The 69,436-nt window shown below is 52.5% G+C and overlaps 2 protein-coding genes and 1 pseudogene across 2 annotated transcripts; all 3 read left to right on the top strand.

Annotated features, from left to right (window-relative positions):
• The first annotated feature begins 19,114 nt into the window (after positions 1–19,114).
• LOC135326015 (gap junction alpha-9 protein-like) lies at positions 19,115–20,694 on the top strand (annotated as a pseudogene).
• Positions 20,695–21,865: 1,171 nt separating this feature from the next.
• On the top strand, positions 21,866–28,180 carry LOC112985209 (c-Myc-binding protein). Its single transcript, XM_064503915.1, has 5 exons — positions 21,866–21,880; positions 22,073–22,151; positions 24,106–24,154; positions 25,134–25,263; positions 27,946–28,180. Exons 1-5 carry the CDS (start codon positions 21,866–21,868, stop codon positions 27,988–27,990), a joined length of 318 nt encoding a protein of 105 aa, XP_064359985.1. The 3' UTR covers positions 27,991–28,180.
• Positions 28,181–30,447: 2,267 nt separating this feature from the next.
• On the top strand, positions 30,448–43,696 carry LOC135326012 (ras-related GTP-binding protein C-like). Its single transcript, XM_064503913.1, has 7 exons — positions 30,448–30,732; positions 36,087–36,290; positions 37,071–37,270; positions 38,123–38,237; positions 39,751–39,893; positions 41,876–42,021; positions 43,070–43,696. Exons 1-7 carry the CDS (start codon positions 30,448–30,450, stop codon positions 43,180–43,182), a joined length of 1,206 nt encoding a protein of 401 aa, XP_064359983.1. The 3' UTR covers positions 43,183–43,696.
• The last annotated feature ends 25,740 nt before the right edge of the window (positions 43,697–69,436 follow it).

Raw genomic sequence — 69,436 nt, 5'->3', positions numbered from 1 at the left:
TGGCCTAGTAGGCAGGGAGTCTGCTGTGACCTCACAAGCACAGCCAGCAGCCAGGAGCCTTCCGTTGGTCTCTAAGGCACTGAGGCTGCTGTGACCTCACAAGCACAGCCAGCAGCCATGACCATGCCACTGGCCTAGGAGGCAGGCAGGCTGCTGTGACCTCACAAGCACAGCCAGCAGCCAGGAGCCTGCCACTGGCCTTGGAGGCACTGAGGCTGCTGTGACCTCACAAGCACAGCCAGCAGCCAGGAGCCTGCCACTGGCCTTGGAGGCACGGAGGCTGCTGTGACCTCACAAGCACAGCCAGCAGCCAGCAGCCTGCCACTGCCCTATGAGGCACTGAGGACGCTGTGACCTCACAAGCACAGCCAGCAGCCATGACCATGCCACTGAACTAGGAGGCACTGAGGCTGCTGTGACCTCACAAGCACAGCCAGCAGCCAGCAGCCTGCCACTGGCCTAGGAGGCACTGAGCATGCTGTGACCTCACAAGCACAGCCAGCAGCCAGGAGCCTGCCACTGGCCTAGGAGGCACTGAGGCTGCTGTGACCTCACAAGCACAGGCAGCAGCCAGCAGCCTGCCACTGGCCTAGGAGGCACTGAGGCTGCAGTGACCTCACAAGCACAGCCAGCAGCCAGGAGCCTGCCACTGGCCTAGGAGGCACCAAGGCTGCTGTGACCTCACAAGCACAGCCAGCAGCCAGGAGCCTTCCATTGGCCTAGGAGGCATGGAGGCTGCTGTGACCTCACAAGCACAGCCAGCAGCCAGGAGCCTGCCACTGGCCTAGGAGACACTCAGGCTTCTATGACCTCACAAGCACAGCCAGCAGCCAGGAGCCTGCCACTGGCCTAGGAGGCACTGAGGCTGCTGTGACCTCACAAGCACAGCCAGCAGCCAGGAGCCTGCCACTGACCCAGGAGGCATTGAGGCTGCTGTGACCTCACAAGCACAGCCAGCAGCCAGGAGCCTGCCACTGCCCTAGGAGGCACGGAGGCTGCTGTGACCTCACAAGCACAGCCAGCAGCCTGCCACTGGCCTAGGAGGCACTGAGGCTGCTGTGACCTCACAAGCACAGCCAGCAGCCAGCAGCCTGCCACTGGCCTTGGAGGCACTGAGGCTGCTGTGACCTCACAAGCACAGCCAGCAGCCAGGAGCCTTCCGTTGGTCTCTAAGGCACTGAGGCTGCTGTGACCTCACAAGCACAGCCAGCAGCCAGCAGCCTGCCACTGGCCTAGGAGGCACTGAGCCTGCTGTGACCTCACAAGCACAGCCAGCAGCCAGCAGCCTGCCACTGGCCTCGGAGGCACTGAGGCTGCTGTGACCTCACAAGCACAGCCAGCAGCCTGCCACTGGCCTAGGAGGCACTGAGGATGCTGTGACCTCACAAGCACAGCCAGCAGCCAGCAGCCTGCCACTGGCCTAGGAGGCACTGAGGCTGCTGTGACCTCACAAGCACAGCCAGCAGCCAGGAGCCTGCCACTGGCCTAGGAGGCACGGAGGCTGCTGTGACCTCACAAGCACAGCCAGCGGCCATGAGCGTGCCACTGGCCTAGGAGGCACGGAGGCTGCTGTGACCTCACAAGCACAGCCAGCAGCCAGCAGCCTGCCACTGGCCTAGGGGACACTGAGGCTGCAGTGACCTCACAAGCACAGCCAGCAGCCAGGAGCCTTCCGTTGGTCTCTAAGGCACTGAGGCTGCTGTGACCTCACAAGCACAGCCAGCAGCCAGGAGCCTGCCACTGGCCTAGGAGACACTGAGGCTGCTGTGACCTCACAAGCACAGCCAGCAGCCAGCAGCCTGCCACTGGCCTAGCAGGCACCAAGGCTGCTGTGACCTCACAAGCACAGCCAGCAGCCAGGAGCAGCCTGCCACTGGCCTTGGAGGCCCTGAAGCTGCTGTGACCTCACAGGCACAGCCAGCAGCCAGGAGCCTACCACTGGCCTAGGAGGCAGGCAGGCTGCTGTGACCTCACAAGCACAGCCAGCAGCCAGCCGCCTGCCACTGGCCTAGGAGACACTGAGGCTGCAGTGACCTCACAAGCACAGCCAGCAGCCAGGAGCCTTCCATTGGCCTAGGAGGCACTGAAGCTGCTGTGACCTCACAGGCACAGCCAGCAGCCAGGAGCCTACCACTGGCCTAGGAGGCAGGGAGGCTGCTGTGACCTCACAGGCACAGCCAGCAGCCAGGAGCCGTCCTTTGGCCTAGGAGGCACTGAGGCTGCTGTGACCTCACAAGCACAGCCAGCAGCCAGCAGCCTGACACTGGCCTAGGAGGCACTGTGGCTGCTGTGACCTCACAAGCACAGCCAGCAGCCAGCAGCCTGCCACTGGCCTAGGAGGCAGGGAGACTACTGTGACCTCACAAGCACAGCCAGCAGCCAGGAGCCTGCCACTGCCCTAGGAGACACTGAGGCTGCAGTGACCTCACAAGCACAGCCAGCAGCCAGCAGCCTTCCATTGGCCTCTAAGGCACTGAGGCTGCTGTGACCTCACAAGCACAGCCAGCAGCCAGGAGCCTGCCACTGCCCTAGGAGGCAGGCAGGCTGCTGTGACCTCACAAGCACAGCCAGCAGCCAGCAGCCTGCCACTGGCCTAGGAGGCACTGAGGCTGCTGTGACCTCACAAGCACAGCCAGCAGCCTGCCACTGGCCTAGGTAGAACTGAGGCTGCTGTGACCTCACAAGCACAGCCAGCAGCCAGCAGCCTGCCACTGGCCTAGCAGGCACGGAGGCTGCTGTGACCTCACAAGCACAGACAGCAGCCAGGAGCCTGCCACTGGCCTAGGAGGCACTGAGCCTGCTGTGACCTCACAAGCACAGCCAGCAGCCAGGAGCCATCCATTCGCCTAGGAGGCACTGAGGCTGCAGTGACCTCACAAGCACAGCCAGCAGCCAGGAGCCTGCCTCTAACCTATGAGGCACTGAGGCTGCTGTGACCTCACAAGCACAGCCAGCGGCCAGGAGCCTGCCACTGGCCTATGAGGCACTGAGGCTGCTGTGACCTCACAAGCACAGCCAGCAGCCAGCAGCCTGCCACTGGCCTAGGAGGCACTGAGGCTGCTGTGAACTCACAAGCACAGACAGCAGCCAGCAGCCTGCCACTGGCCTAGGAGGCAGGGAGGCTGCTGTGACCTCACAAGCACAGCCAGCAGCCAGCAGCCGTCCATTGGCCTCGGAGGCACTGAGGCTGCTGTGACCTCACAAGCACAGCCAGCAACCAGGAGCCTGCCACTGGCCTAGGAGGCACGGAGGTTGCTGTGACCTCACAAGCACAGCCAGCAGCCAGCAGCCTGCCACTGCCCTATGAGGCACTGAGGACGCTGTGACCTCACAAGCACAGCCAGCAGCCAGCAGCCTGCCACTGAACTAGGAGGCACTGAGGCTGCTGTGACCTCACAAGCACAGCCAGCAGCCAGCAGCCTGCCACTGGCCTAGGAGGCACTGAGCATGCTGTGACCTCACAAGCACAGCCAGCAGCCAGGAGCCTGCCACTGGCCTAGGAGGCACTGAGGCTGCAGTGACCTCACAAGCACAGCCAGCAGCCAGCAGCCTGCCACTGGCCTAGCAGGCACCAAGGCTGCTGTGACCTCACAAGCACAGCCAGCAGCCAGCAGCCTTCCATTGGCCTAGGAGGCATGGAGGCTGCTGTGACCTCACAAGCACAGCCAGCAGCCAGCAGCCTGCCACTGGCCTAGGAGAAACTCAGGCTTCTATGACCTCACAAGCACAGCCAGCAGCCAGCAGCCTGCCACTGACCCAAGAGGCATTGAGGCTGCTGTGACCTCACAAGCACAGCCAGCAGCCAGGAGCCTGCCACTGACCCAGGAGGCATTGAGGCTGCTGTGACCTCACAAGCACAGCCAGCAGCCAGGAGCCTGCCACTGGCCTAGGAGGCACGGAGGCTGCTGTGACCTCACAAGCACAGCCAGGAGCCAGCAGCCTGCCACTGGCCTAGGAGGCACTGAGGCTGCTGTGACCTCACAAGCACAGCCAGCAGCCTGCCACTGGCCTAGGAGGCACTGAGGCTGCTGTGACCTCACAAGCACAGCCAGCAGCCAGGAGCCTGCCACTGGCCTTGGAGGCACGGAGGCTGCTGTGACCTCACAAGCACAGCCAGCAGCCAGGAGCCTTCCGTTGGTCTCTAAGGCACTGAGGCTGCTGTGACCTCACAAGCACAGCCAGCAGCCAGGAGCCTGCCACTGGCCTAGGAGGCACTGAGGCTGCTGTGACCTCACAAGCACAGCCAGCAGCCAGCAGCCGTCCATTGGCCTCGGAGGCACTGAGGCTGCTGTGACCTCACAAGCACAGCCAGCAGCCTGCCACTGGCCTAGGAGGCACTGAGGCTGCTGTGACCTCACAAGCACAGCCAGCAGCCAGCAGCCTGCCACTGGCCTAGGAGGCACTGAGGCTGCTGTGACCTCACAAGCACAGCCAGCAGCCAGGAGCCTGCCACTGGCCTAGGAGCCACGGAGGCTGCTGTGACCTCACAAGCACAGCCAGCAGCCAGCAGCCTGCCACTGCCCTAGGAGGCATGGAGGCTGCTGTGACCTCACAAGCACAGCCACCAGCCAGGAGCCTGCCACTGGCCTAGGAGGCACTGAGGCTGCTGTGACCTCACAAGCACAGCCAGCAGCCAGCAGCCTGCCACTGGCCTAGGAGGCACGGAGGCTGCTGTGACCTCACAAGCACAGCCAGCGGCCAGCAGCCTGCCACTGGCCTAGGAGGCACGGAGGCTGCTGTGACCTCACAAGCACAGCCAGCAGCCAGGAGCCTGCCACTGGCCTTGGAGGCACTGAGGCTGCTGTGACCTCACAAGCACAGCCAGCAGCCCGCAGCCTGCCACTGGCCTAGGGGACACTGAGGCTGCAGAGACCTCACAAGCACAGCCAGCAGCCAGGAGCCTTCCGTTGGTCTCTAAGGCACTGAGGCTGCTGTGACCTCACAAGCACAGCCAGCAGCCAGGAGCCTGCCACTGGCCTAGGAGACACTGAGGCTGCTGTGACCTCACAAGCACATCCAGCAGCCAGCAGCCTGCCACTGGCCTTGGAGGCACTGAGGCTGCTGTGACCTCACAAGCACAGCCAGCAGCCAGGAGCAGCCTGCCACTGGCCTTGGAGGCACTGAAGCTGCTGTGACCTCACAGGCACAGCCAGCAGCCAGGAGCCTACCACTGGCCTAGGAGGCAGGGAGGCTGCTGTGACCTCACAGGCACAGCCAGCAGCCAGGAGCCGTCCATTGGCCTAGGAGGCACTGAGGCTGCTGTGACCTCACAAGCACAGCCAGCAGCCAGCAGCCTGCCACTGGCCTAGGAGGCACTGAGGCTGCTGTGACCTCACAAGCACAGCCAGCAGCCAGCAGCCTGCCACTGGCCTAGGAGGCAGGGAGGCTACTGTGACCTCACAAGCACAGCCAGCAGCCAGGAGCCTGCCACTGCCCTAGGAGGCAGGCAGGCTGCTGTGACCTCACAAGCACAGCCAGCAGCCAGGAGCCTGCCACTGGCCTAGGAGGCACTGAGGCTGCTGTGACCTCACAAGCACAGCCAGCAGCCAGGAGCCTGCCACTGGCCTAGGAGGCACTGAGGCTGCTGTGACCTCACAAGCACAGCCAGCAGCCAGGAGCCTGCCACTGGCCTAGGAGGCACTGAGGCTGCTGTGACCTCACAAGCACAGCCAGCAGCCATGACCATGCCACTGGCCTAGGAGGCACTGAGGCTGCTGTGACCTCACAAGCACAGCCAGCAGCCAGGAGCCTGCCACTGGCCTAGGAGGCACTGAGGCTGCTGTGACCTCACAAGCACAGCCAGCAGCCAGCAGCCTGCCACTGGCCTAGGAGGCACTGAGGCTGCTGTGACCTCACAAGCACAGCCAGCAGCCAGCAGCCTGCCACTGGCCTAGGAGGCACGGAGGCTGCTGTGACCTCACAAGCACAGCCAGCAGCCAGGAGCCTGCCACTGGCCTAGGAGGCACTGAGGCTGCTGTGAACTCACAAGCACAGACAGCAGCCAGCAGCCTGCCACTGGCCTAGGAGGCAGGGAGACTGCTGTGACCTCACAAGCACAGCCAGCAGCCAGCAGCCTGCCACTGGCCTAGGAGGCACTGAGGCTGCTGTGACCTCACAAGCACAGCCAGCAACCAGGAGCCTGCCACTGGCCTAGGAGGCACTGAGGCTGCTGTGACCTCACAAGCACAGCCAGCAGCCAGGAGCCTGCCACAGCCCTAGGAGGCACTGAGGCGGCTGTGACCTCACAAGCACAGCCAGCAGCCAGCAGCCTGACACTGGCCTAGCAGGCACCAAGGCTGCTGTGACCTCACAAGCACAGCCAGCAGCCAGCAGCCTGCCACTGGCCTTGGAGGCACTGAGGCTGCTGTGACCTCACAAGCACAGCCAGCAGCCAGGAGCCTGCCACTGGCCTAGGGGACACTGAGGCTGCAGTGACCTCACAAGCACAGCCAGCAGCCAGCAGCCTGCCACTGCCCTATGAGGCACTGAGGCTGCTGTGACCTCACAAGCACAGCCAGGAGCCAGGAGCCTGCCACTGGCCTAGGAGGCACTGAGGCTGCTGTGACCTCACAAGCACAGCCAGCAGCCAGCAGCCTGCCACTGGCCTAGGAGGCACTGAGGCTGCTGTGACCTCACAAGCACAGCCAGCAGCCAGGAGCCTGCCACTGGCCTAGGAGACACTGAGGCTGCTGTGACCTCACAAGCACAGCCAGCAGCCAGGAGCCTGCCACTGGCCTCGGAGGCACTGAGGCTGCTGTGACCTCACAAGCACAGCCAGCAGCCAGCAGCCTGCCACTGGCCTCGGAGGAAATCAGGCTGCTGAGACCTCACAAGCACAGCCAGCAGCCAGGAGCCTGCCACTGGCCTTGGAGGCACTGAGGCTGCTGTGACGTCACAAGCTGCTGTGACCTCACAAGCACAGCCAGCAGCCAGCAACCTGCCACTGGCCTTGGAGGCACTGAGGCTGCTGTGACCTCACAAGCACAGCCAGCGGCCAGGAGCCATACACTGGCCTAGGAGGCACTGAGGCTGCTGTGACCTCACAAACACAGCCAGCAGCCAGGAGCCTGCCACTGCCCTAGGAGGCACTGAGGCTGCTGTGACCTCACAAGCACAGCCAGCAGCCAGGAACCTGCCACTGACCTAGGAGACACTGAGGCTGCAGTGACCTCACAAGCACAGCCAGCAGCCATCAGCCTGCTACTGCCCTATGAAGCACTGAAGCTGCTGTGACCTCACAAGCACAGCCAGCAGCCAGGAACCTGCCACTGACCTAGGAGACACTGAGGCTGCAGTGACCTCACAAGCACAGCCAGCAGCCATCAGCCTGCTACTGCCCTATGAAGCACTGAAGCTGCTGTGACCTCACAAGCACAGCCAGCAGCCAGGAGCCTGCCACTGGCCTTGGAGGCACTGAGGCTGCTGTGACCTCACAAGCACAGCCAGCGGCCAGGAGCCTGCCACTGGCCTTGGAGGCACTGAGGCTGCTGTGACGTCACAAGCTGCTGTGACCTCACAAGCACAGCCAGCAGCCAGCAGCCTGCCACTGGCCTAGGAGGCACTGAGGCTGCTGTGACCTCACAAGCACAGCCAGCAGCCAGCAGCCTGCCATTAGCCTCTAAGGCATGGAGGCTGCTGTGACCTCACAAGCACAGCCAGCAGCCAGCAGCCTGCCACTGGCCTAGGAGGCACTCAGGCTGCTGTGACCTCACAAGTACAGTCAGCAGCCAGCAGCCTGCCACTGGCCTAGGAGGCACTGAGGCTGCTGTGACCTCACAATCACAGCCAGCAGCCAGCAGCATTCCATTGGCCTTGGAGGCACTGAGGCTGCTGTGACCTCACAAGCACAGCCAGCAGCCAGGAGCCTGCCACTGCCCTATGAGGCACTGAGGCTGCTGTGACCTCACAAGCACAGCCAGCAGCCAGGGGCCTGCCAATGGCCTAGGAGGCACTCAGGCGGCTGTGACCTCACAAGCACAGCCAGCAGAGGGCGCTTGCCACTAACCTATGAGGCACTGAGGCTGCTGTGACCTCACAAGCACAGCCAGCAGCCAGCAGCCTGCCACTGGCCTTGGAGGCAGGGAGGCTGCTGTGACCTCACAAGCACAGCCAGCAGCCATGACCATGCCACTGGCCTTGGAGGCAGGGAGGCTGCTGTGACCTCACAAGTACAGCCAGCAGCCAGGAGCCTGCCACTGGCCTAGGAGGCACTGAGGCTGCTGTGACCTCACAAGCACAGCCAGCAGCCAGCAGCCTGCCACTGGCCTAGGAGGCAGGGAGGCTACTGTGACCTCACAAGCACAGCCAGCAGCCAGGAGCCTGCCACTGCCCTAGGAGACACTGAGGCTGCAGTGACCTCACAAGCACAGCCAGCAGCCAGCAGCCTTCCATTGGCCTCTAAGGCACTGAGGCTGCTGTGACCTCACAAGCACAGCCAGCAGCCTGCCACTGGCCTAGGAGGCACCAAGGCTGCTGTGACCTCACAAGCACAGCCAGCAGCCAGGAGCCTGCCACTGCCCTAGGAGGCAGGCAGGCTGCTGTGACCTCACAAGCACAGCCAGCAGCCAGGAGCCTGCCACTGGCCTAGGAGGCACTGAGGCTGCTGTGACCTCACAAGCACAGCCAGCAGCCTGCCACTGGCCTAGGAGGCACTGAGGCTGCTGTGACCTCACAAGCACAGCCAGCAGCCAGGAGCCTGCCACTGGCCTAGGAGGCACTGAGGCTGCTGTGACCTCACAAGCACAGCCAGCAGCCATGACCATGCCACTGGCCTAGGAGGCACTGAGGCTGCTGTGACCTCACAAGCACAGCCAGCAGCCAGCAGCCTGCCACTGGCCTAGGAGGCACTGAGCCTGCTGTGACCTCACAAGCACAGCCAGCAGCCAGCAGCCTGCCACTGGCCTAGGAGGCACTGAGGCTGCTGTGACCTCACAAGCACAGCCAGCGGCCAGGAGCCTGCCACTGGCCTAGGAGGCACTGAGGCTGCTGTGACCTCACAAGCACAGCCAGCAGCCAGGAGCCTGCCACTGGCCTAGGAGGCACTGAGGCTGCTGTGAACTCACAAGCACAGACAGCAGCCAGGAGCCTGCCACTGGCCTAGGAGGCAGGGAGACTGCTGTGACCTCACAAGCACAGCCAGCAGCCAGCAGCCTGCCACTGGCCTAGGAGGCACTGAGGCTGCTGTGACCTCACAAGCACAGCCAGCAACCAGGAGCCTGCCACTGGCCTAGGAGGCACTGAGGCTGCTGTGACCTCACAAGCACAGCCAGCAGCCAGGAGCCTGCCACAGCCCTAGGAGGCACTGAGGCGGCTGTGACCTCACAAGCACAGCCAGCAGCCAGCAGCCTGACACTGGCCTAGCAGGCACCAAGGCTGCTGTGACCTCACAAGCACAGCCAGCAGCCAGCAGCCTGCCACTGGCCTTGGAGGCACTGAGGCTGCTGTGACCTCACAAGCACAGCCAGCAGCCAGGAGCCTGCCACTGGCCTAGGGGACACTGAGGCTGCAGTGACCTCACAAGCACAGCCAGCAGCCAGCAGCCTGCCACTGCCCTATGAGGCACTGAGGCTGCTGTGACCTCACAAGCACAGCCAGGAGCCAGGAGCCTGCCACTGGCCTAGGAGGCACTGAGGCTGCTGTGACCTCACAAGCACAGCCAGCAGCCAGCAGCCTGCCACTGGCCTAGGAGGCACTGAGGCTGCTGTGACCTCACAAGCACAGCCAGCAGCCAGCAGCCTGCCACTGGCCTAGGAGACACTGAGGCTGCTGTGACCTCACAAGCACAGCCAGCAGCCAGGAGCCTGCCACTGGCCTCGGAGGCACTGAGGCTGCTGTGACCTCACAAGCACAGCCAGCAGCCAGCAGCCTGCCACTGGCCTCGGAGGAAATCAGGCTGCTGAGACCTCACAAGCACAGCCAGCAGCCAGGAGCCTGCCACTGGCCTTGGAGGCACTGAGGCTGCTGTGACGTCACAAGCTGCTGTGACCTCACAAGCACAGCCAGCAGCCAGCAACCTGCCACTGGCCTTGGAGGCACTGAGGCTGCTGTGACCTCACAAGCACAGCCAGCGGCCAGGAGCCATACACTGGCCTAGGAGGCACTGAGGCTGCTGTGACCTCACAAACACAGCCAGCAGCCATGACCATGCCACTGGCCTAGGAGGCACTGAGGCTGCTGTGACCTCACAAGCACAGCCAGCAGCCAGGAACCTGCCACTGACCTAGGAGACACTGAGGCTGCAGTGACCTCACAAGCACAGCCAGCAGCCATCAGCCTGCTACTGCCCTATGAAGCACTGAAGCTGCTGTGACCTCACAAGCACAGCCAGCAGCCAGGAACCTGCCACTGACCTAGGAGACACTGAGGCTGCAGTGACCTCACAAGCACAGCCAGCAGCCATCAGCCTGCTACTGCCCTATGAAGCACTGAAGCTGCTGTGACCTCACAAGCACAGCCAGCAGCCAGGAGCCTGCCACTGGCCTTGGAGGCACTGAGGCTGCTGTGACCTCACAAGCACAGCCAGCGGCCAGGAGCCTGCCACTGGCCTTGGAGGCACTGAGGCTGCTGTGACGTCACAAGCTGCTGTGACCTCACAAGCACAGCCAGCAGCCAGCAGCCTGCCACTGGCCTTGGAGGCACTGAGGCTGCTGTGACCTCACAAGCACAGCCAGCAGCCAGCAGCCTGCCATTAGCCTCTAAGGCATGGAGGCTGCTGTGACCTCACAAGCACAGCCAGCAGCCAGCAGCCTGCCACTGGCCTAGGAGGCACTCAGGCTGCTGTGACCTCACAAGTACAGTCAGCAGCCAGCAGCCTGCCACTGGCCTAGGAGGCACTGAGGCTGCTGTGACCTCACAATCACAGCCAGCAGCCAGCAGCATTCCATTGGCCTTGGAGGCACTGAGGCTGCTGTGACCTCACAAGCACAGCCAGCAGCCAGGAGCCTGCCACTGCCCTATGAGGCACTGAGGCTGCTGTGACCTCACAAGCACAGCCAGCAGCCAGGGGCCTGCCAATGGCCTAGGAGGCACTCAGGCGGCTGTGACCTCACAAGCACAGCCAGCAGAGGGCGCTTGCCACTAACCTATGAGGCACTGAGGCTGCTGTGACCTCACAAGCACAGCCAGCAGCCAGCAGCCTGCCACTGGCCTTGGAGGCAGGGAGGCTGCTGTGACCTCACAAGCACAGCCAGCAGCCATGACCATGCCACTGGCCTTGGAGGCAGGGAGGCTGCTGTGACCTCACAAGCACAGCCAGCAGCCAGGAGCCTGCCACTGGCCTAGGAGGCACGGAGGCTGCTGTGACCTCACAAGCACAGCCAGCAGAGGGCGCTTGCCACTAACCTATGAGGCACTGAGGCTGCTGTGACCTCACAAGCACAGCCAGCAGCCAGGAGCCTGCCACTGGCCTTGGAGGCAGGGAGGCTGCTGTGACCTCACAAGCACAGCCAGCAGCCAGGAACCTGCCACTGTCCTAGGAGGCACTGAGGCTGCTGTGACCTCACAAGCACAGCCAGCAGCCAGGAGCCTGCCACTGGCCTAGGAGGCACGGAGGCTGCTATGACCTGGAAAAGCAACATGCTCAGTTATTATACATGATAGGATGAAAATTCCTTAAAATTATTGCCCCAGTTTACTGAACAGTCTTTTAAACAGCTACAGCTGGCCCTTCAAGAGGCAGTCTGTGCGGACCTGCGAACACATTCCCTTTTTCCATGAAATTGGCATTTCCTGGCCTAGCATTATGTGCTGCGGCTGTGATTTTGATTCCATATTTGAAGAGTAGATGTCATTTACATGCATCTGCTGAGGACAAATCTGCCATCGTTGCATTACGGTAAGAAGATGAAAATATCCTTCCTGCTATAGCTTACTAAGCAAGTGTACTCTATCCCTTCCCCTGGACTGAGAAAATTTATATTCACACACAGGCAGTATAAAAATACTATGACCTCTTTAGCAATCTTCAAGCCAATACTTTCTGCTCAATTGGAGAAATAATCTTGTGCGGCTATAGAAATATTTGCCTTTTATCACTGTTGCTCCCACCAAAGGCTGGATTATCTGTTTCGCATCCATTTAAACACAAGAAGGTTATAACAGGGCAGACAGCAATCTGGACGTTATCGGCTGGGAAAACTGACCTCATAAATCTGACTCGATTCTTCTGTCTTTTCGGCCCTCTGCATATACGCCCATGCGTTCTGTTGACCGTGTGCTCGCTTGGTGGCGGATCAGCTTCTGTGGCTACTGCATCAAGGGTTTTCCATCTCCCTCACTTCCCTACAAAAATAAATATATTGTAAGCAGTGCAGAAAAGATGAGAAGTTTAGGATTGCTTGTGGCTGCCAAAAAGAGCCAATGTACTGTTATGATAAATGGTCAGGAAGCCACTGAAATTACAAACGGCATCAAACCTTCATTATGTCTGTCTGTTTCTGTAGACAGACACTGATACTACTCTCATCACTGTGCTTCCTGAGCACACGAGAGAGTCCATGAATGAAGTACATCACTCTATCGTGCTGCAGCCCATCTGACATCCCATTTTATGGCTCCCACTTCAGGATCAGAAGATTGGTATGTATCACTTGGACTCAGTTAAAACCACCAAACTTTCAAACAGACCAAGTTTGAAGTAGGGGAAAAGGGAGTGGAACTAGCACTGTATAAATGGAAAATAGATATTATGACAAAACATTTATTCCAGGTCTATGAAATCGCTGAACTGCATTTGCTAGAGTGAAATGTTTCAGTTTATTTACTACCAAAGACGCATGAAGCCTGCGGCTGTGCAGCATAACAATGACTTTTTTGAATGCAGTCACCAACGATCCCTTTCACCTGCAATGTTCAGTGATTTGGAACCATCCATACAGGTTTATATAATTTGTTTTCCATCAGTAAACTAATTTAGTACAATTAGCAAATACAAGGAAAAAAAAAAGAGCAAATTTTTCTCATTGCCTTCCTATAGGTTCAGGGTGAGGACTGTCAATCTATTTAAATTGAAAAATAAATAAATAAATCCCTATACCAGTAGGCAGTTTTTAAAACAGCTCACACCAGCTCAAAAACATATTCTCTTCATTCTATTGACTGCCACTGCTCTCTAGGAGCCTTGATATGAAACTTCAGGAGAAGTGCTGCTATTATACTTTACCTGGAAAAGTGACACTATATGATAGAGATAGGGAAGAATGAAAAATTAAACACCCATTTTAGAAAATCTCTGTCCCGCCTGAGATTTTCCTTTTTGCTAGACACAGGTAATTCCAAGGCTGATAACGATTTTCGTCGCAAATGTCTGACTTAGCTGCTAGATGCATATAACAGCGGTAAACTAAATGCCTATGAAGCCCAGCATCTGCACTGATCTATGCTGGTTTCAGGCATTGCTGTTTAACTTCATAGTGGGACAGCAGAAGATTAAAAAACAGCTTAGTTTCCGTACTACAGATTAATTCAGCAATCCAGCTGCTTAGCAAAGAATGGGCTCATGCTATTGATCTAATTTTCTACTACTTGTTGAGAGGACACAGCAGTCTGATCCGATGTTAAAGTGACTCCACCTCCCAACGGCTCTTCTCGTAGCGCAGGATAAGATAAGATGATCACGGGAACAGCAGCTGACAGAGAAATCCACAGAACCCATCCATTTCTTCTCCCTGTTTACTCCCTGTGCTTTAATTTAATTTTGTGGTTCAGCAGTGGTCAGAGGCTGTGCTTTCAGAGTCAGCTAAAGTACAAAGTAAAAAAGTTAAAGCAATGGGGAAAAAAATGAAATTCTTGAGTTATGTCCAACTGGAATTGGACAAGAACAGACTCAAAGATTCTCATTGCAAATTTGACTCTGGAATGAAGGTTGTGGGGTTTTTTTGTTGTTGCTTTGATCTGGGTTTTTCTTCTTTTCACTCGACTCTTCCTTGCAATAATGGGAATGTCAAAAGGTGAATACTGAGAAAGAGAAATTTTCTTGTTCCCAGCTAGCAGGTTAAAACTTTTAAGGGGGCTGGAGGCTTTGAGGAACTCAGTCTTGACCCGGTCCCAGAAGAAAGTTAGCAGGGCGGGACAACTTGCTGTGACAGTGCAAAACTACCTCTGCAGCACAGAAGGTTACTTCTAAACACATGAAGATAAATAAAGATTCTATTCCTGCTACTCAGCTGTGTGCTGAGGTTAAAGCAAAATTTACTGAGTGCATTTAATTCTTGTGATTAGTGCTAAAACCCCATTACTTTGAAATGTAAGTTAAGTTTACTTTCCTCTTGGGGGGGGGAGGTGTCTTTTGTGGCTTATGTAGCAGGTGTAGCTGGGATGTCCACAGGCTATATTATTTGCAGCTGCTTTGTTAAAAAATTTTATAAAGGATCTGAGATTTTGGGTCACCGTTCCTGCTTATTTTCTCTTTGTGATATTGGCTGTATTTCTCAATGTCTCTTTCTCTGGCAAACTAAGTTCCACCTACCACAAGAGAACTATTAACGAAAACATTAAGGGAGGCAGCAAGCAAATCTTGCGTAAAATATAAGTAAGCAAATAATGTCTCTAAATTCTTATATAAACTTTCAAACTATTTTATAGATTGGTAAGTTAAATGATGAATTGTGGTTGCTTTTAAATAATCACTGTTGCTCATTTTGTATTACTAACTACCTTGTACAGTATCACTAAATATTATTTGGGGGTACTTTCTCAGTATCCTTTTCTTATTTTGGAAGATCCCAAAGAATAATCAGAAAAACAAAGGCTATTTTACAAGGTATAATGCGATATGCCACAGTTAAACAGCCAATGAAATATTTCTTGGTATTTTTCACGTCAAAGCCCCATCTGCTCAGATGTTGAAATTAGACAATTGGCTGCATTAAGTCACCGCAGTTGCTTGTGTTTCTCTAGATTCTCTGTCGTGCTGCAAAGGTCTTCTCCAATGGGACCTTGCAGTGACACCCGTCTCACCTTGGAGGAGGATCCAAAGCCTCTTCCTGCAGAGACCTCTCAGCCTGAGGTGCACATCTTGTACCCTTGCTTCTGAAAGTCAACATAGCCTCCATTCTCAGGATCCATTTTATTGCTCTATTTTATCCTTTTTAATAAGAAAACTCTGATCACAGGATGCCTCTTACCTGTATAACTGCAAATTTCTAGTCCCCTCCATTGCTTTTCCTTACATTCTTTCTTTAGCTCTTCAGTGTTTTGTCTCTGTTTTCATCAGGCTGTAGTTCTCTCTAGTGTTGTCTCCAGCCTCCTGTGGGGCTGTCTTTCTTTTTATAATATTTTCAGGTTTTGTACATTTCTCGTACTCCTTTAGTGTGGCCAGGCTGTTTTACAGCTCTTTTCTCTGTTAACTAGTCCCTTCTGCTTTGTCTGCACGGTTGTTGGCTTTCGGGGTCCTACTTCAAACCTCTGGATCTGCTGTCTAGATACCCCTTTTCAGCAGGTGGGTGCATTTTCTCCTTCCTTCCCACATCCTTAAATCCTATCTGAATTCTCTTCTCTTTGTCTGCTTCTCTAGTCCTCAGGATCGTCCGTGTTAGGTAACGGTTTTATACAGAAGAGCCTCCGGATCCTTACGAAAGGGTGGAGGACTTCAGAGCTTTTCTTTGACTGCTTTCATTGCCTCTTGAACTTTTCGAGTATTTTTTCTTCTTGTCCTAATCAGATATATATATATTTTTCCCTTTGCCTTTGCTATTTTGGGGAAAATATCCAAACCTTTCTTACTGACTCTAAAGCAAACCTCACTCTTTTACAAGTTCCACACAAACTCATCCTCCACAGCTTCTCCAAAAGCGCCATACCCTATCATCTCCCATTCTCTCCTGCTCAAAAACAACCCATGCTAATGCAGTTATCCAGCTGCATCTTTCAGTGAAAAGCAACAGTCTTTTCTTTAAATGTGCTGAGGCTCATCAGATTGGATGTTTTGTAGTGGTATGGATGGGACTTTAAATGTCGTCAGCTTAAGGGAAGTCTAAGTGGAAACGCTGTGTGCCATATAAGTTTAAAAATAAGTCATTTGAGGTGAAAAAAAAAACACTTTTGGATAAAAGTTTGCAAGTCTTCTCAAATAATGCTCGTGTAAGTGAAAATACAAATCTGCACCTACCAAACCGCACGTATATCTTAGAAATAAAAAGTGATTTTATAAACTAGCACGGAAAACAGTCAAAGGTGAAGAATGCATGCCTTTGCCTTTAAACGTTATTCTGTGGTCTGCCTTCAAACACTACTGCTAGATTTTGCACTCGTAAAGACAATACTGAGTTGTATGGTCATCCAAATTACTCATTATTGCAGTTTATTATTTGTGATCCTAAATTCACTATTGAAAGAAAATGATAGGAGTGAGTCTGCATTATCCCGAATATATCAAAGTGATGTTTGTGCCCCTAGTTATCTAGATGGCCATTGTGGGTCAGACAAATACAGCAGAAAACAAAAATCAGTTGTACATTATAAAGTGCACATTATTGATGAGCAGGAGCAAAAAGCTCTTGATCTTAAGAGAATTTTTCCATGACGGAATGATTTTTATGGTGTTTGACCTTGAGCTAAGAAAACATAATCAATATAGCAGTTAGATAAAGTTTGGGGGATATTTAATATCAAAAACAAGCAACCCAAAAAGCAAGCAAGCTAGCTTCTAGACCTGGGAGAAAACTGAGTATTTTGTTCTTGCATCACTAAGTATTTTGTTAATAAATACTGAATGTTGGTATGACAGTTCCATAAATATTCACAGAATATCTGGGCTAAAGTAAAAGAGCAGCATCACCGCTGCAAAATTGGCATCGGCACTCGAATGAATTTTCTGAATTTTCCCAACGGACTTGTCAAGATGTCATTTGACCGAAATACCTTTTTAAATGAGATAATGCATTTTTGAATATTATGTGCACATTGTTAAATGTTCCTCTTAACATAAATCTTTTACAAAACAAGTAGCTCCTCAGAATCCATAGTTCATTCTCATCTAATACTTAAGATTTTCAAACAAAGATCGCTTCAGCGTCAGGGATGGGAGGGGGGAGAAGCCACTTCAACGGATTAAGAATCTTTTTAACCAACAGTAAAATTCTTCTGGCAGAAATACGTGTTTAGAAACTTGCTTTAAGCACTTATTAGAAATGGCTCTCCGTAGACAAACCAATAGCTTGCAGAAACGATCGATTACTTCTGGGTTAGCTGTCATTTAACTATGAAATCGGACATGATCTATCGACTGATCTTCAGCACCAAAATTCAAAGATATTGATTCGCTGTTTTGAGTTTTCAGCAGAGGAAGTTTATTTATCCTATACAGGCTGTTTGTATCAGTAATACACTGTCGCAGTGCACTGATGAGAATAACCTAAAGGAGTGTTACAGCGGTAGATATACTTCTCAGCTATTATCGATCCTAGCAGCGGAAGTAACACATTATTACCAGGTCTGCGTAACAAGTCCATATCCTTGGCCCTTATGGTGCCGATACTAGCTCCAGGAACATCTTTGCACAGAAAAAAAGGAAATTTCCTTCCCTATCCTCCTTTTTCAAAAAGGATGCCTGTTTCCATCCCTTCCCCACAACATTTTTGCAAGCATTTGCCAGGCTGCGAAACATTCAAAAGTGTGTTCCCCAGCCTGCCATCACTCCCAACATGTACTGTAATGGTCTGATCGGCTCAAGAAATTTTCAGTTAAAGCTATGTTAAATATATTTTTGCATCAGCTCAGCTTACAAGCTGCAGTCTATCCACAGCTGCCAGGAAGACTCTTTAAAGGTGTCGTTTACTGTAACAACGTACCTCCGGTCTCCAAAACTTCTGCCACGACTGTTCCGCTTCTTCCTCTTCCGCATGAATCTTTTCCTTTTTAAACTCGGTGAAGAGCAATTTAGGATAGGGAGTATACATTTGGTTCCAGTAGCTCCCTCTTCACCATCTTGTATGGAGACACAATAGAATCGTACCATTATGAAGGGGGAACCTCGGTTCCATTTCTAATGACTTGCTCCTAAAGAGAAATACTGAATTAAATGGACTGGAAAAGTAGAATAGAACAGTTGTGAGGTTTAGGGATATTTTAAGTCAGTATGACAAGAAAGATGGCATAAGGAGAATAAATGAGAGGTCAAGAACTGTAGAATAGAAGGACAGATGCTGCGTATGGAAAGCGGGGCAGCTCGGAGGGATCAAAAACACTATTGCTGAGTTTTTACATCACAAGTACGATGAGAAGCTGTTCCAATAGAAGAGATTTTCAGCAAAAATGTACATTGCATAGTATTTGTAAGGGTGTACCTTCTTAACTTTTGCACAGGCAAGCTGAGTGTTCTTTGCTGTTGAGATATGCAAATAAACTAAAATTTCATCTGAAAGTTAGTACTTTTATAGCCACTGATTAAAAGAGTGAAGAAGAATACCGATGCCTCGATAGATGCGCTCACAGAAAATCTATATCTATAGTTGTGCCATTCATTAGCCAAGTGGGTTTGGCTACGGTGCATATTCTGAATCCATTTGTGGTGACATAAATTTCCATAAGAAATGTCTTCCCCGAATAAAAGTATAAACCATCTTCTGTCGGTTGACAACAGTCTGAAGCTGAGATTGTTCTGACAGTTTGGAAGAAAAGGGGCTGGAAAGGGGAAAGAGAAAATAATCTGAAAGAAGTCAGAACTCTGTATTTATTTCATTTCTAGCTTTTTGTTAACAAGATTCTTTCACTGGAAATAATAATTTGGCTATAATTAAATTGTGCTAGGAGCCATAGCAAACTGAACAACAGATTGATTTTCTCCTCCCTCCATCCCTAGCAAATATAAGTTCAATGTGCAAAGCTTGCATTCCTGTAATTGCTCCCTTAGTGAAATAAACTGTTTTAAAATATGAAATTGGCTCACACAGATGGAAGATGGCAGGGGTTATAACTTTTCATTGGATGCCACGGACCTTTAACGTTGCAGATTTTTGTAAAGAAAGTGTCATTTTTTTAAATTCATTTATCTTAAAAAAGTACTGATGATGGTTCTTCTAGCGGAATTTTCTTGGTAATACATTAAGGAAGGACTGCAGCTTTTACAATATGCGATGTTTCTTTTTTCTCTCATACATTTTAGTGTTAAGATGGCAGAATGACCCTGGGAGACTGGAATTTCCTCGGTGGCATTTTAGAGGAGGTCCACATTCATTTTACTATTATTGGAAAGATTTGGCTAACTATCCTCTTCATATTTCGAATGCTTGTTCTTGGGGTGGCAACTGAGGATGTTTGGAATGATGAACAACCAGAATTTATATGCAACACCGAGCAACCTGGTTGCAGAAATGTGTGCTATGATGAGGCCTTTCCTATCTCTCTAATAAGATATTGGGTCTTGCAAGTTGTATTCGTGTCTTCCCCTTCCTTGGTGTATATGGGTCATGCTTTATACAGACTAAGAGCCTTAGAAAAAGAGAGGCAAAAAAAGAAAGCTCAGGTCAGAGTGGAACTTGAAAGCACTGAATTAGAAATGACTGAAAATCGAAAAAGGCTGGAGAGAGAACTCCGGCAGTTGGATCAAAGAAAGCTAAACAAAGCACCCCTGAGAGGCTCTTTGGTCTGCACTTACGCGATACGTATTTTTACTAGATCTGCAGTGCAAGCCGGCTTTATGATTGGGTAGTATCTTCTGTATGGTTTTCAGCTAGATCCCCTTTATAAATGTCAGAGAGATCCATGTCCAAACATAGTTGACTGCTTTGTATCAAGACCAACAGAAAAGACAGTGTTCATATTATTTATGCAGTCAATAGCAACTGTGTCATTGCTCTTAAACATCTTAGAAATTATCCACCTAGGATTCAGAAAAATTAAAATGGGACTCTGTGGACAGGATAAAAACAAGGATGACCTCGATGACTTCTACGTAAATAAATCTAAGAAATACTCTGCAATACCACGCTCTCCTTTGGGAATATCTGCAACTCCACAAAAAACTCTTCCTTCTGCACTTACTGGTTACACCTTTTGAACGTGCCGTGTTTCAGTCTATTCAGAATAACCGTGCAGAAAGTAGCAACAATTACGCCCATCACAATCAGGAAAATAAACTGCCAGAGCAGAGGCCAGCTACAAATGCTTTAGACAATCAGATTCAAAATACTAGCACAAATAATAATGAAGGCTTAATTAGGGAGCTAATTACTGAAGAAAATGATTCTCAAAAAGAAGCTGAAAAGAAACATTTCCTTGTTTGTACTCAGAGTGCAGATGCAGCTTCAAGCATGTGCTTGAGAAGCTTTGCTGAAACGCCATCTCAAACTTCACTGCAGTCTGATCCCCTTCCTATTAACAGTTTAGGAAGACAACGTGGAGTCAGCACCTCATGGAACTGCTCTGCAGTGGTTGAGAGTGCAGGGCCCTCAACAAATTCTCTCCAAAAGAATGGTGACAGAAGACCGAGCAGTTTCAGTGCGAGCAAAAGCCATGCTACTTCCAAAACAGACTCAAAAAACCTCAGCCGACCAGACGCTCCCGACTCCATCGGAGAGGTGAGCTCAGAATCCAAACAAAGTAGAAATTGCGACAGTCCTCAGCCTTTCCCTCCGTCTAGGCGAATATCGTTGTCAAGTAATGCCAGCAGCAGGTGCGCCCCCGCTGATCTTCAAATTTAGTGTGAATTAACAAGTAAATAACACCAGTGAATGCTGCGAGAATGACTGGACATCGCAACATAAGTAACAGCTACTTTGAAGGGTAGCTAAATTATTCAACTTTAACCAGCTCTTTCACATAGATAACAAAGTTGTGTACAGCTTTGCTTATTAGCTAAGCAACCTTTAAACACTGTATTTACTTTTTTTTTTTAATAAAAAGATGACTTAAACCCCAGTGTATAAGCTTTTCCATTACCCTTGCACCTAAAGAGGAAAATGTAAATCCTATAAATCCACATATTAGGCAAAGTAAGGAAAGTCCAAGTTAAAACTTCGGGCCTAGCGAAATACAAGGATTAAAACTACAGGCGATAATATTTAAACTGAACAAAATTAGACACAAACACAGTCTAAAAATATATATCCAAATTAATACTGCTATTGTAGCTTTACTCTTTGCATCTTCTGGTGTAAAATTTTCAGTGGGCACATAAGTTTGTGTTAATGCATATTTGCATTTAATGTGCCTGTATTAAAAAGCCTAGTATTTAATGCACTCTTCTTCCACTATCTAAATAATAGAAACATTAGCATTCAGATGCTCACAAACAGAATTTGTCATTCAAAGTTCTGTTGGTTAAAGATAAGATACCAAATAATCTGTTTTCTTCCTGCTGTCGATAGGGGATTTTTATTTGCTTTTTTCTTTGGGGGGAGGGGACATGTGTCAAAAACTGTTTCATCGCAGTGCCTTGCCAATAGGAAATTTTAATTTTATTCCAGTGCAAACCGGAGACACTGAAGAAAAAGAAGTGGAAAAAGACCCTGAAACTGCAGGCATAACATTGTAAAATAGGTTCTTTTTTATGGTGACAACAAGAACCGGATTTTTTGTCCGTTGGTATCGCTGTGTCTCACCAAAAGAAAAAAACATAATTATTCCTACTTTACAGATAGGCCCGGGGAAGTGGACTTGCTTTTGGACGGGAAGATTTCACGGCGCGTGGCTCTTCGATGCCCCTCGGAGCGGGGAGGGCGGCCGGGGCCCGCGCCGGGCGAAGCGCCGAGCGGCGCGCGGGGGCGGCGCGGGCGGGCGGGCGGGCGGGCGGAGTCAGTGCGAGGCGGAGGGCCGGGCCGGGCCTGGCCGCAGGCCCCGTCGCCATGGTGACCGCCGGGAAGCCCTCGAGCCGTAAAGGCCGAGGGCGCAGGCGCGCAGGCGCCGTTGGCGTTGGAGCTGGGCGGGCTCGATGTCGCGTTACAAGGTAGGAGGGAGCGCGCGGGCCCCGGCGGCCGCCGCCGCGTCGCCAGGAGGCCGCGGAGCGGGCCAGGTCCCGCCTAGCCCAGCTCGCCGTGCCGTCTCGGCGGCGGGCCGGGCCGGGCCGGGAGGGGCGCGGAGCGGAGCGGGGCGGGGCGGGGCCCGGCACGGCGCGGCGCTCTGACCTGTGCACATCCTTCCCAACGCCGCGGACTTCAAGCGGGAGCAGTTCCGCCGGTACCTGGAGAAGTCGGGGGTGCTGGACACGCTCACCAGGGGTAAGTGCCGGGCCTGGGCCGCGCCGCGCCGCTTCCGCGCGGGGGGGCGAGGCCCGGCCGCAGCTCCCTCCGCGGCCGCCAGCGGCAGCGCTCGCCCGGGAGCGCCGTGCGGCAGCGAAGCTGGGCCGGGCTGGGCGCCGGGGCGGCGCGCCGTGCGTGCGGGGAGACGTGGCCAGCCAGCTCCGGCGAGCTGACTGCGTTGCTGGGAGTTCGTGCGTTTATTGCCTTTGGACAGGCTGTTACGGGAAGGGTGGAAATACTGGAGTAACGTAAAGGCGGTTCCCTTCTCCTCTCCCTGTCGCGTTGGAGACTTCTCTCATGCGACCAGAGCACTTCTCTCTATGCTTGCTCTTGGAAACAGAATTATTTGGGGGTCTTGCATGGCCAGAATGCTTGAGGCAAAACATAGAGTGGTCTCTATTCTAAGCGTTCTATTTAAAAAGATCCTTTCTTGAGTAGAACTTGGAGCTTCTCTGAAATCTTGTGAATTTAAATGACTAAGTATCCATATCTGAGAAGGGCAAATACTTATGCTATGCTTTAAGCCTCCTCTGACTTTCTGTATGGCCCAATATCCTTTAAGTTCTTCTGTTCTCTTTTTTTTCCCTTCAAATAGTATGTTAAAGCCCATTAACATCTCTGCTTGAAAAGTATGCTGTTTAAAAAGAGAATGACGAATCTAGTGTGTCAAGCAAATGGGTTTTGTGCTTAAGACTGTTGGCCTAGAGCGTATGTAATACTCGATTTCTTTGTAGATGTATCGGTACTAAGCATCCTCTGTGATGGCAAAACGCATCTTCCAAGCAGCGGCGTACTATTTTTGTTTCTAACTTAGGTGATTGGTTTTAAACTAATGTAGCTGTGCAGTTTGGACATCAGAAGCTGGGAGAAGGACACCTAAGTCCCCCGTAAATATTACTCAGAAAATATTTATAAAAGCAAACAGCGTCTATGGCTATGTGTGTGCATTTGGGGCAAGTATATATTTGGGAATTTTCTAATGATTCACGGGACTGAGTATTCCATATATGGAGTTGGTATGTATATGGCTTGTTTTATTTAAACTGTCAGGATACTGATGCTTGTGCCTGACCTGCCTGGCACTCTGTCCAACAGAACCCAGATCCATAAAGATGATTACTGAAGTGATGAACCCCGTGTACTCTGACAGTAGCCATTTAGTTGTCTAATTGTAGGTGTTCGGTGGAGGTTTGCTTTTATACTGAAAGTTACAGAAGTGCTGCTGATGTCTTGCGGTTCAAAGATCTAGCCTAAGCAGAAATAATAGTTTCTGAAGTGAGAGTCTCAAAATAGTTGGAATTCCCATTTTGGTGATGAGAGCTAATGCTATAGTTGCACGTGGAAAATGCCACATTTGTCCAGGCTGTTCGTTTCTGTGTTCTGAGCTAGAACAGCCTAATGCTGTGGGTAGGGGAATCGATGCAACTTCTGAGTAGCTGTTACTGTACTTATACAGGCATACCTCAGAGATGTTGCGGGTTCGGTTCCAGACCACCGCAATAAAGCGAATATTGCAATAAAGCGAGTCACGTTAATTTTTTGGTTTCCCAATGCATATAAAGGTTATGTTTACTCTATACTGTAGTCTATCAAGTGTGCAATAGCATTATGTCTAAAAAAAAAAAAGTACATAATCTATCGCTTAAAAAAATGCTAACCGTCACCTGAGCCTTCTGAGGTTGACGCAGGGTTGCCACAAACCTTCAATTTGTAAAGACCGCAATATCTGCGAAGCGCAATGAAGTGAAGCACGATAAAGTGAGGTATGCCTGTACAGTCAAAGGAAATGGGTGAAAATCTAGTTAAACAGAAGTTTTTTATAAATGTGGAACTCAAACTTGTATGCCTTCTGACTGTTTCTGACTGTTGGTACATGCTCTGAAACTTAAGTTTCGTGTACTGCTTGCGATTGCTGAATGCTTTTTATTTCCAGTGTTGGTAGCCTTATATGAAGAGCCAGAGAAACCGAACAGTGCACTGGAGTATCCTTTTTCTCTTCTATGAACTGTTCATAGAGACTTAATGCAAAATTATTTTTGACTCCTAGATGGACTGGAGAGACTTGTACGGACGACTTAAACTTAGAACATAACTCTTGCATGTTTTTAGTTAATAATAGCAGTCTTGCAAGTGGCTCTTGATCAACAAAGTACAGCAGATGATTGGAAACTCCTCTTAAGCTGAACTAGCTGCTTCTAACAACCTTAAGGCTGCTGATATTTCCAAACCGGTGTTTTTCTGTTGCTGGCTGCCATTTATCACCGAACAGTTTTACAAGCACATGTAAAATTGCTCTTGGCTAAGAACCTCTCTGGGCAGAGAGCTAACAGGAACTCTGGCAGGATGTAAGAGAGCCATGCACATCAGTATGACAGCAGTTACAAAAATAAGTTTCAGGCTATTACAGAATGTTGTAGGAGACCCGCAACATCAGACTTGATTACATACTGTATCTGTGGTTTCTGATGTCTCTTCTATTTCCTGACACTGGTGTGTCTGTCTGTCTGTCTGTCTCTCTCTCTCTCTCTCTTTTATTTTTAACACAAAAGGGCAAAAAAAAAAAAAAAAAAAAGCAAAGCTTTTGTTTCTTGCTGTTTCTAAGCAGCCTGCTTTTTTGGCTATTTCTTCTCCCGTTGCTTATTCTTTTTTCTTTTTTTTTTACTCTTCAAAACATAAGCTGATATGCTACCGTCCTTTGCATTAAAAAAAATAAGGTGGGTGTAGCAAAACATTCGCATTTGTCTTGTATTCAGTGATGCCTTTATTTTAGGAATTTGCTGACAAATTTAAAAGCTTTCTTATTTTTGTAACTTACTCCTGCAGGATAAAAAATACGGTAGTAATGTGAATGGTTTAATGCAATTTCTGGCATGTTTATTCCAGCACCAACTTAATCGCACGTTAAAACTAAAATCCAGTTATGCTGTCTAACTGAAGAAATACTTAACATCTAAATATCAGCTTTCTGAAACATCGTCTAGGAGCTTCAGCTCCTGAAAATCCAGAAATAGAGGCACTTCGCTGTGAGGTGGCAGAGATGAAAGAAAAATATGAAGCTGTGTTGGAAGAGAATAAAAATCTCAAAAGCAAGGTAAAAGTCTACGTAGTGTTCCTAAGTAGTTCCATATTTCACAACAAAAAGAATACTTTGATACTTACAATACAGCTAACTTTCTTTCAGTGTAGTAACCAATAAATGTTGTTGCATTGTTAGCCTAGTGCCTGAGGAATATTAACTCTTTCCTGATTTCCACCTAGTGAAGACTTTTTGATGGGAAAGAGGCTTTTCCTGTAATATGGCATTGCTAACATACATGTATATGCATGTATGTATATATTTTTTAAGGGTCAGTTAATCCCATATCTTCATTTGATCCCATCTGGATGTTTTTAAATTGTTTGATATTATATAGCTCATGCTTCCACAAGAGCTTTCTTTTAATTAAAAAAAAAAAAAAAAAAAAAAAAGGAAAAAAAGGCTAATATATAACCATAAAAGCTTTCAAAAGGCTGAGGGAGGAAAAGTATATATTAGTTTCTGTGCCCCTACACCTGATTTGCCGGTGGAGGCACCTTATCCATGCAAAACAACTAACTTTCACTTCAACTAAAGCAACTCTGGTGTGCCTGTATCTGCAAAGAGAGTGGATCTGAAGTGCTAGCTAATGCAAACCTATGCTTTTATGGGTCTCCAGGCTGTCTGAAACAGTTCTGAGATGCAGACAACTTCCTCCCACCTCAGAGTACCAAGTGTAAACCTGACAACATTAAAGAAGCAAACCCTCGCTTCTAGTGTTATAGTATAGTACGGGATAATAGCCGATGCTTACGTTCCACTATGGATTTTTGTGTATTTGTTTGAGAAATATGGCTGTTCTCATAAATGAACTTCCCTACAGTTTTTTATAGGAAAAGACCACCACAAGTTCTGTATTTATGTAGGCGATAGAAAGTATGTGGGGGAAGGTCTTTTACATAGCTGCCTTAGTTTGGGGAGAAGGGGTTCTGGGGCATTATTCCTTTTTATTTCTCTTCTAGAGTGCCCTCTTGCTTTCTCAGTAGCTCTTTTCCTATTCCTGTGGTTCCAGGGAGTCCTCGTGGTCACACTTGTTTGTGCTGACTAGGAAAAATGGCCAAGACCCTGAAGTTTAGGGGGTGTTGCAATAGACTGCTTGATGTAGTTGACTTAAAAATGCAACTGATAGTGGATGTGTGAAAGTACCCTAACTTGGGTCTTCAGAAGAAAAACATCTTTTAAAGAAGTCAAAACTTGTTCCATAATCTTTGGGTTACTTGATATATGTTTTGAGGTATACCTGCAGTATTTGCTGCTGCTTTTTCAAAAGGGAAACTTTCTGCTTACTAAGAACACGTATCTTGACGTGCTGTGTTTCAGGGACTTTGGAACTTGCCTATCGGAGCGCACACTGATGCTAGCTCCTGGTACCAAATAACTTTTTTTTGAACTGTTATTCCCCACCCCACAACCTCATAATTTCTTAAACGGTAGAACTAGCCTATGGCTTGTAATTGAAAAATATTGGTACCTCAAAACTGTTTCACAAGCACTATTCTCTTACTTCTTGTGTTTTGAGCTTTGTCCCTCTTTGAACGTTCACTCTTGCTTCACTTGTTTTCCAATATTAATGTATTTGTGTTTCTTTCTTTCCATTATCTTCTACCTGTGTTTCTGAAACACAATAGAAGTTCACACTGAAGGAATACAGAGTAGACCAGCGTTTAGCCTTTTTTCAGCAGTCCCGTCGCACAAAATACGTCCCTTTAATCATGCATTTATCGGTAACTTGAGTCATGTCCTAATAGGTGTTCCACCTCAGTTGGATTGTTGTGTGATCTGTTCTTTTTCCTTACATTTACTGGTCAGAATCTCATGGAATTCTGGTGTCTGTGGGAGGAGGAAGAGTAGTTACGTCCTTCATGGAAAAGGAAACGGACTTCAGTTTGTATGCTGGTAGTCTTTTGTGGTTTCACAAAATGCTGATTGAGCAGCTCTTGCTAGTAGCCTAGTGACTTGATTTAATTAAGTATTGCTGCAAGGAACACATTGGTATTTTAATCTGTTTTGGTTTAAAATTTTTTGACTTCCTTCTCCCACAAATTGCTAAGTGAAGAATCTTAAGTGGGGAAAACTAGACTGGCAAATTCCAGAGGCTCGGTCCTAACATTTGAGCTGTTTTTTGAAGCTTGGGCTTGTCTTTCATGAAGGTGTTTACTTGATTTCAGTTGCAAATGTATTCTTGGCAATAACTTTCCAAGTAAAGGTCGTACTTTAATGCACACTTTCCTGGGCCATACTGTCCAGAAAACATAGTGAAAACTGGAATGATTTCAGGAGATGTTGGTTTGGATACTGTTGCTATGACAACTGCTTCGTTCAATCATATTCTGGTAAAAGTCAAAGAATATAAGATACTAATCAGTATCGGGTGCCATTTTTGATGAAAAGTACTTCCTAAGATGCAGAGTGAGAAACAGTTTAAAAACTAAGTGCAAGACTGATGTTTAAAAGTGTATTTGCAAAGCCTCCTTTTTATAGCTGCAGGATTAGACAGTGCAGCAAGTCAGTGTTTTGAGCGAAGGATTATTTTGTTGTCTAACTTGAAAATGGACTTGCATAAATATCAGTGGTGAATTAGAATGCACAAGATAAGTGCAGCGTTACTGGGAGAAAATGTTTTTTTCCACTTATCTTAATATGGAAAGTTTATTGAGAAAGCTGCCACTAACTAAGTTCCTCTTTTTAACTCCACAGCTGGCTCAGTATGAACCACCTCAAGAAGAAAAGCATGGTGAATAGCCAATAGTTTCTCCTTTAATGCCTTGACTGAATAAAGGGCTTCCTGAGAACTGCAGTCCTGACTTCTTTTGTGTGTGTGAACTCTGAATGCATACCTAGTTATCTCACTTTCTTAAAATGAAAAAAAAAAAAGTCAGTATCGTGAGTGTACCGCTATTTTTGTGTAGCTAAAGCAGCAACTGGTGGGTTCAGGCATATTTGCCAACCTCTTTTCTTTCTTTAAGAAAGGGTGGTGATTATGACAAACCTGAAGCTGGTAGGGTAACTGTCTGCTCAAGCGTTCTGTAACAGAATGGATATGGTTGTGAAGCGATGGATATACCACATTGCCGGAAATGCAATACCAACTGAACTTGCCCTTTTTGTTTGCATAATGTGTACCTATTTCTGTGTAGTTCATGTCTACAATCCGGCTTCAGAAACCAGACCTTGGAGAGTAGCTCAAGATACCACTTGGATTGTTCTTGACAGAATACAGAATTCTGACTTCTAACGGCTAGCTGTCCTGCGCAATTGGAGTGAGTGGTGCATACCATAGTAAGATACGGAGAGTTTGCCATATGATTCATATAATGTGGAAAAGAAAATCCATAATGCTTTTTTTTTTTTTTTTTTTAGGTACGGCAGAAAATCCGAGAGGTGCGTGTGACTTGTGATTTCTCATTTCCCTCCAGGTTCTGTGGCCCCTACTTCTCTGAATCAACTTTGCAACTCTTCTCAAATGTAAAATTATCCTTCACAAGAGAGAGACCTCTCAGAGAACAACACTTTTCTCCTTTCCTGAAACTAGGTACTTTAAAGGCAACTGATGGCAGGAAAAATGAATGAGCAAACCCCCCCCCCCCCCCCAAACTATAGCTTTTTTTTTTTTAATGTATTAGATCTACTTGCTACTAGTTCAGCTTTTTTCTAGGATGAGTACTGCAGCTAGTCTACAGGTGTGGTAGGATGCAGCAGAATTTTTGTTAACATCAGTGTGCAAACTGAAATCAAGGGCTAGTAAGTATAATTACTCCTCTGCCTCTTTGTCACCTTGAGAGACAGGGGTGGGACCCGGGCAATGAAGAAATCACTAACCCATCAGTGTAAAAGGGAAAATTGCAAACCTGGCAATTTGTTTGTATAAATGCTACTTGAAAAGTTGGAGGGGTGTGCTTGATTTGTGGGAGACCACCGAGCACCCAGGCTTGCGCAGCTCTGAAATAAAGAAGCAAATGTCTCTCCTGAGTGTGTAATTATTGGCTTATTGCACACGGGGCAAGGAATCCGCTTTTCGGACATCATCATCACTGTCCCTAGGCAGGCTGTTTACCTTTACTGTTGCCGTTTCTGCTGATGGCTGTGTCTTCATTCCTGGGGTCCCGCCCTTGTCTCTCAAGGCTCTGACAAAGAGGTGTTGTTCCAGCAATTAGCACTGCCCCAGCAGGGACAGTAGGTGTTATCTCCCAAGGTCCTGACAAAGGGGATACAATCCAGACCCCCCTAATCAACACTGTTTCAGCAGGGAGAGGAGGCTTTGTTCCCCAGGGTCCCGGCGCCCAAGCAGGCCTCACTTCAAAGCCTTGACATCCTCCCTTTTGGAGTGCGAAGCACAGGAATGCAGACTGCTTGTAACTCCCTTATCATTCCAGCTTGAACCAGCTCTCAGGCCCCTTTTCTTACTGAACTAGGTAAAAGTTCATTATTTTATCTAAGTGCGGCCTAAGGCTTCAACAAATTTAGCCACTCATGCTAAGCAGGTTTTACAGAAGTTGTGCTAAGCAGCTACCTCTAGACAGTTTCAGCTCAATATTCTTTAACACTTAGTCGATGTAGTTCTGGGTCTGGAAGGAAGCCCTGGTTCAGACACCAGCCCAGAGGACAGTAAACCCTGCTCATCCCTTTCATTGCTGTATTCTGTTCCATGTGAAACCCAACCACTGCTGACCCTGCTGTCTCAACTACTTTCCCCCTTCCCCTGTGGAACTGGCTTTGTTACAACCCCAATTTGAGGCTTGGGAGCCTTACATCCGGATTGTATCAAATAGCAAATATTTGTTAGAACTTGTGTCAGATGTGCCTGTCTATGCGAATGATGCTGGTAGACTACTAAGGAGTGTTTAACGAACGCGCAGCACCTAGCTTTATCTGCGCACATCGCGTGCGTTTAAAACCGGCTCGTTCCTCGCTGCAGAAAGCACCTCCGCCCACCTTCACGCTGCTTTTGCGCGCCGATGTGGGCGCCACAACGGCCGCGCGGTGCCGCCTCCCCCGCCGGGCGCCAGGCCCCGCCCCCCGCCGCCCCACGCGCTCACGGGCGGCCGCGCTCTCAGGCGGTCCGCGTCGTCTGCCCGGCAACACCCTCCCTCGCTGCCTCCCTGAGCCAATCAGCGCCGTGGAGCTTGCTGCTGGCCAATCCGCAGAGGGCTGCGTGGAGTCGGGTTGGGTTGGGCGGGCGGGGAGCAGGCACGGGCGGAGATGGCGCTGGAGTTCGGCGCGGCGGAGGAGCCGGCTCTGGTTGGGGGTAGCTTCGGGGCCGCGGACTCGTTTCCCAAAGACTTCGGCTACGGGGAGGAGGAGGAGGCGGCGGAGCTGGAGGGGGAGACGGCGGAGCTGGAGCGGGAGGGGGAGGGGGAGGGGGAGGGGGAGGCGGCGGAGGCGGCGGAAGGGCCGGGGCCCGGCGGCGACGCGGGCGGCGCGGACTCCAAGCCCTGGATCCTGCTCATGGGGCTGCGGCGCAGCGGGAAGTCTTCCATCCGGAAGGTGAGGGGCGGCCGGCCCCTGCTGCTGCCGCCGCCGCCGCCCCGGCGGCGAGCGCTCTCGGTTTCGCGTTGCTCTGTCGGCAACTTCCCCGTTTCCGCGCGGTGGTGTGCGGCGGGGCTAGAGCGGAGGGCGCCTGCCTCGGGTCGGCTGCCGTGGCGATGAGGCTGTGCAGCGTAGGTCGTAGCCTTTGTAGTTCTCCGGCTTAACACCTTAAAAATAAAAAGCAAAGATGCTGGCGTGAAATTTATCATCAGGTGTCGTCTTACGCCCATGAAAACTCGGTGCACTTCCGGTGAAAAGAAGGGTTGAGCTGTGGAGGAAAAGATTGTGTTTTATGCTACCGGTTTGCCTTTTAATCCTTTTAAAGCGACTCCTGCTTCTGTGTCAGCAGAAGGGCAGGCTCCAGTTTATTTGGGTACTGTAGCCCAAACGAAGCTTTTCTTAATAAGACAAAAGCGAACGTGCTCAGGTGCAGTATAGCTCAGGAAAAGCGTAGTGCTAAGAATGCTCCTTGTTTCTCTGTCCAACTTTTTTATGTACGGTCCCTATTACGAGGTTCTGTGATGTTTGCGGGAGGGAATTGTCAGTGAAATGCAGTGGCTCACGAGCTCTTGACTTACGGGCCTCGAACCTGCTTCTAATGGAAGTGCGGAATCCTTCAGAGCTTTCCTTGAAGGTGTTACCCAGAGAAGCTTTTTGCAGATATTGAAGTATAGCAGGTAGGAGTCTGCTTTTAGCCATCGTGTGCAGACTGCTCAGTAATCCACAGACTACTATACCAGTGGCTTCTAATCTGATGACCTCTATCTTCTGCTGCAGGCATATCCTTTTCTTTGGATAAAGTTTGCAAAATGTACTGTGTCTGTGAGAAGACTCTTCCATTGTGCTATCTGAAATATGACAGACAGGGCTGTCATTGCTTTTTGGTCTCTCTAGTTATCTGTGCAGTATTCAGGCCTAATGCCCCCACCGTATGTAAAGATGTAGCGATTGCATTGAAACCGTTCCTGTAAGCCTCTAATCACGTGAGTACAACAATCATTTGCTGACTCTCATTAGAGATCTTATTACATTGTCCACATTTTTGAAATGTGAACCCTAAAAAGGTAAGGCTAGGGGAAAGCAGTATCTCCAAATTTCAGCTAGATTCTTAGACTTGACAAGTAATTTTACAGACATAGTCTTTGTTTTCTTTTTCTAATGACTGAGGCCGGTAGCATCGGTTACCTGAGCACCAGTTAAAGTAGGTGTATAGGAAGGGAACAGTGTGCCATTGAGTATACAATAAGGTGTGGGATTTAGCTGCTGTAAGGCTGCAGATCTAGCTTGGGAGTTAGAAGCTGCCTTTCTCTTACCCAGGAGTTTGTGCTGGTGCCTGAGTGAACTACCACGGGAATAATGTGAGAGAGACTTTTCTGGAGTATGAAGTTTCTCTTCCTCAACAGCCTCCCAGCTTTTACATCTGTCTAGTCTGAAAATAGCCAATACTGGACCTGACCCTTCTGTCTGGGGACTAGTTCTTGTTCATCTTGTCAGAGACTACAGGAATGAGCAATAATCACTGTATCAGGAAGAGTATTTGCTTTGGGGGAATCTTGAAATTTGTGTGAAAGCGGTTAATTGCTGTGTCACTCCAGCCTTCTATTGAGCGCAGTATTATCAGGAGGCCTTTTACAACAGACGCTGATGGCCCTGGGGAAGGACTTCTTGCTTTGCTTTGGTCAAGTGGATTTTCCAGACTGCCTATTCAGAATCAGAGTGAAGTTAGGAGATGATCTTGGGAATGTGACTGTTGCTTCAGTTTATAAAATGTTTTTTTGCGGAGAGGGGGCAGACTTGCAATGTATGTAACCGGACTTAATGTTACTTAAAGTTACATAACAGGAACCTGGAGACAGTTAAGATGGAGTACCCGATTTTGAATTTGTCTCAACTCAGTCACCAAAGTTGCTGATCTACCTTCATTAGAATTATCACCAGTATATTCTTTTCCTTGTTTGTTTTTGGGGAAGGAAGGTATGTGTGGAAAAACCTAAAGCAGCAGCGTAGTTGGAGCTGCTGTATACCTTTCACTTGTAGCTGTTTTTCTTTAAAGGTGTTAAAAGACTTCACAAATTGAGGGAGCAGGGAGACAGTCAGAACAGGGCAATTAGCTAACATCTGTTCTGTAGCAGTGTCTAATGCTCCAGGAAATCTTACAGCAAGATGTAATGTAGTGCTCCTTGTAACTAGTGAATTTCTCTAATAACTGCATGTTTTCCTTCCACTGTCTCCAGCTGCTTCCATTCCTGCCCTCCTGCAGTGCCCCCCGCCCCGGGAAGGATGAAGCTGAAATTTCTGAGACCATCTGGTTGATTATGGCAGCCTGAGAAATCCCCTAAACTGAAACAGGGATTCTAGAAAGCATGAAAATGACAAAAAATTGTACACCTTACTGCTGTTAGGGAGTCCTTTGGATGTTGCTTTTTGTTGTAACCTGTGAAGCAGATTTCACTTCCAGTTAGTAGAATCTCTAAAGAATCTTGCTGCAATACTGTGCCTTTTCTCTCTTTTCAGGGACTTCCTCTCATCGGCCTGAGCAAATTCTTTAATGGACATCAGGGCAATAGAAATAGTCTTATATTATCTCAAGAAAAAGGGTTTTACAAAGTCTGAGGGGGAAAAAAAAAGGAGTTTGAAAACCCATTGTGCATTTGGAGTTATAGGTAAAGGTGCCTAGTGGCACCTAGAAAGGTGCAGAGTGATCCTGTGTTGCAGTGGAGAGACTGGCTGGTTATGATGGGCAAACTGCCTGCTTCAGTTGTACGGGGTCTCACTGTGGCATACTTTGTGGCTGTTTGAGACAACTCAGTGGAGGGTTCTTTCCTACAGGTTTCTTGTGCTGTGAAAATTCCTGGAAAAGTTCTGGCTCTGTTGTTGCCTCCCTTCTGAGGAAAAGGATATAGTTTTATCAACTGTAAGTCAGTTATTTATGTTTGCAGACAAAGTGTCTGCAAAGTGTCAAAAAAGGAAAATTATCCTGGATTTGTTACTTTTCTTAGTTCTCATCAACTTGCAATTCCCGTGTTATCTATTCTTACTTCTGGTGATTTATAGGTGTTGTTATAATGCACCTGACAAGGTCCCTTGCAATGGCAAGGTTGTTTGGTCACGTGCACTTGCAGTGTGGATGTTGTGGAAATCGTACCTCTCAGCTGAAGTATGGGATTACTGTTTCTTTGGAGGTCTCGAAAATTTTCCTTTGCATGGATCCAGACAACATTTCAGCTAGGGTGACGTTCTGATTATGAGTGAGCTCTGATATCTAAAAACAGGTGCTTCCCTGGGGAGTGCATTCAAAGTTGAATGCTGTTGGGGGAGTGAGCATGCCAGACAAGTTCACCTGATTCACCTGGTGGGTCCCAGGGAGGGTAACTACATAAAAATTGAGACAAGTATTGATTTAAAAAAAGAAAAAAAAAAGCAGGAAAAAAGGAGAAAAGTTTGATACTCAAGAAACAAATCAAAAGCCCTGAAAACTTGCTGATCACAGCAGGTCAAACATGAACAGGAAATTCACAAGGCTAAACAAAAAACCACCAACAACAAAAAAAGAAATTGAAAGAGTGTATTGCAAAGGGTGTTCAAGCTGACAGTGAAATTTTCTTAAGTGCTGTAAAAGCAGGAAGACTTGTCAGGGAATTGATGAGACCGCTGGATGACAAAGATGTAAAATGAGCGCTTGGAATGGTTAAGTTGTAGCTAAGAAGCTCTACAGTTTCTGAGGAGTTTTTCTAGCCTTGTCTGCTCTGCCTGTGTATGCCTAGTGTGAACTGCTAGGTTTCAGTATTAGCTGCATGCTTCTGATCAGATTCTTCCACAGCCTTTCTTTGCTTTATCAAAGTTGCATAAGCTAGTAAGACTGGGGTTAGCTATTAGGTAATAAAAATGGAATTAGATCAAAACTGTGCCCCGGTTCCCCTATTTAATGTAAAACCAGCTGGGGAATAGTCATCTGAAGAAACACTCTGCTTTGGGAGGGAGGGGAAAGGGGGATGATGACATTGCTTCTCGGCCCCATCTGCTTTAAACTTGAGTCACTATTTCTGTCCTGCTCCCTGTGATTTCCAAAGAAAGAGTATTGATTTCCAGAATCCTTTAAAACTGCTCTTCAAACCCTGAGGAATTTCTAGCCGTTGTCATACAGCTGGTACCCATCTGAGAACTGTTCTCATTTTTCCATACAACTGTCTTGCTGTCTTAAACCTTGTTCAGATCTTGGGTTCCTCACATGTTTGCCTTGAGCAGGTGAATTTCCTTCCCCTTGTTTTTAAAAATCTAGTTTGATGTATTACTTTGTACCTCGCTAAACAATCCATTAAGTGTCCTGGGGTTTTTTTTGTTTGTCTTGTAGTATAGTGTGTGTTTGATAGAGATTGCTGCGTTTGGTCTCTTTAATGGCTGGTTTCTAGAATTGTGTGAAACATATATATATAAAAAAAAGAACCATCAGTACTTCATAAATAGCGTCTTGCTTTTTGCTGTCTTAACATTAAAGCACCTCACTAGTTAGGGTGACTTTTGTAATATACAGTTCAGTCTCTTTAACATCATGTTTGCTGTTTAAGAAGGTTGCTTTAATGACAGGCTGTTTTGCTATGGGGATGCATGCTTGCATTTGTTCAGGAAAGGGCCAAAATCCCAGCTGAGGTTTTTGAGTACTAACAATTAGTACATGTAGCATCACTGCAATTTAACTATTTATTGACTAGCATAGAAACTTTAACCTTCCATTTAGGACACTTGAAGGGAGAGCGTCAACAGAGATAATTCATTTGGCAACAGATGGCAAACTACCTAGTTATTCACATATCTAAAACTGAAATCTGTTATTTTTGTACGCTTTCATTGTAGTTCAGGAGCAGTCTGATTACGTTGTGCCATAATACTCAATAGCAGACTAAAAGCAATCCTAAAAAGCAACTTCTAGGGCTGGAAAGGAACTGTTCTTAAAGCTTGCAGTTGCTTAACATAGCAGATTTATACCTGATGGTAATTGGCTATTATAGCAAAATTTGCAAATACTATGTTAGATTTACAAGGAAAAAAACGGTAGGTTGTCTTTAGGCAGTAGCATTATTTAGACTTGTAACAATGTTTTACTGAATTCAGTTGCCTAGTTCTGGTCGACGGTATGTTATTTCCTTAGCTGATGCAAGAAACTGTCTCTTCACCGACACAAAAAGAATAAGTAGCTGTAGGATAAAGCTGTACACTTCAGAGTGGACAAACCTTGTAAGATTCAAGTCACAGAGCTTTTGTAAGTCTCTTCTACTAAGACAAAGTCAAGACTATAATTAGTATTCTTTTAACAGGTGGTATTCCACAAAATGTCTCCCAATGAGACTGAGTTCTTGGAAAGTACTGACAAGATCTACAAAGATGATATTTCCAACAGTTCATTTGTGAATTTCCAAATATGGGATTTTCCTGGACAGGTGGACTTTTTTGATCCAACATTTGATTATGAGATGATCTTCAGAGGAACAGATGCTCTAATATATGTTATCGATGCCCAGGTAAGTGCAAATCACTAAGAACAGCAAAGTTTTCTTGTGGCTTTGTGTGTGTGTGAGGAATGATCAGGAAACTAATAATTTATATTTTGAGATGAGTTCTTAAAGCACCTCTTGTGTATGAAAGTGCTGTGGCAACCTAACTTTTGGCGTGTGATTTAGTTTTGTGAATTGACTAGGCGGAACACATGCTCCCAATGGAGAGAGTGGAAAAGGGCAAGTACTCTGAACTTGTCCTCTTCCACCGAGTAGTGATAACCTGCGGTGCTAGGTAGTCTGAATACAGTAATCCCCTCCATCTTGCGTTGACTACTACAGAATTCTTTTAATAACAGCACACTTCTGACCTCAGTCTCATAGAACCGGTATCATTAGATATTTGGCAACTCCTAATGACATTAGGAGGGAACTCTGTTAGAGGGTACCTGGTTATTGGGACTGTCTTGATGATCGCTGCCGCATTTTGCTGGAGCTGAAGTATAACCTGCCTGTAAGGAAAGCTGCTTTAATACCCTGTGGAAATTCATCTTGTACTGTAAAGCCATAGGGCCTAGTTTTGTACGTCTGAGCATTACGTAGCTAATGAAACTTAATTTACAGAACCGAACCTAAAACTTGCTACTTGGGTTTCTGAATCTCCAAAGTATTCTTTTCTTCCATGCTTCTGTTTAGGTACAAAAGTGAAATGAAGTTCTAGTACTGAATTATTTTATCCTTGTGCAAAATGGAATAGTTATTGGAGCTAAAGCCATTTTATTAATTCCTGCCCAAACTGATTTACAGGATGACTACGTGGAAGCTTTAACAAAACTCCATACCACAGTTTCTAAAGCCTACAAGGCCAATCCAGAAATGAACTTTGAAGTTTTTATTCATAAAGTTGATGGTTTATCAGATAAGCATAAAATAGAAACTCAGAGCGATATTCATCAGAGGGCCAATGATGACCTTACAGATGCTGGGCTTGAAAAACTTCACCTTAGGTGAGTGAGACATTCTGGCATATGTGATCTTACTGTTGCTGATACGTATACAGACTAACAGCTCCTAGTTTTAACAGTGGGTTGGAACAAGGTCTTGTTAGTTCCTTAAGACTGAGCAGACTCTTACATAAGAGTTTGGCCAAGTCTCAGCTGTTTAGCTGACTAAAATAAGGCAAGCTAGCATATCATATTGTAATCAACAGATTTATTCATAAACTCAATGATAGTTCAAGGCCCTTCTTGTCTTGCTTTCATGCAGCCTAACAGGCCAAATTTGTACATATGACCTAGAGTGGCAGGGGAAAGGAAAGCTGTCTCTCTCTTCCGGTACTGGCTAGCACTGACTTTTCAGTATGATTATTTTTAAAAGCTTAGTCTCTTTCTTGATATTTGGCTCATTGCTTAAAAAATCTTGTACCGATAAGTTTAAAACAATGCATCTCTCTGTTTTTACTGTTGTCTTGAATCTCGCAGAGCGTTAAAGTATTGCCAGCATTTCAGTGCTGTGTGACAAAGCAGAGAGACCGGAACAGGATTTTAAGGGATCTAGTTAAGCATTTAAGTCTTTGGCATTAAGCATTCTGTATGCAAAGTCTGTTGTGAAAATGTGCTCAAATTTTTCTGTCTCCCATCTCGTGGAGAGGGGAGAATCTGTTTCCTGTAATTATTCAGCAAAGAGGTTCTTGATGTAGCAAGAGCAAAATACATTTGTGATGTATTTGGATCCTGGTTAAAACATCAGGCTTTGAGTGTTAGAAAACACAGCTTTAACACTTCTGTTTTAACTCTGATTATATTTTTGAGTCCTTTATTCTTTTTTTTTTTTTTCTTTTCCCTCCCCGCTCATCTCAGCTTTTATTTGACCAGTATCTATGACCATTCAATATTTGAAGCCTTCAGTAAAGTGGTACAGAAGCTAATTCCACAACTGCCGACACTGGAAAGTCTACTAAATATCTTTGTATCGGTAAGTGTTGAGCTGACTAATCTAACAGAATTCTAAGTGAAACTTTTGGAACAGTAGGGCAAGTTCTGCTAAGAAACACTGGCTATATCTGTGTTTGGGAGATTCAGGTGGCGCTCTGATATCGGTGTATTCATCTGGAGCCGCTGTCTGCATTTGAAGGTCTCTATCAGAGCTAAATTGTACCAATGCATGCTTTTTCCAGGTTTCTCAAAATACTGACAAAGCATAGTTTGACTAGTTATAAGTGTTGATACAGCAGGTTTCTGCCAGCACAGTATACTAATTAGTCTGTTAAGGCACTTAATTATGTAATGTAGCTGTGGCGGCAAGAGATTTTTTTCATAACGTAAATTTGGCCTTAAGCTAAAGCGTTGATTTGATGTGGCCTGTGAGCCATTTGCCCTTGTTCTTATAGTGTTTGCGGAGGTTAATTGCGACATACAATTTTGCCGCGTTACGCTTTAAATCAAATAAAATACGAAGCCAGGAACAAGGCTGAAGTAGCCTGTCTTTCATCTAAGCTATGTTTATGAAGCTGCTACAGGCACAGGGACAGCACAGAAAAACATAGTTGGGATTGAGATGTGTGGGTCAGAAGCATCACCCTGTGCTACCGTAATGCTTGTTTCCTGTGTCGGTGGAGGACTCTAATAACCCAGCCCAGTAGATAATGGGACTGTTTATGGTACCGAGCAGCAAGAGCATTAGAGAATCAAGTGCAACTCTGATGCCAAAAGGATCGGTTGGATGTCTTCAAGACACTATCTTGGGTACACCGACTGGCTAGGAAGAAGTGAAAATAAATGTTCCTGGTACATAAACAGAAACTAAGCTTTGCCAGAAATCCATAGTGATACCTTGTGTGCGATAACTCACTTGACAGCAGAAGGCTTCTGAAATTATTATGAGCGCATGCGCTATGTCCAAGTGCTCAGTTACAAATGGGATAATAGAATTGTTTTGGTGCTCTTCCTTATTCACGACTGCCATAATATGATACTCTTCCTGGAGTCATAAGTTTAGAAGCTGACTTTTATTTGCTCTGCATGTCAAGCTACACAGCAGCTGCCTCATATAGAAACTAAACTGCCAAGATACTACAAGTATGTATTTCCTACTACAAAGTAACTCATCTCTGAGTTTGCTCCAGCAGGTAAATGTGAACGTGTACCTCCTCTGGTGCTAACAGAATCACAAAAGGTGAAAATTGATGAATTTGGGTTCTGGAAGTATAGTGAAAAGCAACCTTAATTATGATCTGGTAGCTTATAATTCTAATTCTAAATTATTCTAACTGATCCCAAGTTCTATTTTGTCAAGTAGAATGTGATGTTGGTATGTTCTACAGCAACCAGGGTGCTGTATAAACTATACACTTTGATGCTGTTTTAAGCCTCTAAATTGATTATGTTTAAACCATTACCTGCTTTAAGAATGTGAAAGTGTATGACTTCTACTGAAGATAAAATACAGTTATCTTAAAAATTCATCCAAATTCTTTCTCTTTCTGAAGAATTCAGGCATTGAAAAAGCTTTTCTCTTTGATGTAGTCAGCAAAATCTACATCGCAACAGACAGTTCCCCTGTGGACATGCAGTCATATAAGTTGTGCTGTGACATGATTGATGTAGTGATAGATATTTCCTGTATATATGGGTAAGTGATGAATACTCTTAGGAAAAAAGTCCTTAAAAGTTGTAGAATAGGTTGCAAACTATGCAAGTGGTATTGGCTTCATCATCCAGCAAGATGCTATTAATTGGTCTGTAAAGCACATTCTATCTGCAAGTAATTAGAAAAAAAGCTAACTGATTAGGTAGCTGGATCAAGCATTCGTAATCAGTTTGTTTCCTTCTTCTCCCTCCACTCATGTCCTCGGAAAACCATTTGACGTTTCTAAAAGCCAAGTATTTAATGTAAAATGTGAATACTGCCGTGTCACATTTGGCACGGTAGATGTGTGTTAATACCTACGACAATTGGTAATGATAACATACCGTAGCTCATTAGTATAACTTGCGATGGCATTGCTCTGTTACATCCCGCTATCTGGACGGAGTACCTTTTGCCAGGTCAACTCAGCTTTTGTTAACTTTCTCTGGGGAATGCATGTAGTGCTTGTTTCTTGCATTTTATGGCTGAATTATACTTCAAAATGGTTTTTGAAGTGGCTCTGGAGAAGTGCTAATTTAGAACTGTGGTCGTAGCCTGAAAAATACAGTGCTGCTAACAAATTTTGCAATGTTTAATGGCCTGTCTCCTGGATGGTCAACCCAGGGTTGAGTAGCTTTTTGTTTTGTCCTGTTTTTTAGAGGAGCGGGTGCTTAGGAATAGCTCTGCAATGCACCTCTTGCTTCAAAAGTTATTTAACTGACATTAATAATTTGCAGCTATGAAGCAGTATCCTAATCTTTACTTGTAAAAACAGGCTGCTTCAGCTTAATGGAAAAGCAGAGCCACCCCCCTGCTGGCTGTAAAGTTTGTGATCTTACTGTCCTTCTAGCTGCAGGTAGTCATTGTATGGCCTGAAGTGTAAACATTCTAAAAGCAGAAATGTATTGGCTGACCCTTTCTCTCTAGCATGGCAACTTTGAATCCTTTCGAGGGGGTTGTTCTCTGCCTGCTACTGCTCTTCCTTTGTGCTCCAATGATACCCAACTGAAGTAGTTAGGAGGGTAACCTGTGGAAATATGTGGAACTAGCACCTTGTGTTTAACCTTTCTGTTCACTTCTCTGTCATGCCGTTAGGTATTAGATACAGGGAAGTTTATTCTTTGTAAAGGGCACGCCTATATTTCAAACGCTCACTAAGAACTTAGTAACGAGCATTATATTAGCTCTTTATTGTAATTTTGTAACATAAAAATTGCAGCGTAAGCTATTTATTGTAATTTTGTTTGTACCTTTTTCCTATGCAAGACTAGCACTTCTCATGTCAGACTAGTTCTATTAATCAAAGTTACAAGAGACTGGACAGGGCAGAGATAGTACTTGGACTGGAATCTCCGCTGTGACCTCAATTATCAGTATCTTCATAAAGTAAAAGAATGTGGACTAAGAAAGCCTTTGGATTAGTTTACAGAAACTAACTTCCCTGTGATGTCACTTTATTAAAATTGCATAGAACTCCTGTATTAGAATCTTCAAACCAATCATTTGATATTGTACTGTGGTCATGCAAATACAATGAGACAGGTGTGCTGCAGTGACTTTTTGGTTTGAAGGTAAACTATTTCATAACTAACGTACTATGTCCATTACGAATGCTCAGCTGTAAGCTGGAAACAATATTGCCTAAATAGTCGCAGCTTTTAGTTTGCTATCAAAAGAATGTGCGCTGAGAGCTTGCTCTTAATTATGTTGAGATAAGATATTTTATTCTAGCAAAGGTTTTTTCTCTGTCTAGGTCTAGCTTTCATTTAATACTGAGAGACTTAAGAGAGGGTAGTGATCATACTTATATGATAATAATGAGACCTGAACTGCAGGTTTTTCACTTGCTCACCATTCTGTATGAGTAATGTTCTTCCTGCTGTTTCTCTACTGCATTTAACAGGTATTAAATATTTGTCTCAAAGTTAATTAGGCATGCCTTACTATATGATAGCTTGGTGGTGCTTTAATTCTTTCTCTCTTAGGTTAAAGGAAGATGGCACTGGAAGTGCTTATGATGAAGAGTCAATGGCAATTATCAAGCTCAGCACAGCTGTCCTGTACTTAAAGGAGGTAACAAAGTTTCTGGCATTAGTCTGCATTCTTAGAGAAGAGAGTTTTGAGCGCAAAGGTAAGGACTTCCATGATGGAATGGCTTTTATCCAATAAATGTTATCAAATGTAAAAGTTTAATATGACTTTATAAATCACCTTAGTTTTGTATGACTGAATTTGTTTAATTTCTTTTGGGGGGGGGAGTTATACCTTCTTAGGGAGATAGGTATAAAGAGGTCTTATTTTTATTCTTGTGAGTCATTGCTCTAATCGCTCTTCTCCTGCTATTAGATGACTTGTGTAGCTAACCTGGACTATATCACTAGCATCTGCCATAGTAGACTGAATCGAATGGAGTAATGCTTATTTTGTTGTGCTGGACAGCTTTCATATTGTGACTAGGTATATTCTCTATTACACTAAAGTAACCTTTTTAACGTATGACTGAAGAAATGAACAGAGGAAGCTAGTGCAGCATATGGTAGGTACTTGCAACAGTGTTGAATGCATTTCAGATTTAACCAACTATGTAGTTGCTTCGACCTAGAGTAGATAAAAGGGATGGTTGGTCTTGCTTATATGACTGGGTAGAAATGAGAGCATAGCCTCTCATTTCAAAGTATATGACTTAAATGGGGGCAGTGCTTGCCTTAGCATTCACAGACTGTTCAAAAGAGGAAAAGTGGGTGTGTTCTCTTAATAACTTTGCCGTATTTGATCTCGACGGTTAGGACATATGTCAGCGTTGCGACCAAAAAAACTACGTGATTGTGTTCAAGTGACAATCGTGCTGCCATATTGTACTGAACTGATTCATATGTGTAAGACAGTTTTGTTTAAGGGTAGAGTCTTGTGTTGTCCCCCCATCTGCTGTTTAGTATATGTGTGTATACACACCTTGCCTTTCAAATGAGTACCTTGTTTCTAAGCAATGAGAGAGTCTAAATAAATATTGGCATAAGTAAGACTTGACTGTTAAATTTTTTGAACCCTGGTTCATACTAAAAGAAGTAGTGAAATAGCTGTTTATTAAATGAAAAATGTTGTTAACTGTCAACTCTGATTATATAAATGTGCCAAGCCGAGCACACTTTTTCCTGTCCCCTTCCCCTCCTTCCCAACAGGTCTGATAGACTACAATTTTCACTGCTTCCGCAAAGCTATTCGTGAGGTCTTTGAAGTAGGTGTTGCCTCCCACAGAACCTGCGGCCATCAAGCAAGCACCTCAAAGCAGTGACTCACAATGGCACACCTAGGAATGCAGTCTAGAGGAAAATTAAAGACATGTGACAGACTTTTGTCAGCTCTTCAATCCAAAGTTAAGTTTTTGTGGAACAGGAGAAGACTGGTCTGAAAGCCTGGAGTATGTTTCACAGGAGAAGAGTGACGCTAACTGTGGAACGGCAGCTTGTAACTTGTGTTGGACATCTGAAACTACTGTAAAAATGCTTTGAGGCCAGTGGAGTTAGAAATGTTAATTTGAAATGGGCTTTATTCCAAGTATGGTGTTTTTGCAGTTTGCAGTCCGATTTTAACAGTCTGGCTGTGACTGAAGGAAAGACTGCCCGGTCAGAGATTACAAATGATTGAGTTGAGTTTAATGTGAAACACTGAATAGTCAGTTGCTCAACTCTTTTTTGTTAATTATTCTGTAGAATATCTTTTTGTTTTTCCTTGAGTTTAATATTTTGTCATGTAAGAAAATTGGTGATGTTAATACTTAGGCTTGTGTTGTTGTTACTTAGGCTTGTTGTTTCTGCACAGTAAAACAATAAACAGTTGCTTTATTCTTTGCGCTCATCTCTGTGGTTCCTGCTGTCGTTTTGCCTGAAGATGATGCCCGGGGAGGAGGTTACACATTGTGTCTGGGGCTGGGAGCTGGTCCCCGAGTCCCTTGCACTTTGGAGTCCCTGTGGTTCCCAGGGAACCTGGTGCTGTTCCCAGAGCTGCAGGGACTTTCCCTTGCATTGCCTGGGCTCTTGGGGGTGTTTCCCATCATTGTGGGGGCAGCCAGAGCCCCTGCAGGGCTGTGCGAGGTCCCCAGACTGCTTCTGGATTTGCTTTCAGCACTCCCCAGTGTCCCTTGTGGGTCTGGGCCAGGGCCTGTGAGCCTGGAGTGGGGAGACAGAGTTTCCATGGGGATGGGGGGAGCCTGCAGGCACCATGTTGTCAGCTGCACTGAGCCCTGTGACATGCCATATGGCCCCTCTGGTGTGCACCAAGGCCCTTCATTTGTATTTTGCTTTGCCCCAGAGCCCTGCATTTGCCCTCTGATGCCCTCAGGACCCCTCAGTTGGCATTTTGGGTTGCCCGCAAGGCCTCCGTGTGCCTTTTGGTGGGCCCTGTGGTTATTTTGCAGCATGCCGCAAAGTTCTCTGTTTAGCTTTTTCTCCTGTCCCAGAGTTTTCTGGGTGCTTCTCGGTGTGCCCCAGGGCCCTCCTTTTGGTGCCCTCAGAGTTACTCTGCTCTATCATTGCTTTTTTTTTTTTTTTTTTTTTTTTTTTTTTTTGGACTTTTGTTGCACCCGGAGCTCCTCTCCCGGAGCTCTTGATTTGTTCTCTTGTCCTCTGCATACTCCCCTTTCCTCTCTCTACACCCCAGGGCTCTCCCTTCAGCTCTCAGCAAGCTGCTGGCAGGAGAGTGGGGGTGCCTCTGCTGCCCTGGCAGCCCCAGCTGTCCCTGAAGGGGCTGATGGCCAGGCTCCCTGCCCAGTTCCTGATGGGCCCCAACTGCGGGCCCTGGGGCTGGGATGAATGCCAGGTGGGGCTGGGTGGGTGGGACGAGCCCCGGGTGGGGCTGATGGCAAGGGCGTGCACGCATTTGGGGGCCCGGGGCCGCATTTGGGGGGGAGCTGGCGCTGGGGCAGGACCCGGGCAGCGGAGCAGCCGCGGAGCACTGCCCGCTGGGACCGGCCCGGCGGCCGCCCTGCAGAGGAGGTGAGCGGGGCCGGGGGAGGCGCGCTGCGGGTCCCGCGTGTGCCGGGGGTCCCGGCGGCTGCGAGCGTCCCGAGCAACGCAGCACCACCGGGGCCAGGGATGGCGGTGCGCCGAGGCGGTGGGGGCCGAGGACGTGGTGGGGAAGAGGGTGTACCGGGGCCACGGAGGCGGGAGGAGGAAGGGGGTGCGCCGGGGCTGTGGTGCGGTTTACTGCGCGGTCGGAGTAGCGCGGGGGGGGTCTCCTGTGTCAGCTCGGGAGCGCGTCGGGGAGGGGGAGGAGGAACCGCAGGGGGAGGCCCCAAGAAGCGTCGTGGGGGGGGGGGGGGGGGCAGGGGCAGTGTCGGAGCTGACCCAGGGCCGGTCGCGGGGGTGTCGGGGCAGCCCCGGGCCGGTGCTGGGGCTGGCGGGGCCGCGCTCGGGGCTCTGCGGCGGTTTCCGGGGGGACAGGGGGAAGGGGAACGGGGAGGGACGGAAAGGAACGGAATCTCCAGAGGGTCAAACCTCACCTAGCGCTGCGGGGGGTGGAGGGGGACCGGGAGTTGGAGGCCTGGCATGTGCGGAGCCGTAGTCTTCGCTGCGACATGCCGGGAGCTGTAGTGTTTCGGCACTGGGCTTCCGGGCGGCCGTTTTCGTGTGCCCGGTATGCTGGGAGGTGTAGTCTTCTCAGACGGGGCTACTGGGTGACCATGCTGCGCCTCTCGAGGTGGCGGGCGGGGGGCCAGGTCCCTGCCAGCGGGGTTCCCACTGGTCAGCCGCGTCGTGCTCTGTGGCAGGCCAGGAGCTGTGGTTCCAGGTGCCGGTGCCTTCTCAGCCCTGCAGCAGTGGCCCGCTGGGTTTGTTCCTTACTGGACATGTGTCACTCACACCTGAGTCCCCACAGGTCACGGGGGACAGTGGAATGTCCCTGTTTTTCCCTGGTACAGGGCAGGAAGTGTTTTCCATTTCTGGTGGTGTTGCACAACATCCTTGGAAGCTCAGAAAGAATGTTCATGCTGTTTAAACTAGGCAGATGAGGAGAACCTCTCCCTCTCTATTTCCTGGGAGGAAATAATTCGTTAATCAAGGCCATCCTAGAACTGCTAAAGCCTTAAAGAAACAGTAAATCAAAATGTTTTGTTGCCAATTTAGCAAAAGAACTCGAGGTATCCCCTAACTGAACTGTCCTTGCTGTAATACAAAAAGATCATGCCCATAGGTCAGAAAGACCCGTGCCCGGGTGAAGACCCCTCCCCTGAGCATGCATAGTAGTAAAATGGTGTGTAAGCAATATCACAATTGTATGTACACCACTAACCAACCGGTGTAAAAGGGAAAGTTGCAAACTTTGCAATTTGTTTGTGTAAATGCTACTTGGAAAGCTGGGATGGGGGGTGCACTTGATTTGTGGGAAACCACCGAGGAGCCAGGCTTGCGCAACTCTGAAATAAATAAGCAAATGTCTCTCCTGAGCATGTAATTATTGGCTTAGTGCACACCGGGCAATGAATCTGCTTTTTGGACCGGGCAAGGTTGTCCCCAGGGGCTGGGGCTGTCCCTCTTGGAAGTGGGGAGGGCAGGGAGAGTAGGAGGGGTACTGCGGGCTCCTGGGAGTCGTAGCTTTGCTCAGGATTGGGGCCAGTTAGGCAGCCGCTGGGAGGGCACAGTGCGGAGCTGTCCTACTGTGCAGCGCAAGGGAAAGTCGACCGGCACCATTGCTGTCTGAGGACCCTGGAACAGCCACCCCACAGCAGCCCCATGGACACTGTGTCACTGCCTCGCAAGGCCACTGCGTTCAGGTACGTTTGACTGCGTCTGGCAGAAGAAACGTAAGCCGAAGGATCAGGGCAAATAGCTGCTTGTCTAGGTTTGTTACCTAGCGACGTGCTGGCAAAGTTTTTTTTTATGAACACCCGTACTTGATCGAGTGCATATTCATTCTGTGAATATTACTGCCAGAATGCGTATGTCACTGATCCTTTAAAGCGAGTCCGTGGCGCTGGGGTAGCATGTGTAGTGGAGACTAAATGCAATAATACCTCATTTTGATGTTGTTCTTATACGAAAGCACTTGGAGCAGATTAAAACATTTATCGTACTATTTTGTTTATTGAGTGGACCCTGATACTGGGGAGAAGCTGCTGTGAAGCAGACCTAGTAGTCAGCTTCCTTCGAGAAGGTGTCTTGTCCTGTACTTGAGGGCTTCCGGTATGTTTTGACAGACAGTAGTGAAAGATGGGTTTCCTTTGGACCCCCCGGGGAGCAGAAAGTTCTGCCTGGAAGGCAAAATGTTTCTTGCGGCTGGGTTCGAAGAAGCTGGCTACCGATAAAAAGTAGTGACAATTCTGTGGAGTCACGGGAAGCTTTTAAAAGGCGGTCATTACCTTTTATAGAAGGCTATGCACTTTGGTTACTAATAGCTGTAGTAATCAAGCCAGGTAAGTGATATGGAGGAGCCCAAGCCATTTGAGGTGCGGGGACAGGCAGTGCCGTCTCAGAGCTGCTCCGCAGCACTCTCTCCCCGGGGCAGCCCCAGCGCCTGCTCGCTGATCCCCGCCGCTCTCTCGGGCACGGGCAGAGCAGCCTCGGGGCGCTCGCTGCTCGGCCTGAGCGCCGGGGTGGTGCAGCGGGCTGCGGTTCGCCCGCGGGAGCCGGCCGGCTGCAGCGCCGCGCTGCGACCACGCGAGGATGCCATAGCGGGTCTCGCCTCCCTCCCGCTCCCCCCCGCGCAGTCTGTAGCCGGCGCATGCGCGGCGCTGCCGCGCGGGCAAGCTTGGCGGACGGCGCAGGCGCGGCGGCGGGGAGCAAGATGGCGGCGAGCAGGGCGGGTGTTTTCGCTCGATGGCGGCGGGTGAGGGCAGAGGCCGCCTGGAGTCGAGCATGTGGGGGCCGCGGTGAGGCGAGCGTGTGCCTTCAGGTGGCCGCGGGCGTCGGGTTGTGTCCTGCCAGCCGAGGCCGTCGCTGCGTGGAGGCGGCGGGGCGGGGGGGGGGGTGTCGGGTTGTGGACGGCACCGGGTCTGCGCGGCGCCGGGTCTGCCGGAGCGCGGCTCTGACTCTCCCTTTTCCGCGTGTCGCCTGTAGGGCCCCGGTTCCTCTTCAGCGCGGGCCGGGGCATGTGCTCGCCCGTGCGGACGCAGCCTGGAGGAGTGTGTGTGAGGGGGTGTCTGCGCGGGGGTCTGGATGTCTCCAGCAGCGGCACGGCAGCCTGATGCCTCCTCTCGTCTGGGACGCGGGGTCCTTCGCAGCTCTTCTGGGATGTGGGGCCCTTGGTGAGTTCCCTGCTGCCTCCTCTGGTGTTCTCTGCGAGCTCATAGATCCCTCCTCCTCCTCTTCCTCTCCCCCCCGCCCCCCCCCCCCCGGTCTGGTGGGGTGGGAGACCGGTGGCTCCTCCCGCTGAGCTGACAGCCACGTGGGGCACCCCTATGCGTTTGCTATGCATCTGGGATGGCACCCCCACCCTGAGGGCCCCGCAGAGTCCCACCCTTCCTGCAACCAGCCCCCCCCCCCGCCATTAAACCACCCACAAATCCTGCCCCAATGCCCTCACAGGCCCCAGAACGCCTCTGAGCCCTGCCACAAAGTTGTCACTGACTCTAGACCTTCCCCTGAACTCTGTCCAAAGCCCCAAAAGTTTCTAAAACCACTCCCAGACCCAGTCCCTGCAGCAGTGAGGTGTTATAACAAAGATCGGGGTACGATCTGCGTCTCCGCCTTGACTCAGTCCTGCTTTAGAGAAAAGGGAATTTACAGCACTTCCTGGTGAAGAGTGTTGATGGGTGGATGTGCGTGGCATATGACGACACAGACCTGAGGTAGGGTAGTGCAAAAGATCCTTTATTGAAAACACAATGGCTGGTTATATAGCAATCAAGCCCAGCCGCTCCTCCAAGTATCTCCTAAGCATTGTGGCATCTTGTGATAGGTAGGAAGACATCTGATCCCTGGCAGGCAGGCAGGTAGGCCAGCAGGACAGGCCCACCGTAGCTGCTGACATGTAGGCAGGAAGGCACACTGTGACTGCTGGTACACAGGAAAGAGGGCACATCGTGGCTGCTGGTACATAGGGAGGAAGGCACATCATGATCGCTGGCAACTCATGTGCAGACATTCTGGCCACAAATCATAGTTACCACATCATTACTTTCTGCTTTAAAGATTCTCTGCTGTCTTGCACAGCGTCATTCTATCTTGGTCCCCAACAGATGCGCAGATGACAAAGAGGATTTTTCTCTCTTTTCTTCTGAGCCGCCTTTCAGAAGCCTCTGTATGTGCATGATGTGGCTGGTCTGGGATAATCGTGCTGTGCACAATGCTTAAGGAGAACATTGCCATAAAATGGCGGGCTAAGGAATAGCCTAAAAAAAAAAGTAAGGAGCTTGGGAAAAGCCAAAGAGAACACCGACGGGCTCTGGGAAGCCCTAGTGATGCTACAGAAAACAGCGTGGCATTTAGGTGCCTCCTCAGAGCAGCAGCAATGTCTTGCTCCAGCCTATGGGACAATGGGGACTCTTAATTACCGCCTTGAATTACCACAAGTGTTGCGAAAGCAGAAGGGACTAGGGAGCATGCAGAGCAGGTTATGGACTATATGTCAAGTTTAAACAAGCAACAAACCCCTCTGCAAATAGGAACAGGTTTAGCCCTAAGTAATAGATGAAGGTAGCTGTGAGTAACGTGAAGCGAAGCGGTGACGTCAGTCACCCCGAAAGCCTCGGAGAAGCGGTCCAAACACCTGATACCCTCGCGGCCTCGGCAGTCTTTTTGGTTTGTTTGGCAGGGTAGCCCACCGAAGGGGGACATCTCGAAGACAAGCGGCTAGACCTAGGGATCCGGTGGTTCATTTTGGTTGTCGCCTGTGAGGCCAGCATCCGAGCGTAAGAGGAACCTGGGAGCTGTGTCAAAAAGGTAATAGGTTTGAAACGGAGACAGGCAAATCGAGGGCTATCGTTCTTCCACGTAGTTAAAGACTGAGAGAGTTGTCCGTTAAGTGCGCATCTACAAGGGTTTGAGAACAGTAACAGTAATAGTGAAGCAGAATAAAAATAAGGTTTTGTGGAAGATGGCGTTAGGTAGGTATTAGGCGATGTGCCCGCCTGCCTAATAACCTAGCCCTAATTGCTGTGTGTAATGTTTCCAGACTGTTTACCCTGTAATGTATGATGTAAAGTGCCGTATTAAGACCTTTCCCTTAAGGAAAAGAAGAAGGGAAAAAAAGAAAAAAGGGGAAAAACGAAAACAGGGTAAAGAGAAAAAGATCATGCATAAACCTAAGTGTTTCACTGGAAGTAAAACGTGAGTTTATCGCTTCCTTACAGAGATGGAACCAAGGACAGCAAATGCTGTCGAAGAGAAGAGACAGACAAGTGTTTTCTTGTGATTAATAGCAAAGGGACGGGATGAAACAAGGAAGCCAGAATGCAGCGGCCCCTCAATATCACCAGGAACTGCTACAGGAGGAGGCATTCTGGCATGGGTAACTAAGCCCTCAAGCCACTGATGACTGGGCAGAGCCGCACAGGGCACCCCTTTTCTCATTGGACCGCCCTGCGCTTGGAAGGCTCACACACCACGAGCAGCACCAGGCCTTCCTCAGACGTGGGGCTCCTCCAGGAAGACCTCCTCGCCACCCCGAGGCTGGCCACCCCCAGCCACGTCAACCTGCTCGGCCCTCCAAGACCCATTGCAGCCATGTCAACCTGCTCACTCCACTGAGACCCCCAGAGCCAGTAGACTCTTTGGCCACCACAAAGGCAGCCTCGAAGGCCCACGTGGCTGGGCGGGTGACTGCCAAGGTGGACCCGGTGGGCCAGCCACTACCAGCCAGCCTGCACCTGCCACCCACCACCAAACCCTTTCCCATTCCTTGGAGAGCTTCCTCTTCTCCCTTGCTGCCTGTGTGCTTTGGTCCTTTGGAGGGGGATGTATGGCCTGGGCAGCAGAGGAAGGTTTTGGAGGGCTGGAAGCAGAGGCAGGTTGGAGGGGCAGTGCTTGGGTGCTGATGAGCAGGTGCTCTGTGTTGCCTCAGCACAGCAGGCAGGAGCTGGAGGCAGGCGCAGGAGGACAGGAAGGGCTGCCAGGTGGCAGCCAGGAGAGAGGCCATGTTGTGGGGAGGTAAGGGGCCTTGAAGTAGTGGTTCTGCAGCTGGGACAGGACCTGGCAGAGCCCCTCCGGGAGGCCCCCACCCCATGCCTAAGCACTGACCTGAAGCCCTACCCTTGCACCTTGCTGCCTTGGCCTCCCTCATTCGCCAAGGCCAAACCCCAAGGGCTACACTGAAGCCTCCGTCTCTGCCCGCTTCCCCAAACTCGGACCCTGTGCCTGAAGCTAATCCCAAGGCCTCATCGCTCGCCTTGGGCTGCTGCACCGGGCTGCAGCCCTCACCCCCACTCCAACCCACAGCCCTCTGCCAAAGCTCTAGCCCCTACCGCAAACCCTGAGCACCAAGGCCAAGCCCTACACTGAGCCAGCAGCCAAAAGCTTTGCCTGACCCCACTCAGCACAAAGCCCAAAGCCTGCACGCATGCCTGAAGCCTAAGGCCAAACTTGCTCTGGCGCAGCCCCTAAGCACCCAGCCTTCTTGTAAGCTGAGCTGGAAGGGCTTGGGGGCCTGGGAGGCAGAAGAAGAGCAGGGCAGGTGGGGTGTTGGAGTGCAGGGGCATGGAGCTGAGGGGAGAGGGCAGAGGCAGGCAAGAGGCAGGTGGCGGTGAAGGTGTGAGGGCTGCGCTGTAGATTGTGAGGTCACTTGTGCTGCAGCAATGTGACTGGTGAGGAGCAGGAGGCGGGCATTGTGAGGTGCTCCTGGGAAAATGAAGGGCACGGCAGGAGGGCCGCAGGTGGCTGGGGTGGCAGAGGCAGAGGCAGGCTGGAGGGAGAGCGCTTGGGTGCTGATGAGGAGGTGCTCTGTGTTGCCTCAGCGAAGCACGCAGGAGCTGGAGGCAGGCGCGGGAGGACAGGAAGGGCTGCCAGGTGGCAGCCAGGAGAGAGGACCTGTTTTGGGCAGGTAAGGGGCCTTCCTGCACTCTTGCTGCAGCTGGGACAGGGTCTGGGAGAGCCCGGGTGGGAGGCCCCCACCCCATGCCTAAGCACTACCCTGAAGCCCTACCCTTCTGCCTTGCCTCCTTGCCCTTCTCCATTGGCCAAGGCCACACCCAAAGTGCTCTGCTGAAGCCTCAGTCTCTGCCCCCCTCCCCAAACTCGGACCCTGTGCCTGAAGCTGATCCCTAACCCTCATTGCTTGCCTTGAGGTGCAGGACTGGGCTGGAGCCCCCACCCTCACTCCAACCCACAGCCCTCTGCCAAAACTCTAGCCCCTACCCCAATCCCTGAGCACCCAAAAGCTTTCCCTCATCCCACCAGGCATAAGGCCCAAAGCCTGCATGCATGCCTGAAGCCTCAGCCTGAAGCTGCTCCCTGGCAGCCCCTAAGCAGCCAGCCTTCTTGTAAGCCGAGCTGGCAGGGGTGTGTGGCCTGGGCGGCAGAGGAAGGTTTTGGAGGGCTGGAAGCAGAGGCAGGTTGGAGGGGCAGTGCTTGGGTGCTGATGAGCAGGTGCTCTGTGTTGCCTCAGCGCAGCATGCAGGAGCTGGAGGCAGGCGCGGGAGGACAGGAAGGGCTGCCAGGTGGCAGCCAGGAGAGAGGCCATGTTGTGGGGAGGTAAGGGGCCTTGAGGTAGTGGTTCTGCAGCTGGGACAGCACCTGGCAGAGCCCCTCTGGGAGGCCCCCACCCCATGCCTAAGCACTGACCTGAAGCCCTACCCTTGCACCTTGCTGCCTTAGCGTCCTAAATTCGCCAAGGCCAAACCCCAAGGGCTACACTGAAGCCTCCGTCTCTGCCCGCTTCCCCAAACTCGGACCCTGTGCCTGAAGCTAATCCCAAGGCCTCATCGCTCGCCTTGGGCTGCTGCACCGGGCTGCAGCCCTCACCCCCACTCCAACCCACAGCCCTCTGCCAAAGCTCTAGCCCCTACCGCAAACCCTGAGCACCAAGGCCAAGCCCTACACTGAGCCAGCAGCCAAAAGCTTTGCCTGACCCCACTCAGCACAAAGCCCAAAGCCTGCACGCATGCCTGAAGCCTAAGGCCAAACTTGCTCTGGCGCAGCCCCTAAGCACCCAGCCATCTTGTAAGCTGAGCTGGAAGGGCTTGGGGGCCTGGGAGGCAGAAGAAGAGCAGGGCAGGTGGGGTGTTGGAGTGCAGGGGCGTGGAGCTGAGGGCAGACGGCAGAGGCAGGCAAGAGGCAGGTGGCGGTGAAGGTGTAAGGGCTGCGCTGTAGATTGTGAGGTCACTTGTGCTGCAGCAATGTGATTGGTGAGGAGCAGGAGGCGGGCATTGTGAGGTGCTCCTGGGAAAATGAAGGGCATGGCAGGAGGGCCTGGGGTGGCAGAGGCAGAGGCAGGCTGGAGGGAGAGCGCTTGGGTGCTGATGAGGAGGTGCTCTGTGTTGCCTCAGCGAAGCACGCAGGAGCTGGAGGCAGGCGCGGGAGGACAGGAAGGGCTGCCAGGTGGCAGCCAGGAGAGAGGACCTGTTTTGGGCAGGTAAGGGGCCTTCCTGCACTCTTGCTGCAGCTGGGACAGGGTCTGGGAGAGCCCGGGTGGGAGGCCCCCACCCCATGCCTAAGCACTACCCTGAAGCCCTACCCTTCTGCCTTGCCTCCTTGCCCTTCTCCATTGGCCAAGGCCACACCCAAAGTGCTCTGCTGAAGCCTCAGTCTCTGCCCCCCTCCCCAAACTCGGACCCTGTGCCTGAAGCTGATCCCTAACCCTCATTGCTTGCCTTGAGGTGCAGGACTGGGCTGGAGCCCCCACCCTCACTCCAATGCACAGCCCTCTGCCAAAACTCTAGCCCCTACCCCAATCCCTGAGCACCCAAAAGCTTTCCCTCATCCCACCAGGCATAAGGCCCAAAGCCTGCATGCATGCCTGAAGCCTCAGCCTGAAGCTGCTCCCTGGCAGCCCCTAAGCAGCCAGCCTTCTTGTAAGCCGAGCTGGCAGGGGTGTGTGGCCTGGGCGGCAGAGGAAGGTTTTGGAGGGCTGGAAGCAGAGGCAGGTTGGAGGGGCAGTGCTTGGGTGCTGATGAGCAGGTGCTCTGTGTTGCCTCAGCGCAGCAGGCAGGAGCTGGAGGCAGGCGCGGGAGGACAGGAAGGGCTGCCAGGTGGCAGCCAGGAGAGAGGCCATGTTGTGGGGAGGTAAGGGGCCTTGAGGTAGTGGTTCTGCAGCTGGGACAGCACCTGGCAGAGCCCCTCCGGGAGGCCCCCACCCCATGCCTAAGCACTGACCTGAAGCCCTACCCTTGCACCTTGCTGCCTTGGCCTCCCTCATTCGCCAAGGCCAAACCCCAAGGGCTACACTGAAGCCTCCGTCTCTGCCCGCTTCCCCAAACTCGGACCCTGTGCCTGAAGCTAATCCCAAGGCCTCATTGCTCGCCTTGGGGTGCTGCACCGGGCTGCAGCCCTCACCCCCACTCCAACCCACAGCCCTCTGCCAAAGCTCTAGCCCCTACCGCAAACCCTGAGCACCAAGGCCAAGCCCTACACTGAGCCAGCAGCCAAAAGCTTTGCCTGACCCCACTCAGCACAAAGCCCAAAGCCTGCACGCATGCCTGAAGCCTAAGGCCAAACTTGCTCTGGCGCAGCCCCTAAGCACCCAGCCTTCTTGTAAGCTGAGCTGGAAGGGCTTGGGGGCCTGGGAGGCAGAAGAAGAGCAGGGCAGGTGGGGTGTTGGAGTGCAGGGGCGTGGAGCTGAGGGGAGAGGGCAGAGGCAGGCAAGAGGCAGGTGGCGGTGAAGGTGTGAGGGCTGCGCTGTAGATTGTGAGGTCACTTGTGCTGCAGCAATGTGATTGGTGAGGAGCAGGAGGCGGGCATTGTGAGGTGCTCCTGGGAAAATGAAGGGCATGGCAGGAGGGCCGCAGGTGGCTGGGGTGGCAGAGGCAGAGGCAGGCTGGAGGGAGAGCGCTTGGGTGCTGATGAGGAGGTGCTCTGTGTTGCCTCAGCGAAGCACGCAGGAGCTGGAGGCAGGCGCGGGAGGACAGGAAGGGCTGCCAGGTGGCAGCCAGGAGAGAGGACCTGTTTTGGGCAGGTAAGGGGCCTTCCTGCACTCTTGCTGCAGCTGGGACAGGGTCCGGGAGAGCCCGGGTGGGAGGCCCCCACCCCATGCCTAAGCACTACCCTGAAGCCCTACCCTTCTGCCTTGCCTCCTTGCCCTTCTCCATTGGCCAAGGCCACACCCAAAGTGCTCTGCTGAAGCCTCAGTCTCTGCCCCCCTCCCCAAACTCGGACCCTGTGCCTGAAGCTGATCCCTAACCCTCATTGCTTGCCTTGAGGTGCAGGACTGGGCTGGAGCCCCCACCCTCACTCCAATGCACAGCCCTCTGCCAAAACTCTAGCCCCTACCCCAATCCCTGAGCACCCAAAAGCTTTCCCTCATCCCACCAGGCATAAGGCCCAAAGCCTGCATGCATGCCTGAAGCCTCAGCCTGAAGCTGCTCCCTGGCAGCCCCTAAGCAGCCAGCCTTCTTGTAAGCCGAGCTGGCAGGGGTGTGTGGCCTGGGCAGCAGAGGAAGGTTTTGGAGGGCTGGAAGCAGAGGCAGGTTGGAGGGGCAGTGCTTGGGTGCTGATGAGCAGGTGCTCTGTGTTGCCTCAGCACAGCAGGCAGGAGCTGGAGGCAGGCGCGGGAGGACAGGAAGGGCTGCCAGGTGGCAGCCAGGAGAGAGGCCATGTTGTGGGGAGGTAAGGGGCCTTGAGGTAGTGGTTCTGCAGCTGGGACAGCACCTGGCAGAGCCCCTCTGGGAGGCCCCCACCCCATGCCTAAGCACTGACCTGAAGCCCTACCCTTGCACCTTGCTGCCTTGGCCTCCCTCATTCGCCAAGGCCAAACCCCAAGGGCTACACTGAAGCCTCCGTCTCTGCCCGCTTCCCCAAACTCGGACCCTGTGCCTGAAGCTAATCCCAAGGCCTCATCGCTCGCCTTGGGCTGCTGCACCGGGCTGCAGCCCTCACCCCCACTCCAACCCACAGCCCTCTGCCAAAGCTCTAGCCCCTACCGCAAACCCTGAGCACCAAGGCCAAGCCCTACACTGAGCCAGCAGCCAAAAGCTTTGCCTGACCCCACTCAGCACAAAGCCCAAAGCCTGCACGCATGCCTGAAGCCTAAGGCCAAACTTGCTCTGGCGCAGCCCCTAAGCACCCAGCCATCTTGTAAGCTGAGCTGGAAGGGCTTGGGGGCCTGGGAGGCAGAAGAAGAGCAGGGCAGGTGGGGTGTTGGAGTGCAGGGGCGTGGAGCTGAGGGCAGAGGGCAGAGGCAGGCAAGAGGCAGGTGGCGGTGAAGGTGTGAGGGCTGCGCTGTAGATTGTGAGGTCACTTGTGCTGCAGCAATGTGATTGGTGAGGAGCAGGAGGCGGGCATTGTGAGGTGCTCCTGGGAAAATGAAGGGCATGGCAGGAGGGCCGCAGGTGGCTGGGGTGGCAGAGGCAGAGGCAGAGGCAGGCTGGAGGGAGAGCGCTTGGGTGCTGATGAGGAGGTGCTCTGTGTTGCCTCAGCGAAGCACGCAGGAGCTGGAGGCAGGCGCGGGAGGACAGGAAGGGCTGCCAGGTGGCAGCCAGGAGAGAGGACCTGTTTTGGGCAGGTAAGGGGCCTTCCTGCACTCTTGCTGCAGCTGGGACAGGGTCCGGGAGAGCCCGGGTGGGAGGCCCCCACCCCATGCCTAAGCACTACCCTGAAGCCCTACCCTTCTGCCTTGCCTCCTTGCCCTTCTCCATTGGCCAAGGCCACACCCAAAGTGCTCTGCTGAAGCCTCAGTCTCTGCCCCCCTCCCCAAACTCGGACCCTGTGCCTGAAGCTGATCCCTAACCCTCATTGCTTGCCTTGAGGTGCAGGACTGGGCTGGAGCCCTCACCCTCACTCCAACGCACAGCCCTCTGCCAAAACTCTAGCCCCTACCCCAATCCCTGAGCACCAGCCCCAAGACCAACCCTGAGCCAGCACCCAAAAGCTTTCCCTCATCCCACCAGGCATAAGGCCCAAAGCCTGCATGCATGCCTGAAACCTCAGCCTGAAGCTGCTCCCTGGCAGCCCCTAAGCAGCCAGCCTTCTTGTAAGCCGAGCTGGCAGGGGTGTGTGGCCTGGGCGGCAGAGGAAGGTTTTGGAGGGCTGGAAGCAGAGGCAGGTTGGAGGGGCAGTGCTTGGGTGCTGATGAGCAGGTGCTCTGTGTTGCCTCAGCGCAGCAGGCAGGAGCTGGAGGCAGGCGCGGGAGGACAGGAAGGGCTGCCAGGTGGCAGCCAGGAGAGAGGCCATGTTGTGGGGAGGTAAGGGGCCTTGAGGTAGTGGTTCTGCAGCTGGGACAGCACCTGGCAGAGCCCCTCTGGGAGGCCCCCACCCCATGCCTAAGCACTGACCTGAAGCCCTACCCTTGCACCTTGCTGCCTTGGCGTCCTAAATTCGCCAAGGCCAAACCCCAAGGGCTACACTGAAGCCTCCGTCTCTGCCCGCTTCCCCAAACTCGGACCCTGTGCCTGAAGCTAATCCCAAGGCCTCATCGCTCGCCTTGGGCTGCTGCACCGGGCTGCAGCCCTCACCCCCACTCCAACCCACAGCCCTCTGCCAAAGCTCTAGCCCCTACCGCAAACCCTGAGCACCAAGGCCAAGCCCTACACTGAGCCAGCAGCCAAAAGCTTTGCCTGACCCCACTCAGCACAAAGCCCAAAGCCTGCACGCATGCCTGAAGCCTAAGGCCAAACTTGCTCTGGCGCAGCCCCTAAGCACCCAGCCATCTTGTAAGGCGAGCTGGAAGGGCTTGGGGGCCTGGGAGGCAGAAGAAGAGCAGGGCAGGTGGGGTGTTGGAGTGCAGGGGCGTGGAGCTGAGGGGAGAGGGCAGAGGCAGGCAAGAGGCAGGTGGCGGTGAAGGTGTGAGGGCTGCGCTGTAGATTGTGAGGTCACTTGTGCTGCAGCAATGTGATTGGTGAGGAGCAGGAGGCGGGCATTGTGAGGTGCTCCTGGGAAAATGAAGGGCATGGCAGGAGGGCCGCAGGTGGCTGGGGTGGCAGAGGCAGAGGCAGAGGCAGGCTGGAGGGAGAGCGCTTGGGTGCTGATGAGGAGGTGCTCTGTGTTGCCTCAGCGAAGCACGCAGGAGCTGGAGGCAGGCGCGGGAGGACAGGAAGGGCTGCCAGGTGGCAGCCAGGAGAGAGGACCTGTTTTGGGCAGGTAAGGGGCCTTCCTGCACTCTTGCTGCAGCTGGGACAGGGTCCGGGAGAGCCCGGGTGGGAGGCCCCCACCCCATGCCTAAGCACTACCCTGAAGCCCTACCCTTCTGCCTTGCCTCCTTGCCCTTCTCCATTGGCCAAGGCCACACCCAAAGTGCTCTGCTGAAGCCTCAGTCTCTGCCCCCCTCCCCAAACTCGGACCCTGTGCCTGAAGCTGATCCCTAACCCTCATTGCTTGCCTTGAGGTGCAGGACTGGGCTGGAGCCCCCACCCTCACTCCAATGCACAGCCCTCTGCCAAAACTCTAGCCCCTACCCCAATCCCTGAGCACCCAAAAGCTTTCCCTCATCCCACCAGGCATAAGGCCCAAAGCCTGCATGCATGCCTGAAGCCTCAGCCTGAAGCTGCTCCCTGGCAGCCCCTAAGCAGCCAGCCTTCTTGTAAGCCGAGCTGGCAGGGGTGTGTGGCCTGGGCGGCAGAGGAAGGTTTTGGAGGGCTGGAAGCAGAGGCAGGTTGGAGGGGCAGTGCTTGGGTGCTGATGAGCAGGTGCTCTGTGTTGCCTCAGCACAGCAGGCAGGAGCTGGAGGCAGGCGCGGGAGGACAGGAAGGGCTGCCAGGTGGCAGCCAGGAGAGAGGCCATGTTGTGGGGAGGTAAGGGGCCTTGAGGTAGTGGTTCTGCAGCTGGGACAGCACCTGGCAGAGCCCCTCCGGGAGGCCCCCACCCCATGCCTAAGCACTGACCTGAAGCCCTACCCTTGCACCTTGCTGCCTTGGCCTCCCTCATTCGCCAAGGCCAAACCCCAAGGGCTACACTGAAGCCTCCGTCTCTGCCCGCTTCCCCAAACTCGGACCCTGTGCCTGAAGCTAATCCCAAGGCCTCATCGCTCGCCTTGGGCTGCTGCACCGGGCTGCAGCCCTCACCCCCACTCCAACCCACAGCCCTCTGCCAAAGCTCTAGCCCCTACCGCAAACCCTGAGCACCAAGGCCAAGCCCTACACTGAGCCAGCAGCCAAAAGCTTTGCCTGACCCCACTCAGCACAAAGCCCAAAGCCTGCACGCATGCCTGAAGCCTAAGGCCAAACTTGCTCTGGCGCAGCCCCTAAGCACCCAGCCTTCTTGTAAGCTGAGCTGGAAGGGCTTGGGGGCCTGGGAGGCAGAAGAAGAGCAGGGCAGGTGGGGTGTTGGAGTGCAGGGGCGTGGAGCTGAGGGCAGAGGGCAGAGGCAGGCAAGAGGCAGGTGGCGGTGAAGGTGTGAGGGCTGCGCTGTAGATTGTGAGGTCACTTGTGCTGCAGCAATGTGATTGGTGAGGAGCAGGAGGCGGGCATTGTGAGGTGCTCCTGGGAAAATGAAGGGCATGGCAGGAGGGCCGCAGGTGGCTGGGGTGGCAGAGGCAGAGGCAGAGGCAGGCTGGAGGGAGAGCGCTTGGGTGCTGATGAGGAGGTGCTCTGTGTTGCCTCAGCGAAGCACGCAGGAGCTGGAGGCAGGCGCGGGAGGACAGGAAGGGCTGCCAGGTGGCAGCCAGGAGAGAGGACCTGTTTTGGGCAGGTAAGGGGCCTTCCTGCACTCTTGCTGCAGCTGGGACAGGGTCCGGGAGAGCCCGGGTGGGAGGCCCCCACCCCATGCCTAAGCACTACCCTGAAGCCCTACCCTTCTGCCTTGCCTCCTTGCCCTTCTCCATTGGCCAAGGCCACACCCAAAGTGCTCTGCTGAAGCCTCAGTCTCTGCCCCCCTCCCCAAACTCGGACCCTGTGCCTGAAGCTGATCCCTAACCCTCATTGCTTGCCTTGAGGTGCAGGACTGGGCTGGAGCCCCCACCCTCACTCCAATGCACAGCCCTCTGCCAAAACTCTAGCCCCTACCCCAATCCCTGAGCACCCAAAAGCTTTCCCTCATCCCACCAGGCATAAGGCCCAAAGCCTGCATGCATGCCTGAAGCCTCAGCCTGAAGCTGCTCCCTGGCAGCCCCTAAGCAGCCAGCCTTCTTGTAAGCCGAGCTGGCAGGGGTGTGTGGCCTGGGCAGCAGAGGAAGGTTTTGGAGGGCTGGAAGCAGAGGCAGGTTGGAGGGGCAGTGCTTGGGTGCTGATGAGCAGGTGCTCTGTGTTGCCTCAGCACAGCAGGCAGGAGCTGGAGGCAGGCGCGGGAGGACAGGAAGGGCTGCCAGGTGGCAGCCAGGAGAGAGGCCATGTTGTGGGGAGGTAAGGGGCCTTGAGGTAGTGGTTCTGCAGCTGGGACAGCACCTGGCAGAGCCCCTCTGGGAGGCCCCCACCCCATGCCTAAGCACTGACCTGAAGCCCTACCCTTGCACCTTGCTGCCTTGGCCTCCCTCATTCGCCAAGGCCAAACCCCAAGGGCTACACTGAAGCCTCCGTCTCTGCCCGCTTCCCCAAACTCGGACCCTGTGCCTGAAGCTAATCCCAAGGCCTCATCGCTCGCCTTGGGCTGCTGCACCGGGCTGCAGCCCTCACCCCCACTCCAACCCACAGCCCTCTGCCAAAGCTCTAGCCCCTACCGCAAACCCTGAGCACCAAGGCCAAGCCCTACACTGAGCCAGCAGCCAAAAGCTTTGCCTGACCCCACTCAGCACAAAGCCCAAAGCCTGCACGCATGCCTGAAGCCTAAGGCCAAACTTGCTCTGGCGCAGCCCCTAAGCACCCAGCCATCTTGTAAGCTGAGCTGGAAGGGCTTGGGGGCCTGGGAGGCAGAAGAAGAGCAGGGCAGGTGGGGTGTTGGAGTGCAGGGGCGTGGAGCTGAGGGCAGAGGGCAGAGGCAGGCAAGAGGCAGGTGGCGGTGAAGGTGTGAGGGCTGCGCTGTAGATTGTGAGGTCACTTGTGCTGCAGCAATGTGATTGGTGAGGAGCAGGAGGCGGGCATTGTGAGGTGCTCCTGGGAAAATGAAGGGCATGGCAGGAGGGCCGCAGGTGGCTGGGGTGGCAGAGGCAGAGGCAGAGGCAGGCTGGAGGGAGAGCGCTTGGGTGCTGATGAGGAGGTGCTCTGTGTTGCCTCAGCGAAGCACGCAGGAGCTGGAGGCAGGCGCGGGAGGACAGGAAGGGCTGCCAGGTGGCAGCCAGGAGAGAGGACCTGTTTTGGGCAGGTAAGGGGCCTTCCTGCACTCTTGCTGCAGCTGGGACAGGGTCCGGGAGAGCCCGGGTGGGAGGCCCCCACCCCATGCCTAAGCACTACCCTGAAGCCCTACCCTTCTGCCTTGCCTCCTTGCCCTTCTCCATTGGCCAAGGCCACACCCAAAGTGCTCTGCTGAAGCCTCAGTCTCTGCCCCCCTCCCCAAACTCGGACCCTGTGCCTGAAGCTGATCCCTAACCCTCATTGCTTGCCTTGAGGTGCAGGACTGGGCTGGAGCCCTCACCCTCACTCCAACGCACAGCCCTCTGCCAAAACTCTAGCCCCTACCCCAATCCCTGAGCACCAGCCCCAAGACCAACCCTGAGCCAGCACCCAAAAGCTTTCCCTCATCCCACCAGGCATAAGGCCCAAAGCCTGCATGCATGCCTGAAACCTCAGCCTGAAGCTGCTCCCTGGCAGCCCCTAAGCAGCCAGCCTTCTTGTAAGCCGAGCTGGCAGGGGTGTGTGGCCTGGGCGGCAGAGGAAGGTTTTGGAGGGCTGGAAGCAGAGGCAGGTTGGAGGGGCAGTGCTTGGGTGCTGATGAGCAGGTGCTCTGTGTTGCCTCAGCGCAGCAGGCAGGAGCTGGAGGCAGGCGCGGGAGGACAGGAAGGGCTGCCAGGTGGCAGCCAGGAGAGAGGCCATGTTGTGGGGAGGTAAGGGGCCTTGAGGTAGTGGTTCTGCAGCTGGGACAGCACCTGGCAGAGCCCCTCTGGGAGGCCCCCACCCCATGCCTAAGCACTGACCTGAAGCCCTACCCTTGCACCTTGCTGCCTTGGCGTCCTAAATTCGCCAAGGCCAAACCCCAAGGGCTACACTGAAGCCTCCGTCTCTGCCCGCTTCCCCAAACTCGGACCCTGTGCCTGAAGCTAATCCCAAGGCCTCATCGCTCGCCTTGGGCTGCTGCACCGGGCTGCAGCCCTCACCCCCACTCCAACCCACAGCCCTCTGCCAAAGCTCTAGCCCCTACCGCAAACCCTGAGCACCAAGGCCAAGCCCTACACTGAGCCAGCAGCCAAAAGCTTTGCCTGACCCCACTCAGCACAAAGCCCAAAGCCTGCACGCATGCCTGAAGCCTAAGGCCAAACTTGCTCTGGCGCAGCCCCTAAGCACCCAGCCATCTTGTAAGGCGAGCTGGAAGGGCTTGGGGGCCTGGGAGGCAGAAGAAGAGCAGGGCAGGTGGGGTGTTGGAGTGCAGGGGCGTGGAGCTGAGGGGAGAGGGCAGAGGCAGGCAAGAGGCAGGTGGCGGTGAAGGTGTGAGGGCTGCGCTGTAGATTGTGAGGTCACTTGTGCTGCAGCAATGTGATTGGTGAGGAGCAGGAGGCGGGCATTGTGAGGTGCTCCTGGGAAAATGAAGGGCATGGCAGGAGGGCCGCAGGTGGCTGGGGTGGCAGAGGCAGAGGCAGAGGCAGGCTGGAGGGAGAGCGCTTGGGTGCTGATGAGGAGGTGCTCTGTGTTGCCTCAGCGAAGCACGCAGGAGCTGGAGGCAGGCGCGGGAGGACAGGAAGGGCTGCCAGGTGGCAGCCAGGAGAGAGGACCTGTTTTGGGCAGGTAAGGGGCCTTCCTGCACTCTTGCTGCAGCTGGGACAGGGTCCGGGAGAGCCCGGGTGGGAGGCCCCCACCCCATGCCTAAGCACTACCCTGAAGCCCTACCCTTCTGCCTTGCCTCCTTGCCCTTCTCCATTGGCCAAGGCCACACCCAAAGTGCTCTGCTGAAGCCTCAGTCTCTGCCCCCCTCCCCAAACTCGGACCCTGTGCCTGAAGCTGATCCCTAACCCTCATTGCTTGCCTTGAGGTGCAGGACTGGGCTGGAGCCCCCACCCTCACTCCAATGCACAGCCCTCTGCCAAAACTCTAGCCCCTACCCCAATCCCTGAGCACCCAAAAGCTTTCCCTCATCCCACCAGGCATAAGGCCCAAAGCCTGCATGCATGCCTGAAGCCTCAGCCTGAAGCTGCTCCCTGGCAGCCCCTAAGCAGCCAGCCTTCTTGTAAGCCGAGCTGGCAGGGGTGTGTGGCCTGGGCGGCAGAGGAAGGTTTTGGAGGGCTGGAAGCAGAGGCAGGTTGGAGGGGCAGTGCTTGGGTGCTGATGAGCAGGTGCTCTGTGTTGCCTCAGCACAGCAGGCAGGAGCTGGAGGCAGGCGCGGGAGGACAGGAAGGGCTGCCAGGTGGCAGCCAGGAGAGAGGCCATGTTGTGGGGAGGTAAGGGGCCTTGAGGTAGTGGTTCTGCAGCTGGGACAGCACCTGGCAGAGCCCCTCCGGGAGGCCCCCACCCCATGCCTAAGCACTGACCTGAAGCCCTACCCTTGCACCTTGCTGCCTTGGCCTCCCTCATTCGCCAAGGCCAAACCCCAAGGGCTACACTGAAGCCTCCGTCTCTGCCCGCTTCCCCAAACTCGGACCCTGTGCCTGAAGCTAATCCCAAGGCCTCATCGCTCGCCTTGGGCTGCTGCACCGGGCTGCAGCCCTCACCCCCACTCCAACCCACAGCCCTCTGCCAAAGCTCTAGCCCCTACCGCAAACCCTGAGCACCAAGGCCAAGCCCTACACTGAGCCAGCAGCCAAAAGCTTTGCCTGACCCCACTCAGCACAAAGCCCAAAGCCTGCACGCATGCCTGAAGCCTAAGGCCAAACTTGCTCTGGCGCAGCCCCTAAGCACCCAGCCTTCTTGTAAGCTGAGCTGGAAGGGCTTGGGGGCCTGGGAGGCAGAAGAAGAGCAGGGCAGGTGGGGTGTTGGAGTGCAGGGGCGTGGAGCTGAGGGCAGAGGGCAGAGGCAGGCAAGAGGCAGGTGGCGGTGAAGGTGTGAGGGCTGCGCTGTAGATTGTGAGGTCACTTGTGCTGCAGCAATGTGATTGGTGAGGAGCAGGAGGCGGGCATTGTGAGGTGCTCCTGGGAAAATGAAGGGCATGGCAGGAGGGCCGCAGGTGGCTGGGGTGGCAGAGGCAGAGGCAGAGGCAGGCTGGAGGGAGAGCGCTTGGGTGCTGATGAGGAGGTGCTCTGTGTTGCCTCAGCGAAGCACGCAGGAGCTGGAGGCAGGCGCGGGAGGACAGGAAGGGCTGCCAGGTGGCAGCCAGGAGAGAGGACCTGTTTTGGGCAGGTAAGGGGCCTTCCTGCACTCTTGCTGCAGCTGGGACAGGGTCCGGGAGAGCCCGGGTGGGAGGCCCCCACCCCATGCCTAAGCACTACCCTGAAGCCCTACCCTTCTGCCTTGCCTCCTTGCCCTTCTCCATTGGCCAAGGCCACACCCAAAGTGCTCTGCTGAAGCCTCAGTCTCTGCCCCCCTCCCCAAACTCGGACCCTGTGCCTGAAGCTGATCCCTAACCCTCATTGCTTGCCTTGAGGTGCAGGACTGGGCTGGAGCCCTCACCCTCACTCCAACGCACAGCCCTCTGCCAAAACTCTAGCCCCTACCCCAATCCCTGAGCACCAGCCCCAAGACCAACCCTGAGCCAGCACCCAAAAGCTTTCCCTCATCCCACCAGGCATAAGGCCCAAAGCCTGCATGCATGCCTGAAGCCTCAGCCTGAAGCTGCTCCCTGGCAGCCCCTAAGCAGCCAGCCTTCTTGTAAGCCGAGCTGGCAGGGGTGTGTGGCCTGGGCGGCGGAGGAAGGTTTTGGAGGGCTGGAAGCAGAGGCAGGTTGGAGGGGCAGTGCTTGGGTGCTGATGAGCAGGTGCTCTGTGTTGCCTCAGCGCAGCAGGCAGGAGCTGGAGGCAGGCGCAGGAGGACAGGAAGGGCTGCCAGGTGGCAGCCAGGAGAGAGGCCATGTTGTGGGGAGGTAAGGGGCCTTGAGGTAGTGGTTCTGCAGCTGGGACAGCACCTGGCAGAGCCCCTCTGGGAGGCCCCCACCCCATGCCTAAGCACTGACCTGAAGCCCTACCCTTGCACCTTGCTGCCTTGGCGTCCTAAATTCGCCAAGGCCAAACCCCAAGGGCTACACTGAAGCCTCCGTCTCTGCCCGCTTCCCCAAACTCGGACCCTGTGCCTGAAGCTAATCCCAAGGCCTCATCGCTCGCCTTGGGGTGCTGCACCGGGCTGCAGCCCTCACCCCCACTCCAACCCACAGCCCTCTGCCAAAGCTCTAGCCCCTACCGCAAACCCTGAGCACCAAGGCCAAGCCCTACACTGAGCCAGCAGCCAAAAGCTTTGCCTGACCCCACTCAGCACAAAGCCCAAAGCCTGCACGCATGCCTGAAGCCTAAGGCCAAACTTGCTCTGGCGCAGCCCCTAAGCACCCAGCCATCTTGTAAGCCGAGCTGGAAGGGCTTGGGGGCCTGGGAGGCAGAAGAAGAGCAGGGCAGGTGGGGTGTTGGAGTGCAGGGGCGTGGAGCTGAGGGCAGAGGGCAGAGGCAGGCAAGAGGCAGGTGGCGGTGAAGGTGTGAGGGCTGCGCTGTAGATTGTGAGGTCACTTGTGCTGCAGCAATGTGATTGGTGAGGAGCAGGAGGCGGGCATTGTGAGGTGCTCCTGGGAAAATGAAGGGCATGGCAGGAGGGCCGCAGGTGGCTGGGGTGGCAGAGGCAGAGGCAGAGGCAGGCTGGAGGGAGAGCGCTTGGGTGCTGATGAGGAGGTGCTCTGTGTTGCCTCAGCAAAGCACGCAGGAGCTGGAGGCAGGTGCGGGAGGACAGGAAGGGCTGCCAGGTGGCAGCCAGGAGAGAGGACCTGTTTTGGGCAGGTAAGGGGCCTTCCTGCACTCTTGCTGCAGCTGGGACAGGGTCCGGGAGAGCCCGGGTGGGAGGCCCCCACCCCATGCCTAAGCACTACCCTGAAGCCCTACCCTTCTGCCTTGCCTCCTTGCCCTTCTCCATTGGCCAAGGCCACACCCAAAGTGCTCTGCTGAAGCCTCAGTCTCTGCCCCCCTCCCCAAACTCAGACCCTGTGCCTGAAGCTGATCCCTAACCCTCATTGCTTGCCTTGAGGTGCAGGACTGGGCTGGAGCCCTCACCCTCACTCCAACGCACAGCCCTCTGCCAAAACTCTAGCCCCTACCCCAATCCCTGAGCACCAGCCCCAAGACCAACCCTGAGCCAGCACCCAAAAGCTTTCCCTCATCCCACCAGGCATAAGGCCCAAAGCCTGCATGCATGCCTGAAACCTCAGCCTGAAGCTGCTCCCTGGCAGCCCCTAAGCAGCCAGCCTTCTTGTAAGCCGAGCTGGCAGGGGTGTGTGGCCTGGGCGGCAGAGGAAGGTTTTGGAGGGCTGGAAGCAGAGGCAGGTTGGAGGGGCAGTGCTTGGGTGCTGATGAGCAGGTGCTCTGTGTTGCCTCAGCGCAGCAGGCAGGAGCTGGAGGCAGGCGCAGGAGGACAGGAAGGGCTGCCAGGTGGCAGCCAGGAGAGAGGCCATGTTGTGGGGAGGTAAGGGGCCTTGAGGTAGTGGTTCTGCAGCTGGGACAGCACCTGGCAGAGCCCCTCTGGGAGGCCCCACACCATGCCTAAGCACTGACCTGAAGCCCTACCCTTGCACCTTGCTGCCTTGGCGTCCTAAATTCGCCAAGGCCAAACCCCAAGGGCTACACTGAAGCCTCCGTCTCTGCCCGCTTCCCCAAACTCGGACCCTGTGCCTGAAGCTAATCCCAAGGCCTCATCGCTCGCCTTGGGCTGCTGCACCGGGCTGCAGCCCTCACCCCCACTCCAACCCACAGCCCTCTGCCAAAGCTCTAGCCCCTACCGCAAACCCTGAGCACCAAGGCCAAGCCCTACACTGAGCCAGCAGCCAAAAGCTTTGCCTGACCCCACTCAGCACAAAGCCCAAAGCCTGCACGCATGCCTGAAGCCTAAGGCCAAACTTGCTCTGGCGCAGCCCCTAAGCACCCAGCCATCTTGTAAGCCGAGCTGGAAGGGCTTGGGGGCCTGGGAGGCAGAAGAAGAGCAGGGCAGGTGGGGTGTTGGAGTGCAGGGGCGTGGAGCTGAGGGGAGAGGGCAGAGGCAGGCAAGAGGCAGGTGGCGGTGAAGGTGTGAGGGCTGCGCTGTAGATTGTGAGGTCACTTGTGCTGCAGCAATGTGATTGGTGAGGAGCAGGAGGCGGGCATTGTGAGGTGCTCCTGGGAAAATGAAGGGCATGGCAGGAGGGCCGCAGGTGGCTGGGGTGGCAGAGGCAGAGGCAGAGGCAGGCTGGAGGGAGAGCGCTTGGGTGCTGATGAGGAGGTGCTCTGTGTTGCCTCAGCGAAGCACGCAGGAGCTGGAGGCAGGCGCGGGAGGACAGGAAGGGCTGCCAGGTGGCAGCCAGGAGAGAGGACCTGTTTTGGGCAGGTAAGGGGCCTTCCTGCACTCTTGCTGCAGCTGGGACAGGGTCTGGGAGAGCCCGGGTGGGAGGCCCCCACCCCATGCCTAAGCACTACCCCGAAGCCCTACCCTTCTGCCTTGCCTCCTTGCCCTTCTCCATTGGCCAAGGCCACACCCAAAGTGCTCTGCTGAAGCCTCAGTCTCTGCCCCCCTCCCCAAACTCAGACCCTGTGCCTGAAGCTGATCCCTAAGCCTCATTGCTTGCCTTGAGGTGCAGGACTGGGCTGGAGCCCTCACCCCACTCCAACGCACAGCCCTCTGCCAAAACTCTAGCCCCTACCCCAATCCCTGAGCACCCAAAAGCTTTCCCTGATCCCACCAGGCATAAGGCCCAAAGCCTGCATGCATGCCTGAAGCCTCAGCCTGAAGCTGCTCCCTGGCAGCCCCTAAGCAGCCAGCCTTCTTGTAAGCTGAGCTGGCAGGGGTGTGTGGCCTGGGCGGCGGAGGAAGGTTTTGGAGGGCTGGAAGCAGAGGCAGGTTGGAGGGGCAGTGCTTGGGTGCTGATGAGGAGGTGCTCTGTGTTGCCTCAGCGCAGCATGCAGGAGCTGGAGGCAGGCGCGGGAGGACAGGAAGGGCTGCCAGGTGGCAGCCAGGAGAGAGGCCATGTTGTGGGGAGGTAAGGGGCCTTGAGGTAGTGGTTCTGCAGCTGGGACAGGACCTGGCAGAGCCCGTCTGGGAGGCCCCCACCCCATGCCTAAGCACTGAGCTGAAGCCCTACCCTTGCACCTTGCTGCCTTGGCGTCCTAAATTCGCCAAGGCCAAACCCCAAGGGCTACACTGAAGCCTCCATCTCTGCCCGCTCCCCAAACTCGGACCCTGTGCCTGAAGCTAATCCCAAGGCCTCATCGCTCGCCTTGGGGTGCTGCACCGGGCTGCAGCCCTCACCCCCACTCCAACCCACAGCCCTCTGCCAAAGCTCTAGCCCCTACCGCAAACCCTGAGCACCAAGGCCAAGCCCTACACTGAGCCAGCAGCCAAAAGCTTTGCCTGACCCCACTCAGCACAAAGCCCAAAGCCTGCACGCATGCCTGAAGCCTAAGGCCAAACTTGCTCTGGCGCAGCCCCTAAGCACCCAGCCTTCTTGTAAGGCGAGCTGGAAGGGCTTGGGGGCCTGGGAGGCAGAAGAAGAGCAGGGCAGGTGGGGTGTTGGAGTGCAGGGGCGTGGAGCTGAGGGGAGAGGGCAGAGGCAGGCAAGAGGCAGGTGGCGGTGAAGGTGTGAGGGCTGCGCTGTAGATTGTGAGGTCACTTGTGCTGCAGCAATGTGATTGGTGAGGAGCAGGAGGCGGGCATTGTGAGGTGCTCGTGGGAAAATGAAGGGCACGGCAGGAGGGCCGCAGGTGGCTGGGGTGGCAGAGGCAGAGGCAGGCTGGAGGGAGAGCGCTTGGGTGCTGATGAGGAGGTGCTCTGTGTTGCCTCAGCGAAGCACGCAGGAGCTGGAGGCAGGCGCGGGAGGACAGGAAGGGCTGCCAGGTGGCAGCCAGGAGAGAGGACCTGTTTTGGGCAGGTAAGGGGCCTTCCTGCACTCTTGCTGCAGCTGGGACAGCTCCTGGCAGAGCCCCTCCGGGAGGCCCCCACCCCATGCCTAAGCACTGACCTGAAGCCCTACCCTTGCACCTTGCTGCCTTGGCGTCCTAAATTCGCCAAGGCCAAACCCCAAGGGCTACAGTGAAGCCTCCATCTCTGCCCGCTCCCCAAACTCGGACCCTGTGCCTGAAGCTAATCCCAAGGCCTCATCGCTCGCCTTGGGGTGCTGCACCGGGCTGCAGCCCTCACCCCCACTCCAACCCACAGCCCTCTGCCAAAGCTCTAGCCCCTACCGCAAACCCTGAGCAACAAGGCCAAGCCCTACACTGAGCCAGCAGCCAAAAGCTTTGCCTGACCCCACTCAGCACAAAGCCCAAAGCCTGCACGCATGCCTGAAGCCTAAGGCCAAACTTGCTCTGGCGCAGCCCCTAAGCACCCAGCCTTCTTGTAAGGCGAGCTGGAAGGGCTTGGGGGCCTG

The sequence above is a fragment of the Dromaius novaehollandiae genome, unplaced genomic scaffold (assembly GCF_036370855.1).
Source record: "Dromaius novaehollandiae isolate bDroNov1 unplaced genomic scaffold, bDroNov1.hap1 HAP1_SCAFFOLD_95, whole genome shotgun sequence".
NCBI classification, from domain to species: Eukaryota; Metazoa; Chordata; class Aves; order Casuariiformes; family Dromaiidae; genus Dromaius; species Dromaius novaehollandiae.
This window is presented reverse-complemented; position numbering and strand designations above follow the sequence as displayed.

Excerpts from the sequence above, each read along its gene's own strand:
- LOC135326012 (XM_064503913.1), top strand. The coding sequence starts at position 30,448 with ATGGCGCTGGAGTTCGGCGCGGCGGAGGAGCCGGCTCTGGTTGGGGGT. Across the intron at positions 30,733-36,086 it reads GGAAGTCTTCCATCCGGAAG|GTGGTATTCCACAAAATGTC; the intron begins GTGAGGGGCGGC and ends TTCTTTTAACAG. Across the intron at positions 42,022-43,069 it reads AGAGAGTTTTGAGCGCAAAG|GTCTGATAGACTACAATTTT; the intron begins GTAAGGACTTCC and ends CCTTCCCAACAG.
- LOC112985209 (XM_064503915.1), top strand. Across the intron at positions 22,152-24,105 it reads GCTGGACACGCTCACCAGGG|TGTTGGTAGCCTTATATGAA; the intron begins GTAAGTGCCGGG and ends TTTTATTTCCAG. Across the intron at positions 25,264-27,945 it reads ATAAAAATCTCAAAAGCAAG|CTGGCTCAGTATGAACCACC; the intron begins GTAAAAGTCTAC and ends TTAACTCCACAG.